The following is a 72,089-nucleotide window of genomic DNA, read 5'->3' as shown; positions in this document are numbered from 1 at the left end:
TCAGCTTCCCTTAGGATTGCCTAGGGTTGCAATCAGACAGTCCCAATTTCCTTGGTGAGGCAAAGAATGGCATAAAAGTTTGGGTATGAGACAGGGTATAATGGCTTCCCCTGGACAGGCCAGAGGCCTGGCACCTGTTTAAAGTGACTGGAATTGAGAACACCATGTACATCATCAGTAACTCCATTTACAGCCCTGTTACCAACTGTAGGAAAAGCAGCAATTAACGTTGTGTCAGGAATAATACAACATCCAACCATATCAGTGTGCATTAATCATCCACCCCCTTATCACAGGGATGTGGAAGAAATGTCTGTCTGTTCTTATGCCTTTTTACCTGTAGAAGGTGTAATCAGTAGTGTCCTGCTCCTCTCCCAGGTGCTGGGAGAGGCAATATCATGCTGCCTAAGGAAAAAGGCATACCAAGGACTGCAGCCCAGCTGCTGATGGTCTAAGCACAAAGTCATTGCAAACTGCTACCTGGATGTGTTTGCAGCAGAAGGAGCATTGTAACAACTGACATAGTGGAAAGAGGTGGATGTGCTGTCAGTGTTTCACTTTTCATGGTGTTCAGACAGAACAGGATAATTATGAATCCCATATATTTCTTTAAATGTCAGAAACAGGAAGTCACCTGTAGCTTAATTTCTGCTGCTGTGACAAAGTCAGCATCTGGTTCTTCTAAATTTTTGAGCTTTCAATAGCAGTCCAGAGTATATTTACACATTTCTTTCACTCTTGCCCTGTCTTTCACACGCACGCACTCCTAGACACTACAAGGCTATCTTCAGACTTGGAGGCAGTTTGGATCATTACTGGAAATCCACAGCTACTTTCATTTATGTTTCAAGTTTAAAAAAAAAAAAACAGCCAACACTGTAAACCATATTTTAGCTTATCATAAGCTATTAAAAATCTGCAGATGTCAATGCAGTCTGGAGGCTTGTGAATTTTCATAAAAGCTTGAGCTGTTTAACATCTAATCTTTTTCTGGAAGTTTCACGGCTGCCCCAGTCAGTCCCCTTTAGTATCCTGCTATGCAATAACACACTGCCAACGTATACAACAGAGGCTGAACAAATCATGGGAAAGATTTGAGAATATTGCTAACAGGGAAACTGTGATAGCTCTATTGAATATGCACCACCAGGTCCACACCACTCCAGTATTTAGAAATGGAGGACTGCAGGGAGAGGGGCAGAGGTGTAACGCCTGTTGTGAAATGTCCTGTCTCCATTTCACAATCACGTCTACTGTTGGGTAACAAACTATCAAAGGCTCAGAAAAACCAACATGGAGCTTTTCAGCTAGTCAGAGCTTGAGTTACCTTTTGCATGTTCATATGACTTAATTTTTTATTAGTCTTTTTTTTTTCTTCATATTTTCTAGCATAGACACTATATTTGAGCCCTGACATAGGGCCTTCTATGCACACATTCAAATATTAACATATACAGGGTGTATTTTCAGGGTGTCAAATGACTAAGCAGTTACATTTCAGTTGGCCGTGCTGAAAATCTACCTTTTAAAGACCATGGAGCACCTCATCATGTGGTGCAAGCTAAGCTTCATTGGTGTCTTCTAGATTCTCAGTGTTGTCTTAGATTCTTGCTGTGCTACCAGGCTCCATCCAGCTCACATCTCCCCTGTAGAAATAGCTCATTTCTGATGTGTTGCACTGTATGGCCCCATAGTTTTAATTACTTTGCTATGAGTTTTGTTTCCTTCACCGTTTCTTTTTTATCCCTTGGGAAATCTACGTTCATGTCCAACATCTGTCACTTACCTAATTCTCAGAAAAAAAGACTGATGCCATTACAGTTCCCAGACATGTGTCAAGCTGTCAGTCAGAGTGTCCATGTCTCTTTGCCACACTTTATTTTTCTTTCAATGGGAGTGGTCTGTTCTACATCCTGCCACAGGTAGTGGGGTCAATCCCTTGCCTACACCTAGCACGGCTGCAGCTCATCCACTTCTTTCCCAGGAGTGTGCTGTCAGGGCAATTCCAGAGAGAAGGCCTTGGCCCCGACAAGTATGAAGCAGTCTGTGCCTGCAGGCAAGGTGAATGTGAAGCATCCTACCTTGGCTGGTTTGTGTTTATTGCTGATAACAGACCTGGATGAAACTAGGTGGGTGGTAAAGCTTGAATAAAATAAAGGTAGCAAAGTCCATCAGCCACTTCAGTTTTACTTGCAACGGGAAAGAAGCACTTCAAACCCTCATTAAGAAACAGTTTTAAGTGTCTGTGCTTGCTACAGAAGCAGCTCTGTGCGCTGCAAGGTACGCCCATTCAGTTGAGCCAGCTCACTTCCAGAAGCTCTTGGAATTCCTTCATGCTTTCTTATTCCTCTTGAGGGAAATACAACTACCTCTTAGATGTCAGCATTTAGACATAATGATGATGTGGATGCCCCCTCCCTGGAAGTGTCCAAGGCCAGGTTGGATGGGGCTTTGATGAGGCAACCTGGTCTAATGGGAGGTGTCCCTGCCCATGGCAGGGAGTTGGAACTAGATGATCTTTAAGGTCCCTTCCAACCTGAACCATTCCATGATCCCATGATTCTGTGATAAATGCTATATAAAAGATGAAGGCATCCCAAGTATATATGATGGGGAAAAGTTAGTCTCTTGCCACCTATGGTGATTAAAAGTTTCACAGTACTTTTTGAAATCATAGGTGTGTTCACTCTCCTTTCCTATCCAAATTTCAAGTTGGACAGCATGCTGACAGCTTTACTTTATATAAAGCTTTCCACAGACTGGCAATTTTTCCCTTCACTTCCCCTTCTCCCAATCTGACCACTTCCAGTACTTGCTCAGTCCCATCCCAAAGGTGGCTGGATGATGGTAACTACTCACATAGAGGTGTAACTTGTTCCTGCAAATGGCAACATGACCTCAATACAAACCATACCTTCTGCCATACTAGCCTGTTGTTCTGTATGTAGCTTCATACATCTTGTCCACCTCTTACAAAACTTCCTATCCCAATGGTTATAAGAACATTTTATTCTGGTTGTTCTCACCGTGTCCCAGATTCAAAAGCAGGGTAGCATACTCACAAATAAAGGAAACAGTCACGTTGTACAGATCAGTGAAGGGTGAGATGAATAAGTGTGCGAGGCTGCAAGGCTGCTTGCCAGGGCTGAGCTGCAAATACCTATTGAGGCAGGGTGAGATGGTTTGGGAGAAAAGAAGTACGTTCTCTTTCACACTCCTGAGACTGATTTTCTTTCTGCCCTCTCCCATGTGGTTTCCTCAGTATGTAGACGTTTGGATGTGAAGTTTATAGTACCGAGTGCCCATCCTACCCCTTAATTATGCCAAGGCCCAAGATAGCTTCTCCTAGCACTTCATAAATGGGGCTCACTTTCTCTAGAACGTTCCAAGGTCTCACCAGCAAGACCTGAAGCTTTTAGACTTCATGACTATTTAAAATTATTCATTGAGGAGGGGATTGTGAAGTGGTTTTTTTTCTCAAATAATGTCACAGTCTGAGAGATGCTGACCCTGTCAAAAGCTAATAATAGTTCTCTAAAGTATGCAAAGGAAACAGAGTTAAAAGAAGAAAATGGCGGTATGTAGATGATACTGGTGCAACAGTATTCATTTCCCTCTATTGTGATAACATGGATACAAAAAAGTCCAGTTTGACAGACATCAGCCATAACATGCTTCCACCACTATCTCCAGTTTTCACATTTGTGCTTTTGCTTACAGACACTCAGAAATTTCTCAACAGTGGCCTTTTTCCATTGCTTTTTGGCATTTACCATTTTTCCTGCCATTTTTCTGCTGGTACTTTTCCTGTTTTCTCTTGAGGCATTCTGTTATCTACTCACGGTTTCATATTTCCTCCCTGTTCACCCCATGCTTATTTTAGCTGCTTTTTCCTTCCTCTCACTTATTTTTCTATCAACTTCCTGTGTACTCCTATGTCTTCCTTGCTTTCCTCCACACTTTAGCCAGTTGCCTGCTCAGAAACCTCTAATATTTGGACACTGATGTGAATGTGATTCATCAAAAACATCTAGAAACCAAAACAGTATCAGCTTTGTAAACAATGCCCACACCTGATTATGACAACCGCAACATTTGCTACTACTTTCCACCATATTTTTTCCCTACAACAGAAAATCAGTTCCTTGACTCTGTGCAGCACATGGGAAATGAGCATAAGGAAAGAAAAGCCACCGGGAGGGGTGGCAGTGGGTGTATGGACAAATGATGCCAGTTTAAACTGATGATGAAACCAAGGCTCTGCTCAAGGTGACCTCTTTGTGCCTTATCATCATCGGCATATATGTGAGGAGACGGAGCTCAGGCCCAGGACTCCAGGCTCTCAGCTAAAAGCTATGAGTATTCAATACACTATTTCCACTTTTGTCCAGGATCCAGTCAAGGAATTTTTTTGCCTGGAGTTAGAGAAACGAGTTTCCTCTTCCCTAGCAACAGACCCCATCAAATTTAGTGACTTTGCTGTAGGTAGGCTAACAGCAGAATGCATGCATTACTGTCCCCACGGTTTCTGCTTTTCTTTCTCCTCTACCTCTCTGCATTATCTTCTGCCTATTTTTATATTCACTGATTTCATGGCTGTGAATATAAAAAATGTAGAAGGATCAGAATGAAATAGATAGAAGAATGTGGAGTGCAAATAAAGCAAAACAGAACATAAGTAGCTACTCTAACCCTTCATTCTCCCCATTTCATTGGGACTGCAAAAGAGAAACCTCCATTAAATCCCACAGATTTTGCAGAAAAATCTATACAGGCTTACTGTTTACCTTTGAAATAGAGTGTACAAAACTTTCTTACGGTGTATGGCTAATAATATTATTCCTGGATACCCTAGTACGGTAACCGAGGAAATATATGTGGTTCATTTTGCACAGCAAGCAACAGTGTACTTTTTATCTTGGCTGTGTCAAATAGGATTTAGCAATTGTCAGCAGTCTGCAGAGCTTCCTGTAAAATTGTATGAAATTTTGTAGAAGGAACATGAAGATACATCAAGATTGTTAAAGTAGCCAAGGCAAAAGGATATTAATGTCTATAAAAAATTATGAGAAACTTCAAGTGTCCCTTCTATTGTGCTTTTTAACCTGTTGCAGCTCTGCACCTTGCAACCACAGAGAAGTAGCTGAAGCAGAGGAAAACAATGGGGAAGTAAGCACAAAATGTGTTCCTTTGGGTCAAAACCGTAGCATTGTCCGTCCATGGCAGATATTTATAATGTAAATATAGCAGATCTAGAATTTTGGATTTCATTTTTTATTTTCTTTTTTGACTGTTTATATTGAAAATCAAGGGTCCAATCCAATCCTGTTCTGCCATCAGCCAGATTCCCAGTGAGTTCAGTGGGGTTTAGGATCCTTATTAAGGTCCTTACAGATGCCCATACAATAACCAGCAACTAAGAATTCACTCAGTAGATCTACTGAAAGTGCCTATAAGATGCAACCCATTTCAAAGTGTCAGTATCCTGAAGTTTGGACATGCTATATTCTTACATCCACAGCCTAATCTCTAAAATATCTTTGTAGCTACTATATCCTGTACAGTAGCCTGTATATAGATAATAATAAGATAATAAATAAAGAAAAATAAACAATAATGCTTAAACTGCAGCTGCATCTCAGGAGCTTATGGTATGACACCCGGAGGAGCTTTAGACCACCCAAGATGCCAGCAGTATTGTAGCTCCTTCCAGAAACGAAAGCAAACCAGAATTACGCTCACATATCCTCAGCATTCAGCAATCAACAATCCAAAGCAAGACAAGCCTGAAAAGACAGATCATCCTTAATCCACTGTTTTGTGAACATATATTGCTAGAGACACACAAGAGTTCTTTATCTTGCGGATGGCAGGGGGGTGGGGGTGGGGGGAGGGCAGGGAGAAGGCCCATAATTTTCAATCAGTGATCTGTGGAATGTGCATGTATGTGTGGGAATGTACCTGTGTTTCTCAGCAGTCCTGAAATGATAGCACACCCATATACGTTACACATCTCTTTACGCATATATGAAATTTCAAAGGGATATGTACCCATTCAGAAAAAAAGAACGTAAAGGTCTGCACATTGAAGCAGGCTGAACTAAAGGTACTGGCTGACTCTCCGTTAGGGGAAGGGTCATAAGCTGAACAGGAGTTCAAGTGCCATCCAGGATTCACAGCTTTGCAGTGATGCAGAATTGCTGGTCTGTAATTGGGATTGCAACTGGAAAACTTCAATTCCTGAAAGTTTAGCCCTCCCAGGAAAATTCTGAGTGCAGGGAAGTGCCATTGAGTGAAAGTACGTGTCTTTTTGCTTTCCTGTATCTTGTGGCTTGAACCTAATTCCCTATCAGGAAATAATTTATCCTGCTGTAACCACTAGAAGAGCCATTGCCTTTTGACTCAGCTCAATACTGAGCAAATATAAAGAACAGCCTGTGAAATGATTTCATCTGATTAGGGCTCAACTATGTTGTTACAAATATTCAGAACACCTCTCTGACACAGAACATTCTTTATTTCTTCTGTTGGTACGTGTAAAACTTCAGACTCCAGAGGTAGCCTGTCACATGCACTACATCTAATGAAGAGGGCATAGTTGGTGTGTATTGTTGTAATGAATGGTTTAAAGGCAGAGTCCAAGTGTTCAGTTTTCTGGTCTTTATTTGTTTAAGTTGAACCTTCTGTAGTATTTTAATCTAAATGGCATGTCTTCATGCTATGCAGGTAGGTTGAAAAAGCATTGGCATGTTTTCAGACACAGCACTATGAAATAACCCCTTCTCAGGTGTTATCCAGTGCTTTTAAAAGTAATTCATTCCCTTTCGCAAAAGCTTTGATCTGAAGACGCTTCTATACAATTGGATGAATCCTTAGAGAATGTGTTTGATATATAGGCCAAGTCTTTTCTTTGACAGAAATCTAGCTCCAGGGATCATGGGAGTGATATGAACAAGTCTGAAGCTTTTTAAATGTTGATGTGATATTTAGCCAATATTTAAGCAGCTCACAATAAGTTCAGCATAACCAAGAGAAATGTGTTTTTCAAAGGAAAAAACAAACAGCCTGTGTAGAGTATTGCCATATGTCCCCTTTCAGCTGGCACTTGCATGGAACACCAGTGGTTTTTAATGTATAGCATTTCATTTCTTGCAAACAGGAGTGATGCAAAGCCACTGAAATATTTTTTTTTAAATGGGGAAAAGGGCTTTCTACCTTTTCCTACCATTCTAGAATAAAATTGGGGGATTAAATTAACTATCAGATTCTAAAGACTTTTTTGAGTTACTAGCTAGAAGACATGTTGATTTTTGTAGGTCAGGATTTCTCTTTGCCACTTCAGACCTTCTGCTGGCCTACTTTACAGTGGCTAATTATTAAACCCAGCAGAATCTTCCTTTCCCTACCTGACTCTGTCTGACATTTTTTCAGTTGTGTGGGTTTTCTTTCAACTTGAGTATTTCTAATGTTCATTATCACACTGCCAGCCATTTGATTTACATTATATTTATAAAGGTTACTATTTTCGAGCTTGTTATTGGTGTCATTGTATGTGAATGAAGCAAGTAATATTAAACAAAATATTAACCAATATAAGTATGCAGAAAGTTTGAATAATGCTAGTATCTAAGCAAATCAAAATGGTAAATTTTTCTGTGGCAGGAAGCTGGAGCTAAACAAATATGTATGATAAATGAGGAACTTTTGGTTTGTTTGGGGTTTTTTTTGTATTCTCCATGGTAAGTGTCTGGAAGAAATTCTCAGGAATGGCGTTCTCATCAAATGAAATTATGTTCCCTGTCAGTTCCATGGCTCAGTTTCCTCACTCATTGTCTACTTTCACATTCTACAGGATCTACTAAAGCTTCCTAATTCCTGAGTGTGACCGCACCCAGGCATTTGCTGCTCTCATGACAAGATGCAGCCATAAGGATCAGCCAGTGCGGATTCCTTTGTAGGACAGGTCACAACACTTGCAAAGCATTCAGTCAACTATCCTGACTCTACAAAATTTCTCATGTGGGTAAGAGCCACAGAATCAGAGGTACAAGATGACAAGCGACCATACCAGAAGAGGGGGATATTCTGGAAGGATTCTCAAGCAGAAACCACAGGCAAGGTCCACAGCTTCTCAGGCGCCTTGCTTGCAGCCTGGGACAGAGCCAGGCTCTGCGGCACTGTGCAGAGTGTGCCACTGGACCAAGCAGTGCTGGCCTCACTGTGACCCCAGCCTCACCACATCCCATTACTGAGGACAGCAGCATGGCCTCATAGCTGGGCATTCACCTCAACCCTGGATGGGAGTCCTGCTTGAAGTGCTTGAGAGCTGCCAATAGCTTAGGAGACAGCTGTAGGCCTTCCTTGTTCCATCAGAAGGGCTTCCTATATTAGCTGCTTGGTACCAGAAATAGAAATAAATGTTTATCTTAGACATTAAAATTAGCAGATGCTGAGTTCGTTGGATCATAAATAGAGCAAAACCCAGGAAGATGCACAGGTTAATGTGCATTGTGAACCAGATTTCCTCTCAGATTACATCTTCTTTGCAAAGGTTTTTAAGGTCATCTCTATCTGGGGCACTGGGTAATTCAATTAGAAGATTCACTTTGACCCGAGACCTCACTTATCTTTTGGAAGCAGTGCAATGAATCACAGCTTTATGAGTCACAGTACAAGGCAGTTGCTCTGCCTTACACCTTGCTCATTGATCAGACTGACAAAAGCACATCTGTCCCCAAGATCTGGAGTTGGTCTTTGCTCCCCTGGCACTCTGGCTCCAAGGGTGTGAGCAAGAGCCAAGCAACTGAAACAGAAATAACACCAAGTAGGAAAAAAGTAATTTCCGTGCCATTGGAAATGCATGTCCAGAGAGCAACCATGTGTAGCCTGAAATTGTGTTTGTGAATAAATATTTCAGTTACTGTTCTTAGTCTGAGTTTATTGCTGGCAGTAGCCCTGTGCTGAACAGTAGTGTCATTGAAGCTGAGCTTAGTATTCAAGCTCAGTTGAAAAATGACAGCAATGCATGTTTTCTGCCAATTTTAATACAAGCTTAGCTGTTGAGCGTGGCATTCTCTACACACACTGCATTTTGGGGGTGGAGGGATTGTTTTGCAAAGTAAGTCAGACAAGTGGGATTAGCCAGCAAGGCATCTCTATCAGTAAACACATTTTCTCTTACAGGGACTCCCCAAGGGACAATCCACTTCAATTTATGGGTTTCTGAATTGCTGCAACTCCATTGTTTCACCATGGCCAGGACTACTGGCTTTGAGGGTAGCACAGAATTCAACATGCATTTAGACAATTACAGGGCTATCCAATAAATAAGATCCTGAATAAAGTCAAATGACTGAAAAAGATGGGACAACTATGTAGACTAGGATTGGAAAGAGGCAAATCAAAAGAACTATTATAGACATTGATAAGCTCATGAATACCATTAAGAGATTTGGGATTAGGCTGTTTTCTTTTTCAATATCTGAAGAAAGCACTTTTAAGTTAATGAGTCTTGCACCATAGGAACTTATGTATGCAAAAAAGTTACATATATTTAAGAAGCAAGTAAACAAAATCATGGCAAAGAAAGCCATCACGTGTCACAGCACTCTCCAAACTAGCCAGCTGCAACAAGGCCTTTTACCATCTCATACCAACATACTCCTCATGCCAGTCCCTCTGCTGCCTTCTCCTAGTCTCTCCTCATCCAGGGCATGTGTTCTCTCTCTTCTCTCTGCTTCTGCCTTGTCTCTTCCTTGGCTGCCCAACCCCTTAACAGAACCAGCCACAGCTGCACCTGGTCTACATCAGCCGACCCACCGCCCCTGAAGCCAGCCCACAGCTGTATGTTATCGATGTTAATTAACCCAGCTTCATTCCTCTACAATCATGGGCTATTGGATAAAAAACCACTCCATTGATTCTGAAAATCCACAGATTGATGGATATTAGGATCATATGAACAAATATTATGTGTGCATCCTCTCTTCATGTACTTTTTGGGTAGCTAACCAATACAGGCCCCTGTTGTGGAACATCTTAATAAATTGTGCTAACATGGAAGAAATGGCAGTATTTTTTGTGCTGTCAGTGGGAACTATACACCCAAATGTCTTAAAACCATCACCCAAGTAAGAATTTTCAAAAGATGCTGTATCTCTGTCATGTACAACACATTTTTGTATAAATGAGTCTGTCTGCTAAGAAGGAAACAGGTCTAGACTAAGAATGACCTTGTGAATCTTAGAAATAATGTGACTTCAAGGGAATACTTACATTCAAATGGCACACTCTGCTTTGTCAATTTGTGTAATGCTTGAAAATCGATATGTCACTTTGTCTAGATAAAGTGGCTAAGTGCGGATAATGGATTAATCAGATTATTGGGCTGTAATGAAAAGGGTCCCAGGAGAGCACAGATGCACAGAGATGCATGCAAGATTTGGAACTACCCAGAAATAACTGAAAACAATTTTAGTTTTGACATGCAGATCATTATTTGACTTTTTAACGTAGTGATCCACCATATGGTTTACAGTGGAGTTTTTGAGGGATAATCACTATTGTTTGGTTATTTTCTTGAATGTCAGGGAAGGTATCTAACATGTCCCAATATCATTCAGTTTATAAATATTTCAGCCTTCCTGGATTAGCACCTTAGCTTTACTTGTGACAGGTTTTCAGTAATTCAGACACTGTATCCTGCAGATGAAATGACAGAAGTAATTCAAAAGCATTTTCCAATGCTGTTTCCTAGTTTACTGGTTTTAATTTATGATCTGTGGACTATTTCTAAGAGATTCACAAACAGCAACAGAAAAACAAGCCAGTTGTCAGCAGGCTTAAATTCCCTCTAAATGATCTGCGTGTTCATGAACTGCACTGGAAAAGACCAGAGAGATCTGCAATCTAAAAGCTCGAATACGGTCAGTTTGTGCCATCCCAGATAGAACTTTTCAAACACTCAGTTTTCTCTAAAAGCTGCCCCTGTTTTATAAAAGGGACCAAGGGAGTGATTTAACAATTAGTTAAATACTACTGTAACTGCAGTGAAGCAGGAAAGGGTACACTGTTTTTTTTGTTAAACGTTGCTCAATATAGGTGACTGCATATGGAAATTGATGCTTTCCCAATGTTTTAGCTGTTAACGTGTAAAACAGCACCAACATTCATAACATAACATCTGGATGAGGAACTTCCATGATCTCTCATTTCTTTCTTTCAGTTTAGAACTCATGAGGTTTTTTTTATTCACACTAACTCAAAATATCATAACAAAGAGAAGGAAGAAAATAGGAATCCCACATAATATGAAAGAACATTTTTCATACCTTTGGACAAACCAAATGTACACGGGGCCAAATACTAAGCAGTGTTAAATGTGAGGGCAGGTAGAATAATAATATTAATTTCTAAAAAAAATAAATTATTTATATGCAGGGAAATTTCCATCTTAGTCATATTAGTTACTCACAGTGAATAATTCATCCAACTCTATTACATAATTTTAAATCATGGAAACCTCTATGCCAGGCTGCCCAGATATCTCTTCTTAGACCCTGATGGCTCTAAACTAATGTGATCACCTGCAATACTAGTTCTGAAGATTTAAGCTTTTAAAATTCTGACCTTATTAAGAACAGAATAGGCCAGACTGAAATCAGGAACTGCATGTATATAAATCAGGCTCTTTCCACAGAGGTGAAATAACCTGAATTCCCAGGGAATTGAACTGTCATATGTTCTTCATTTTTAAATGTGGGTCTTCATTCGCGTCACCAGCACTGCTAGATCATAGTATGGACATACTTGGTCATTCTGTTCGGTTGTGCGCAGCTGAAAGATCAACCTTTCCTTGTTTCTTCAGGGCATCACCCTATCTATTCTCTTCTACCTGAGCAAAATTAGCCTGATAAAAGTATTTAATACTCTGTCTGGAAGACTAAGGGGCACCTTGTTAGGTTGCTGAATTTAGTGTAGGCGGCCTCAGCAGCACTTGTGATGTGTGGCAACTGGTAGGATCGGGTTGGGGGCAGGGGGGGGGGGTTGTGTCAGGAGACCAAGAATTACAACATTACATTTAAAAATAGAGCTAAGCCATTAGATTAGTAGAGTTTCTGTTTGCTGGTAAAGGATTCTTTTCAAACTTACTCAGCTTTTTGTGTCAGATGCTGAGTGTCTGTGGTCATAATCTCAAATTCCTGTTTATTTTCAGTGAGTCAGCTTTTTTCTCCTCCCTCCCCCCCCCCCCCAAAAAAAAAAAAAAAAAAAAAAAAACCCAAGTAATTTCACAGGACTCAGTTTCCCTGGACATTGTACTTCTCACAAGCAACACGGCATAAGTTGCTTCTTGCCTTCCTCAGTGCTGAGGTCATGAAAACCACTCTGACCACTCGTTTCTCTGCTGTTGCCTTCACACTGAACAACCTTTAGAGAATAACTGACTATTAATGGGTAACTTCACTAATATAAAAAGTGCAAAAGCCATTCTTATTTGTCTTGCAGAAGAATTCAGTGTGATGGAAATCAGGAAGTTAAACAGTACATGGAAACACAGGCATTTTTCAAAGGCTGGCTGGCACAACTCATTGAAGTAAGCTCTATGTGACTGTGAAGCCGCTGGGATTGTATTTTCTCCTATGCTCCTCTATCAGTCTAAGCATTTTGTATTCTGTATTTTGTGGGTGCGAACAGCCTTTTCTCTCTTTTGACAATGAACAGAGTCCCAGCTTGATTTTGTATGAGGAAACCTCCCTGGGGACTTTCCAAACCCTCAGAAGATGGGGCTGTTGTTCACTGGGACATGACAATACCAGCCCAGTGGAATACACAACTGTGAGCCACAGGGCGCTGCTGTTCATGTGTTGTAAACTCCTCCGGTGGAGTCTTCCAGTGCACAGGGGAAAAAAAATCTTTTTTCAAAGAGGCTTAAGATTTTAGAGCTTATGTACTTACTTAAACATAGGGTCCAAGAACTCAAACATTGCTAAAAATGTTATGTGAAGTGGTCCTGTCTCATGCTGTACCAGCTGTGTGATGAGGCTTAGCACTGCACTGAAGTACGAGGCATTCAAGTCATGCTAGGTAGACCATTGCTAATGAGTTAAATAGTGCTGTGGGATGTGCCTAGGCAGTGGCAGTCAATGCTGTTAGACCATTAGAACCATCCTCAACAAAGTTTTGGTCCAAAACAACAAATAGACTCCCAAAATTTCCTAGACATGGTAATTTCCAGTTACAGCCATCACATTTGGGAAGGCAAGTAGGGTTAATAGGCTGTGGGGTCTCCTAAGAGGATTGGCCTCTGTGCCAGAAAAAGATCTCTGTTATGTTTAATTTACTGGCATAGATGTAATCACCAAATTGAGCTCTTACCTCAATGATTTCTGTAACTGTGATTTTATGATTACAATAGCTGGTACCTAAAAATGATACTATGACCCTTAAATCTGCTCCAGAGGTCGCACAGCACAGCAGGTTAGAACCCATCACTGTAATGCCTTGCTGTCTGCAAGTCTCCTGACTTACTACTGTGTTAAATCCAAAGTTTCCATCTTCCTTTTGAGGTTGACACAGATTATGTGAGACCTTCTCTCTCCACTAGTACCTTCCAGTGGAACACCAGAACTGCTAAGTGCACAGGTGGGACTTGGGAGCCCTAGCACACAGCTTTCTGGGCAGCTAATGCAGGAAAATGGAACTTGCCCTTGGAAAAAAATAGAAGCACTGACAAGCTCTTGTGCTTTTGGAATGAAATTTAAAACTTTTTCCTGGATGGGAAGAGAGAACAAATGCAGTCAACAGCAGCTCAATCGAAAGAAGCCAATAGGATTTTTGTCATTGGTATTTCTGTAAACAGACTGCATACGTGAAAAGAACCACTCATAAAAATTGGTTGGATGGTTGCTTTTTTTTTTTTTTAAGTATTGCTCTTTAGATAAAGTTGTAGCAAACACTCTTTTAACAACCTGTCTTATGTCAGAATATAGCAAAGGGATGCAAGTTTCAGAAAAAGTGAACAGCATGTAGGGCAACCATTCACCTAAATCAACAAGGGCCCTATAACTGTTTTAAAAAATGGAAAAAGACTACTTTACTCCTTGTGCACTTTGAGAGTGCCTTGTTATTTAAGCACTCGGGCAATGAGCTTTCCTCGATTTCCACACTTGTTTTTTCCCCCTGTGTTTCCCTTCCATTCTTTAATCCTACATCACACCACAGAAAAATAAAATGGAAAACTAGAGGTGCCCGTGGAACAAGGGAAAACAGAACACCATGCGTGTAGAGGATGGACAGAATATGCAGCAATGGATTCAGCTGTAATTCAAGTGCAGTTTGTAGCCTTGTCTTTCCAGACTGCCCAGCAAGAGGCCACATTGCCCAACTTGTCGTGTTTAAATGAAAGAGAAACCCATGACTATTGCAATCAGGAAATGTTGACATAACGGAGTTAGTAAGAAAACCTGAATGTTAGTCATTCTCCATGTCAGACACATTGCAGGCAAGGTCACACAAGCTCTATTCACCTCAATACCACTGCTTTTTTGTCTTGACAGGGTCTCTCACAATGAGGAAAAATGCTTTTTTTGTCAGTGCACAAAATGAAAATAGCATTTTCCACAAACACATTGAAAAGAAACATCTTGAGCCTGTAGCACGGTTGTATCCTGTGAACAGAGAATAGGTTCATTGCAAGGAAGGAGGCATTGCAGAGAACTGCCAGAAGGACAGATTCAGGTATGTGTAGGTATCTTCCTCCCCCAGTTGCCATCATTATTACAATTTTAATGCCCATGAAGAGACATTAATCCTGTATTCAAGAATTCTCTCTTAATCTGGACAATGAACTATGTATAAGACTACATCAAGACTACACCACACTTGGAAAATCTCATTGCTAGAAGTAGCAGTGGCTGGATACATGGGCTGTTGAACCAGTAAAACTTATTTAAAGGGGGTTACTGTTCTAGGCAAGGGCTCTGTGGCATGAACCAAGGAGGAGAAAGTTAGCTGTGTAATTTGAGCAGGCTGAACAAGGCAAGGAGAGGGATGGAAAAAGACGTAGGCAGGTATGGGACCTCGCACAGCTGTGGTGGTACGGGTGGGTTCTTCCCCCTGTGGTGGGAAAGGAGGGGGTGGGTGCCACTGCTGGCCACGGGACCACCTGCCAGCGGTGTGCTGGGGCGGCTTGTTTGAGAGGCAGAGAGAGCGCGAGCTGCAAAGGCACACAGCTGAGCTCCTGCACACGGACTGCTGCTAACTCCCTTGCAGGGACCTCGGCTTTCACACCAGTTTTTATCCTCACTCTTATGTTCCCCTATGAGCAGCAATTCACTTTCCATGACCTCCCGGTTTCCCAAGACCAGAATATGGCTGAAATCCATTGCTTTATTCAAAACAAAGAACTCCAAAATCCTTTTAAAAACATGAATATATAAATCTTTGTGTCAGTTCAGTGAAGATGAAGGTTATTGCTCAGAGTCAAGAAACTTGGGACAAATAGAAGATAAGGCATAGGTGTTTACTTAGCCATTGGTTTTTGATACCTTCTCTTTTAGATCCTGAATTCAAATTTCAAATTCCAAAGCTAAAGGTCACATTCAAAATATTTTCAAGTTATTAGTAAAATTAAGGCTCTTACATCTGCTATAACCCTGCAAATATATAACTCCTCTGCTTTGAATGTGTACATCAAAAATACAGTTCTTGCTGTCACCATCGTAATCCAAGTATTTCAGGGTGTTGGATCATTTATCTGTCTAATTGAGCTGCAAACAGGTTTCTGCTGGGACGGTATTATCATCTAATGACTCTAAAAAGCACAAGCCTACTGAATTACTGAGTCTAATTTAAATTCCACTCAGAGAAAAGGCAGAAAATTTACTACAATTCTGTTCTTGCTCAAAATAATTTTTTTATTGTTAATTTATGATTTAAAATGTAAAGAAATTTCCCAAACCTGATTTTATTTATTTTGCTGGCATATCATGCTTATTAAGATGATGCATTTTTTTTATCCTGGGAAAGGCTCACATTTTTTTCCTTCTTAGGCTGAAATCTAAAGCTTCCTTCCCCTGTTATTTCCCCTATTGCAATAATTTACATTGTTTTCACCCTAACAGTTTAACTATTACAACTCAAAATAGCAGTGTTGAAAGATAAGTGTTAATTTTTAAAAGGAATCTGCTTGGTTTTATTTGTATTTTGTCTCATTTCATTTGACAAGTGCCTTTATTTCCAGACTGAGAGTCTCAGGACAGGCATACAGCACCCATCATATGGGGCTTAATATTAGCAATATAGCAATATTGAGAACAAGTCATGAGGGAGTCTCACAACACTTTCGTCTGAAAAAAAAAGAAACCACAAAATACAAGCAAAAAACTCAACGGTTCAATGGTCTAAAAAATTAAATTAAGTTCATTCATTATGGAGAGGGCATATGTCCCAAAGATTCTGGCCTCTTTACCAATTACTCTAGTAATTTCCAGTGATATGGACACCTGTTCTCTGGATACACAGTTCTGACTACCATCCTTATTTCACTGAGGGCACTAAACAGCAGCCAGATGGCTGCTTATTATAAGCTTTTTAGGAATTTGAACCCTAAATGAGAAACAAAGTGTGCTTTTCTCAGTTTTGCAAAAGCATGAGCTGTATACATACTGTGAAAATGCAGAGTAAAACAGCTATAATTTTTTCCTCCAGTGTCATAGACACCTCCTTGCATTACTCTTTAAGGTAAGAAAAGTTCATTCAGGAACAAATGCCAGCGTTATTTCCTTTTGAAGAGGAACATTGATTTCTTCTGTTTAGAAATGGGGAAGCACCTAAAGCACCTCCACACTGAGCAGCAGGAAAACTGCTGTGCTCTCAGAGCGTGGCACTGTAAGGACCACACTCACTGGGCACAGGCAACTATCTGCAGCTGGTTCCTTGACTCTTCCAATAAAATTATTATTTAACAAAAGCCTAAAGAAGTATAAGGCCACTCTTCCTGCTCTGCTCTTTCCCTGCAACCCTTCAACTCCCATCCCAAACCAAAGCCTCACTAGACTATGATTTCTCATCTGTGATGACACAGACTGAGCACACTAGAGCCGACATTTAAAATCTAAGGTATCTTCAGTTAGTGTCCAAAATGTCTAGCAGAATACTTATATAATAGACTAATACAAAACGTTAAAGAGCATACTGTAGCTCTTTTGTTATTTCAGGAGAACCTCAGGCACCAGCTTGTCTGTTGGAGCAAGGTGCAAGACAGGCAAGATCATCCCACTGCCCCAGAAGTCCATGTATTCAGGCAGGCAGTACCTGCCATCCCTGGAGACAGACACTGGAGATTTTTTGGGATGGAGAAAGTAAGGGCCAAGAAGGAAAGACTCCATGTGCTGTGCCCAGGAGGGTGTGCTCAGGCACCAGGATAGGCCAGCCCATTCATTTTTGCTTCCCCAAAGAGATGAGGTGGGTAGGTTCTCTCTGCTTTGCTGATGGCATTAACTTTTTACTTCATTCTTTCACAGGGCATTTCTGCTTGACTCAATCCTTGAGTTCAGAAATTTTCAGGTGAAGTCTATTTAAGGATATCGATGTCTTTTGGTTACAATACCTAATCCAGAAAGATTTTCAGGCTTAATTTGAAGACTTCCAAATAAGCAAAAGCACGGTGATATTCCTGAGTATGTTTTTGCAATAGTTAAGCTGTGCACTCAGAAATGTTTCCTGTTATTTCTAAATTTATTCACAGTCAACATCAACGTTCACTCTGCTTTTTTTTGTTACTTGTCTTACCTATTAACCTTCCATAGGCCATCACCAAACTAGATCTTGATCACTCTTCTGTAAAGCAAAATAATTGCAGCTTATTAGTCTTCTCAGAAGAGGGAGAGGTTTGATTTCCTCAAACATTTCCCCCTTAACAAAACCACCCTGTTTTAGGTTCTTTTCCTACTTCAACTACTTTTCCAAACATGGACATCAGCACTTGAAAAATCTGCTCCGTTTTACTGCCAGTACTACTTGCAGTGCAGTACTGAGATAATACTTCTTCTGTAAGCCATGGAGCCAAGGATTATCCTCTCTGATCTAAAGCATCAGACTGCAGATCAGGCTGGACTTGTTTTCTGTGTCATCTTGTAGAGGAATTATAGAGGATGGTATGAAAAAAATTATTTGTGAAAAGGTTGTGATGATTGTTAAAATCATAAGGTATGAAATGTTAAGAAAAAAAAGGGGGGGATTGTAGAGGAATGAAGCTGGGTTAATTAACATCGATAACATACAGCTGTGGGCTGGCTTCAGGGGCGGTGGGTCGGCTGATGTAGACCAGGTGCAGCTGTGGCTGGTTCTGTTAAGGGGTTGGGCAGCCAAGGAAGAGACAAGGCAGAAGCAGAGAGAAGAGAGAGAACACATGCCCAGGATGAGGAGAGACTAGGAGAAGGCAGCAGAGGGACTGGCATGAGGAGTATGTTGGTATGAGATGGTAAAAGACCTTGTTGCAGCCCGCTAGTTTGGAGAGTGTTGCGACAATCTGTGGTCGTTGTGCGTTCCTGTTCAGTGTCACTGCTTTCTAGCAGGAGGCAAACTCCAGTTTGACTTAGTCTTTTCTGTCAGGTACAGCTGTGTGTAAACATTGTTGGAGGTTTTTCAGAAGTCCAGTCTCCTGCTACAACTGAATCGCAACAAAGAAAAAAAGAGGATGAAAACAAAAAGAAAAAAACCAATAACTAAGAGTATCATGTGGAATGAGAGAGGAAGAAAAAACTGTTGCAGGGTGGTAACAGTATTTGTCTTTGACAATCACAGAATGTGTTTTAAAACACAATTCCTCATTCTTCAGTTATCTATAAAATATCATTTTACTACGTTGCTTCTGTGTAGCTGTTTTACGTGTTTCAGTCTTTCAATACACGCAACACTGAAAAAATCTTTGAACTCTGAATTGCTCTTCTTCCTTCCTAGCCAGGTTTTCTAAGGGAGCAACCCCTTTGAGACTATGCCTGTCTTTCTCTCAACTCCAATTCCAGTGCAACAGTCAACTTTAGCCAACTTTGAAAAAGGTGCAAAGTTCTCCAAGACACTAAGTTCTTACAAGTTCATCAAAAACTGGCAGCCAGAAAGAGGAAAGAGGCCCCATTTAGTATCTAATGGTGAGTGGAGGACAGACCCAACCCAACATTTTCTCTATTTGAAGAGGCAGCAGCCATCTGGCCACTGTGTAGGCACGTTTTGGCTGGTTTGTCAAGACACATGTAGCTCCAAATTGGCCACAGGATGCACTGAAGTTTTCTCTGTAAGGTGTGTGGTAAGGTGAACCTGAGGAAGGGCAGGACTCTAGCACCTATGAAACAGACATCCAAGGGAAGCTAGACTTCATTCATCTTGCTGCTCCTCATCTTCTAATGATTCCTGTTAAAGAAATGAACGCCTTGTTCATACAAGGACAAGGAAAGGAATACCACTGGTAACTTCTGGGCTCAGTGCCAGATCATCAGTGATTTTGGTTAGGTGTTTTACAACAACAAGCCATGACACTGGGAAATTCCGTGAGACCCCACAAAACTCAATGAAGAGATGACAGCATTATACTAATACACCTTCTGTACATGTCCCAATGCATAGCCATCACCTCACACCATCCTTACCGTACGTAGAAGATGTCAAACATGACATGTAGACTGTAAGAATTATTTGAGCTGATAAAATTTTATACTTCCTATTAAACATCGTTCTCATTTATACTTGATGAAGGGTCTTTCTTTGTGCTTAGCAGATTGTCCCTAACCAATTTGTCGCTTAGACACATGCAGCTGCTTGTATCACTTCCAGATGAATACAGAACCAAGTTTTGAAATGTTCTGACCTGAGAAACCTGATGGCAAATCACAAGTGATTTGGAAGTTGAACATGCACCCTTATATTATTACTCCTACACTCTCAAAAGCAGCATTTAATAGAAGTTACTTTGGCAGCAACTTTGGGCAGTGTCCTGTGAAGGCTGTCTTCTGCATTTTTAAAACCAAGTCAAAACACCTTCTTGTGAAGTGGTTCCAAAACAGCATGGGTTGTAAGAAAGAGTGTGCTTTTATGTTGTACACATCTGAGAAAGCCTCTGCCATAGCAGATTCACATCTGCTGCCAGCTGGGCTCTTTTATTGGATGTTAGAATAACAGCAGAAGCCGGAGCAACAGGGAAACCACTTGTCAAGACAGAGCAGCCATAGATAAATATAACTCATCAAAACCTGTAAAGTAAGCGTTGCTGCAAAAGCAATGGGAAAGTGTGTCTGTTGGGTAACTGCTCTGTGACAGTAAAATGTCAGAAAATTTGCTTTGCCTGAGACTAGAGAAAGACATGATATGACTTCTGTGGGACAGTTTATCTGAGAACTGAAACAAGAAAATACAAAGTTGTAAAACAATAGGAAAAAAACCTTGTCATTACCATCTAAGGGCAGCTCTCTGGAGAAGGAAATTTATGCAGTGCCTTTGTCCCAGAGGCTTTGAATGCTTAGACAACAACACGCTGGGAATCAGTGGCTTTATGTAAAAAATATTAAAAATAAAAATTTCAAGCTGGTGAGTTAGACACACAAACTCATCCACACAGTACAAAGGAGTATTAGATATCTGAAATACGTTTTCACAGTAGCTAGTGAAATGCACCTGGAGCTGCTGAGCCAGCCAGCAGGAAGGACAATGAAAGGGATGCTGGTTCCCAGCTGCAGGCTGCAGGACAGGGCCAGTCCCCACTCCGCACAGTCTCCCAGCACTCCTTGGTCAGTGACTCAGGTAACAGCTAAACCAGCTCAGCTGTTTTCCCCAGAAAGCCGGAAGGTTCCCCTGTAGATTAACATCTTTTTTCCCCTGCTCTTTGCACACAGCAGTGGAAAGGGCAGAGCAGTTACCTGATTTGCTGTGGTGTTGACCCTAGTTCTCTGGAGAGCACCCCAAATGATGGTTTAGTCTCTCTGTCCTTGTTCATTTGGTATTTTTGCAAAGAGTACCTACCACTCACAGCTGTGGGCTCCCTTCTGGGAGTGGAGGGGGACACCTTTCTCAGAAAGGAAGAGTTTAAACCTGGATTTCCCCGGTATTATATGAATTCCCCCATCGCCATCCCTACCTGCCACCACCCACTTTTTCTCAGAGCATGCGGGGTCTGCAAACACAGTGGCAAGGAAACATGTATTTTAGTTTATTAACGCAGCCAAGGTGTTAGCTAGACCCAGATGATTTATTACCCTGAACTGCCAGCCCGGGGCACCCTACTCCATCACTGAGGAGAGTGTAAATCCAAGGCAAGCCCAAAGAATGCCCAGTCTGACTTCGGTATCTCCTAGTCAAAGCAGGCACTGCCAGGACTCTTAGCTACTGGAAGTGTTGAAGGTTTCACACATGCTGTTGTATGTCATCAACTAAGCAGGAGCGGTGATACCCAGGTCCTTGTTGTGATTTACCTTGGAGTGTAAGAGATCACTAGATAATTCTTCCTTTTTATCAGTGGCTATGGCCAACAAACCAGATTTACATGCGGAGCAACATCCTGGTGCCAAGTGTTTGCTCCCATTACACACCCTGTGATGGATCCCTCTGAGCTAGATTTGGAGGAGCAAATTGGCACAGAGAAGTCACTTCCAGTCTTCAGGCTACAGTTCCACTGTAAAACTGTCTGCATTTCCAACACTGTATTATTTTCAAAGGATGTAGGAGTCCTATGTGCCTGCCCCACAAGCAAGAAAGGCCATGCTGTTCCCTGTGCCTGAGGAACCTTCGAAGGCAGATTGCAGAGACTTTGAGTCAGGCATCTCCTCTCTGAATCACATGCTTGTGTGGAAGCTATTAGTCATTTGTGTCATCCATTCTACCACTGGACAAAAATTTGAGCTCAATGGACTACTTTGTAAATATAAATATATCCTAATAGGAAAACAACTCCTGTTCCTCTGTGGAAACTGTAAACACGAAAATAAAATACCTTCTTGAGATACTTGCTAGATCCACCTTTGGTATTTCTTAAGCATGTGCTGTCAGTGTAACCAGTTGGATGATTTCCCCATACAGCATTAACACAATTCCAGCTACAGCTGCTCTTCGCTTGCTAGATCGTAGTCTCAGTGGGCTCTGCACAACCAACCAGTGCCATCATTTTTGCTGTCTTTCATTTATGATATCAATAGCTAAGAAAGAAAAAAGGTCCATGTCTCACATTATCAGAAAAAGTGTGAAGAAGGTAAGGCAAAATATATTTTGCTCTTTATTTTAAACTATTCTACAGTTAACCATATGTAGCAGGGTTGGTTTATTTATCCCAAAGCAATAAAAGTTGGAGAAGCTGCCAAGCAGCCACACTGTTCCTTGAAATACACTTAACAGGTCCAAGAGCTCTGGAGTTACAAAGACTTTCAGCCATTTGAAGTACTAGAAACTTGCTGTTCCAAAATCTGGGTACTGCAATGGCTTCTCATTGAACTTCCCCATAAACTAAAGAAACATGTGTTGGTGACCTGGGACCAGTGAGCATTAAACCATGTAACAGTCCCATAACAGAGACAATTAAATCTCCTAGGCAGTCAGACTTGTTTGAAGAAAATTACAACATCCACAACTGACAACAACATGAACTGTCTCTGAGGTAATGAGCAAAGCTGCGTTCAGGTATGTACATCCATCCTATATAGATTGTAGCTCTAACGCCCAGGAGGTGATGCGCTGTTTACAGCTGAACTATCATATTTCTCCTGGCAGAGGCTCGGATTTATGTGTATGTTTATATATTATGGTTCTGGGTTTGTGTTTCTTTAAAAGGAAAGTTTTGGTGTGGGTTTTTTTTTTTTTTAAAGGAAGTTAAAACTAAAACAGAATGTGGGTACATCTGGGTTTCTTATCAAAGTACTGCCCTCTGCTCACACCTGCCAGACTGAGAATTTCCCAGCAGGGTGGAAGTGGGGAATTCATCAAACCAGAGCAGAGTTCCACTACTGAACAGCCCCCGAGTGCAATTCCTTCTTCTGCAGCTGTACTCATCAAGATGCATGAGATGACCTCTCCCTGATGGCTGAAGCGCTGCAGAGAGGCCGGGCAGAGCGGAGGCTCTTGCCCTCTGTCTTTGGAACAGCCCGGCATGACATGAAATCAGCTGCCGAATGACCAAGGTCTGCCAGGCACAGTCCATGCTGCGGCTGAGCTGGGTGTTGGGGAAACGAGCACCTGCTTCCCAAGCTGTGGCATCACTGTGGCCAGTGAAATGAAATGGGATTAATGTGTCTTGATGTGTGACTTGTGGGTTCAGATTAGAGTGGTCCAGAACACCGACCAGTGGCAACCAACTGTTACCACCCCACTGGCTCCTGAGCAGCACGCACAGTACTGGGCTTCTGAGGGCAGGTCCCACACCCGAACCAAGGACTGCCAAAGAGACATCTCAGAATCCCAGAAATTAGCAAACAGGAAAGACTAAATGAACCTACGACCTGCAATTGGGGGGAAGGAAAATGGGCAGCTTGTCTCACAGAGGGTTATACTGCAGCATTCCTGGCAGCATATAGGACCTGGGATGGACAATACAGATTGACTAAGTTCTGATGCTTGGTAACATCCTATACCAATGCTCAATCTGCTCAGTCTTCACTTATCCCCAACAAATTTATGAGACTGATGACTGTGATGCCATACAAAGGCTTTGCAGCTAAAGCTTCAGTCTGCGAACAACTTCATGTTTAAGTAGTGTACCAGCATGTACAAAGCATTACAACAAAAATAACCAAGCAGCAAGACTGGAAATGAGGAAACAATCAAGTAAAGCAAGCAGAGGCTCCCTGCAAACAGACGTGAAACTATGCATTTCACGAGTTGCAATGAAAGAACATCTTGTTCTGGGACTGCATTTGGGATATGCAGGCTCTGGCAGGAATTACTTACCTTAAAATGAGGGAAGATAAATTAATAGTTTCCATCCAATATGCCAGGACAATTATTTTCAGCTCATTTAAAAATGTCCAGAGAATGTACTTCAACATAACATCACAAGGACTGACTTGAAAAAAATGGCGCAGTAGGACGGAGGGCTGTAGCTCAGGACACATAAGCAGATTCACTACTGAACTTCGCCTTGCAGGTAGTAATAGGCTACTACAGCAAAAGTTGTAGCTGGCACTTACTAGCATTTTAATAAAAGGAAAGACATAAAAGATTTATGACCATTTCTGTCCTACTTTCTTTTCCTCCCAAACCAGTGTTTTCTGAGTTGTAGGAGGGCTTCAGGAAGAGGACCTGACCCCAAGAGTGACTGCTGCTGCTGCTGACACAGATTTCTGCACTCAGGATGCTGAGCCATCACACTGGGGAAGATGCTCCCCCAGCCCATCAGCACTTCTGACATCTCAAGAAAAACGTTCCTTATCTTAAGTTACAGGAACAACTACAAACCAACTACATTCTGATTAACAAAACCTCAAAAATCAGGTCAAACAATGCATTTGGTGTGCGGCTGGAGAGAGTGTATATTTTTGGTCAAGATGAAAATCAAAGACACATCAGTACTAATGTATTAACATTTAAAAAATTAGTATTTTATTTCTAAGCATGTACAGTTAAAAAACAGGAAAAGTTACTGAAATAAACCTAGTCCTGTCTGAGCAAGTGCAGAGCAGTGCATTTATTTTGCTGTTACGTTCATGCAAGTGCCCAACACAGCCAGGCAGATGCATGAAGTCTCTCCTATTCCAACCATATGTGTTATGTCAGAGGCACAACACTGGGTACAGCACAGCAATCTCAGCACAAGTCCAATTCAAAAAATAAATGTCAGAAACTTGGAAGAACACTGGTACTGTCAGTGGGAACTTGTGCTTCTGCACCAACTGCAGTACTTTACAGGTCTTTAAGAAAACACAAAAACATAAGTGTGTGGGTTATAAACAAAACCATTTATTGATTCTGTGTATGTTCTCAAGGCACTTTCATGCTGCCATTTAGAAGTCCATTTGGTAAGAAAAGGCATCCTTCATAAACCCCATCTTCCCTAAATAAAACACACAACTTCAAGGTTAAGTGAAACAACCAAAAAATTCAAAACAGATCCTGAGTACAAACTATGTATAAACAAAAAGAATGCATAAATAAAAAATGTTTTTCTTGGGCATTTTCTAGATTGATTGTGACTTAGGAAACCCAGGATGAGATTCATCCCAGCAAGTTTCTACCATCTCAAAGGTGGACTTTTAGCTAAGCCACTGACCTCAGCTCATCCAGAGGTGACTCCTCTCACCTATATTAAGTATCTCTGTAGGACCAAGATGAACTGTCCTCTGCCAGAAACTATTCTGTATTGTCCACAGGGAAAGCATACACAAATGCAACCAGATTTATTTTGTTTTGACTGGGGATGCAGGGCAGGTAATCAGGAGATTAAAGCAAAATCCATACATAGTTATCAGTTACAATATTACCTCTGTATTTTATATGAAACCTGGTAATCACTGACACATATACTTATATCCATATAAAGTTCTCATTAAAAACATTCCATAATATGGCAGGCATTTCTTATGTTTGTTATCACTAGGGAGAAAACTGAATACTGGCACATTTCACTGATGAATTAGGCATCTGGGCTGTTTTTATATATATATATTAAAAAAAATACCAAACCTAAAAACCCACAAACCCAAAACACCAAAAAAACCCCCTCAATGCTTTACAAATTCAGCCCAATGCTCAAAATACAATTCCATAATGCCTGACCTACTGGAAATGGACATCTATTGTCAGCCACAAGCATTTTGGAAACAGAGAGCAAGAGTTCAGCCCATTATGCTGAAGCCAAAACAGCCAGCACAAATTCTACCACACTTCTACATTTTTCATGTATGATTTCTTCATCAGACCATGCAAATGCAGAAACTCAGGAAAGCCCATTCAATCGTGGAGTTCTAATTGCATTGCTGTTTTTATGACTCAGTCGCTCCTGTGTCTCATTTTTCACCATTGCCAGCACTACAGTAGCCCTGTGTTCCATCACCACTGCACACAGAGCACCACAACTTTGGGCACATCTGTCTTTGCAATACATTTGCAAACACATTTCACTTCCATATTTCTGTTCAGCCTGTCACAGGTCCACAGCATGGATTTTGTCACTGGACTCCAGCAGATTTCAGCACTGCAATATTTTGGTACCAAATTGGAGGCATAATGCTTCACCTCCTAGTAAGTACTGGAGAATGATGCCTCTTTTGCTGTTGAGAGGAAGGTCTCAGTGGTAGGGAATTGCAAGACAGGATCCTTTAAGTGTCAGGAAACTGCTGGAATTATAATTCTTTACTCCTTGGATGAGACCTTGGAGGAAGTGTAAAGGGACCAGGTTCCTGCTACAGGCTAGAAGGCATTGGAGGCAGGCGGTAGCTGACAGCTGGGATCTGGAGGAAGCTGCTGTCTCCTTGGTGTTAGTAGAAGAGGTCTCAGGAAATGGCAAGAGACATAGAGCTGCACCTCCACAAAGGATGCCGGGGTGTCCCTACAATGGCTGGCTGCACCACCTCTCTGGCTAAGAGTTTCTAAAAACAATGCAGATCTGTACCAGTCCACCTGGGACACCTGAACATCCCAGCCTTTTACACTGACTGCACTGCTTGGAATTCAAACCTGCTCATGATGGCATCAGGGAAAAATGGAAACGACAGAGAAATAAAAACTGTGTATCAGGGTTCAAATACATTTTACTTTGAGCATATAAAGGGTTCAAATCTCTAGTCTCTAGTGATCACCAGCTTGACTAGCTGAAGATGTGACTTGCATATTTTCCACTGACACAGACTGCTCTCCTTGAAGTGTACTCTGAAAAATGCATTGCCTCAAAACGCACCACAATCACAGCTGACCATGGCAGAGGTCACAAAGATGAGAAAGACTTCCTCCACTGCTCCTGCGTTTAGTTCCCAGAACACAGCAGTAAACAGAGACTTAGTGTGGCCCTCCTCACTAGTGAAAATTTCCCATCATTGAAATATATAAATGACAGGAACACAGACAGTCATCATCAATAACAACAAAAAAAAAAATCCAAAACAAAGTAGTGTGAAATGAATAGCACCAAGGATGTTGAGGCCATACATCCATTCTATAAAAGTAAAAAATGCAGTACCTAGGCTCAAACAAAAAACATATTTCAGTGTTAACTGAGTGCAGTGCTGAGACTGCATCCTTACACTGACCATGGTGTTTTTACAGAGAAGCTAACTGGAATCTGTAACAATACAAAAGTACAAAAAAAGATGAGAAGTTCAGTGGTTAGTAAGAGACTGGTTAAGATCACTGCACTTGAAGTTAGTTCATTCTATGAAGTCAATAGCTGTTGTCCTCAGTGGAAGAAAGACTGGACCTTAACCAGAGACTGCTCATCACTATTGAGCTTGGTTTTCCAAAAGTACAAAAATGCATACCCTTTGCAAGGAAATTATTGCACAATTTACCACCAGAGTAAAATTAGAGTAGGTAGTACTTGTCATAGCGTGTAAGGTACATGTGTTCAGTACTCTGGGAGATGAAGGGCAAGTCGTGAAACTTCAGAAGCAGTTTGTCAGTAGCTCCACAACACACAGCAGTATGCAGCAGAATGCTTGATTCTACTGACATCTCCTTGAACATCCCAAGTCCAGAGAGTTGTGTTTGGTCTGCTGAAGGCAGAATTTAGCCCTTTGTCAGGAGCAGGAAATTTTGATATACACTTCCAGACATAACCTAAGCCTAAAGATAATTCAGCAGACAGGCTAACTGGCAGAATTACAGTTTTTGCCACGTGGATTAGAGGTCATGGATGTATTTTATCTGCAGACGTTAAAGGCTAGAGTTCAGTATCAAATGAGGAAAAAGATAAACAAAAGAACAAATGTCTTGCAGCAACAGTATTTTACCAGAATCATTTTATACTGTCATTGCTGTACTATTGTTGCTGAGCTGAACTGTAGATTTCCAGCTCAGCCACTTGGATGAACACCTGACAAAATAATCACAGCTTTGTTTCTTTAGTACCAGCCTCCAAACAGCCTTCGGGTCAAAATGACATTATTGACACTAGCACCTTGGCAATTACTTTATAGAAACAGTTGAAAGTTCTTCACATAGAAGGGGTGGTTCAGGAAAAAATACAAGACCTTTACAGAAAACTTTGTTCTTCAAAAAAAGTGATTATATTAAAAACATATAATCCATGACAGAACATTCTGTTTTACCCATCATGGGAAATAAAAAGTACTGCATACACAGGGCACACTCAAAATCTATGGGGTCAAATCCTGCATGGAACTAAGTGGGAGTTTTGCTTAAGTACCAAATGGAAATCCTTTTTTATGGCCACCATAATCAGCAAGATTTTTATTATGTCACAATTTATTTGTATTAATCTATCAAACAGTGTATCATTTGACCTATAATAAATAAGTGTAATAAAAAACAAATCATATGGCAACAATGTATACTCTCTTTGCCATATTACATCAATTAGCGTGACCAAAATTGGCCATAACTACACCCAGTATTGATTGTGCTTCAGAGTTGGGTTTGTTTTTCGACAATACTGGATCATCTCAGGATCAAGGTTTAACCAGCCGTTTTGCAGAGACCATTCTACAGTTGGAGAAACCACTGCAGAAAGCAGCTGTTCGTGTCTTACTGACACGAACGCTGAGGCTGTACTTTGTTCAGCCCCCTTCAGTAGAGGAGTCACTGTAACGCTAGGTACAGTCAAGCTCTGTTCCAGGCATTGATCTGGACTACCGAGAGCTGCATCTGCTTGGCTTTTGACAAGTGGTTTTGTCGTCTTCTTCTGGCACATTAGCAGAATGCACACAGAAGTAACAGCAACAGTGAGTAGCACAGACACCAGGACCAAGGGAATAATGACGTACCAAGGCTTGCTGCTCTCACCTGCCTGCTCTCTGGGACTCCTGGCATTAACCTGGGTTGTGGTCTTAGTCCCCACAGATCCACTTGTTCCCATTGCCAGACTTAGCAATGGACCTTCCCCATGTAGATTTCCCCAGTGATTCTGCCCTGACCCCATGGTTGGTTCTGTCTTCTGTGGTGCTACTGTGAGCTCTTCATTCTGAGAGAAGCCTGGTGCCTCGTCCTTCGAGGTAGTGTGAATCTTTAAAGTGGTTGTGCTCATTAGGAAAGGCACTTCGGTTGTAAAATCTTGCACAAGTAAACGACTGTGTGGCACAATAGAATACCGAAAATGTCCAACAGCAGGCTGCACAGCATCTGCCCTGAGTATAAAAGTGAATGAGTCATTTAACACATCAGTGCCTGTCATATTTGTATCTATATCTAGAAGCACAACACCACTGTCAATGTCAGCCTGGGTGAATGTCTGAGTGTCTTCGAACACTGCATCACTCACAAACCTTTTCTTTACAATCCTTCCATGAGAAGGGGGCACTAACACTTCAAATCTAGGATTACTATTTGTCAAATTAGCTAGCTCAGAAGCATCCAGGTCACTGCTTCTGAATTTATAAGCTGCTTGATTTGAAATCTGCATGTCAGGTACAACTCGTATTAAAGGCTTCACTGTGATGTTCAGCACTTGCCCTGTTAGATTACCTTCTGCAGTGAAAAGCATAAACTCCAGTACTTCTTTGGACGCAGCGAGATTTGTCAGGTGGTAAGACAGCCTTCCTGAGTACAAATCTGCCTGCTCAAATTTAGTAACCTGTTCATTTCCAATCATCAGGTGCCCATATTTGAGTGGCTGAGTTATTTCATACATGATATTAGTGCTTTTTCCATTTGTGACAGCTGAAAGCTGAACATTAGTAATAGTGACAGATGTCTGGCCCTGCAGAAGTGCAACATCGGTAAGGTTGACCAGGACAAGAGCAACTGGTATGACTTCAAGACTGAATAGTTTGTATAAAGGGCGATGTTTACCATCACTCACGCTGAAATAAAACACCCCAGAAGATGAACTTCCATCCTGTACAAACCAAACTTTACCACTGTCAACATCAGCTTGTGTGAAATCCTTTATAGAGACAGTGAGATTGCTTTTCATTGCTAAATAACCATTATTTGGGTTGCTAACAATGGTGTATTTGAGCTCGGCTGGGGCATTATCTAGGTCTTCAACTTTCAGACTCTCTGACCCCAGCACTGACACATCTCCCTGCAGGACTTTCAAGTGCAGCCCTTTAGTCTTCAGTTCTGGAGCTTGGTCATTCACTGGAACAACAGTGATATTAAACATCTCCTCTAAAACTTCGCTATGGGGCTTTGTTGCAGGCTTGCTCTTCAGGTTTAACCAAACAGCAAAAGTGAAATTGTCATAACGCGACTCAGAATCATCATGTACGTACACGATTCCAAATTTGTTCAGCATGTACTGGGAGAATTTAGGGTTTTCTTCGGTGACATTTCTTTCTCCAACAAAAATCATGCCATGGTGGGGTAAAGATACAACTTGATACCAAACTTCATACATGGAGCGCTGTATCTCAGGTAGCTTAATCAATAGATTTGAAGCATCTAAATTTGTTTTGTTGATTAACACTCTATCTCCTTCCTGGACTATGGCACCTAGCAGAAAGGAAAAGGGAATCTTAGAAATCAACTATAGATGCACTGTTTCAGAAATTAGAAATCAAACACTGATGCTCAGAAAAGTTTTTCCTTCATGGTATCCTAGATTTCCACATGTCATGGCTAAAAATATATTACCACTGTTTTTAAAATAAAGTCATATATGAGACAAGACTTTCTACTAACACATACATTCAAATTAAAGAAATATCAGTATCTTATAGCTTCTGACATTGTTTTCATCTACCGTTACAGCAAAATGAAGAATACTCACTACAGCCGTAGGAAGGGTCAAACACAGGTAGCTCATCTCATTTTTAAAGATGTAGTGATGCAGTTTTCCAAGCTGCTATCTACACTATACACTGTGACAGAAGTATTCTCATCATATGTTACACTGAAGAGAAAGTAGCCTTTGTTTTTTCACATTTGTTCACTGGAATCTTGACAGATCAGAAACAATTTGGAGACCAAACAGTACAGCATCTTTACCTGTATTTGCCAGAAGACGACTGTTCCCATCATGCCGGGTAATTTCATATGAAATGACAATATGGAACACCTGGAGGTCCAGAGCTGACGGTGGAGAGGAGACAGTAAATGTAAAGAAATCTTCTGTAGTCCAATCAGCTGTCTCGGCATGTAAGTGCTCATACATGACCACACCTTCATCCACCTGTTTCAGGTAAAGAAAAGCCACAAGTATAACAAGACAATAATTTTAAACACAGAAGTATGGGGATAGAAGAAAAAAAATATCTTAAGAACATTGTTCAAGAGAGGCCTTTGTTCCTTAGTCCATGCACAGTATATAGAATCATAGAATCATTCGGGTTGGAAAAGACCTTTAAGATCATCAAGTCAGACCATTAACCTAACACTGCCAAGTCCAACACTAAACCATGGCCCTAAGCACCACATTTACACGTCTTTTAAATACCTCCAGGGATGGTGACTCAACCACTTCCCTGGGCAGCCTGTTCCAGTGCTTGACCACCGTTTTGGTAAAGAATTTTTTCCTAATATCCAATCTAAACCTCCCCTGGTGCAACTTGAGGCCATCTGCTCTCATTCTATCACTTTTCATTATAAGGATACCAGTGGGCCTCACTGTCCTGAAAAAGCATATGAAAGCCTGAAGGCTTGACAAGGACTTTGATGCAGGTATTTCATGTTGAATGTCAACAGATACTTGGTAAGAGACTACAGAAATCAGAAAGAGGTGCAATGCCCATTGAAATACACTCCCATTTACAACCAAATTGCTGATGGAGTTCCTTAGTGGAAAATTTCTACCACCTCACAGCAAGAAAGGGATTCCTACGAGACAGGAGGGAACCTGGCTTGTCCTATACCTGCCTTTACTGACCTTGCAGGTCATCATACTCAAGAGAATCCTATCAGTCCCACCATGAGAATGTAAACTTCAAAGTACTGCAAAATACTGCAGTAAATCATCAGAAAAACACATGCTTATACAATATACAACCATTTATCTCTTTAGGCTCCAAAGCAAAAGGCAGTTTTCAGACTGGGATTCTCATCAGTTGAAACAGCCAAACTTTTAAGATCAATACATTGATCATAATACATTGAAAATGCAACAGGATTTCTAATAACTGCAAGTCAAGAGGACTTGAATCTCATCCAGTAAATTTGGTGTCTGGTCTGCCTGTCAGTGCCTTCAGTGGCCTGGAGAGAAGACAGCTATATCTATTAAATCCTTGGCAAGGTCCCAGGCAACTACTTACCTGGCTTGCATGTGTTTGTTTTTAATTGCCAGAGAGATCCCTGTCTGAGATGGTGCTAGTTCTAAGTTTACTGTTTGTAACTTACTCTACAGAATATGCAAACACCCTGGAGGAACTCATTAGCACACATTCCTATCACATATACTTGGAAGCGTGAAAAAAAGAAAACAAAAAAGCCCCTGCTTCTATCACAGATGAATCATTTTAGCAGTATAGAATCTGAGCTGAGACTACAGAGTGTTAATCCTGAAATTACTGCAAGAGCCCCTATTGAGATCAACAGGGAAACAGGGCTTTCAGGGTCGGTTTTCTCAGCAGCCTCAAAACCATTGCATCTTATTATATAAAACATTCAGACTGATGTTGTAAAATCCCATATGCACATCTCCAGGTTTATGCCTTCCCTATATTGATTTAATTCTTAACGGCTATTGTAGGACAAAACAAACAAAACTGATATTAAAAGGATATGTTGGTTCAAGATAACTTTCCAAAGCATGCCTCTAGGACCTCAGTTTGGAGTAAGAAAATTTTTGTAACAAGAACAGGCACAATATGCACCCTTATATTCAATGGCATTTAGTATCAATCTTAATAGGGTTATTTCTTTTTTTTCAATTGCAAACCCATGCTAATATCTGGGCTGAGAAGACAATGGAATTGGTGAGGATTTCTTTGTTTACCTCTGTAATTACTTCAACTATAATGAAGAAGCTGTGGCTTGCTGCAAGATGAGAATACTTCTAAAATACTATAGAAAGTACTGGCAGAGAAAAAAAAATATAATGTCAAAAACTACTGGGTTATTCAAGTGTGTTTAATATGCAACTAATTTTCTTGTATTGGCTGAACAACAACTGTCCATGAAAAAAAAAATTTCTTGGAATGAAAGCAATAGTGATTTCAATTCTTTTTTTTTTTTTTCCTTTTTTTCTTTAGCAACAAAGCAATAAACCACAGGGAATAGGGAAGAGTTCAGAACCATACCAAAACTGCCAACTGCTTTTATAAGCTAGCTGCACAGTACTTTACAGAAGTGAAATTTCAAGTTCCATAACACAGAATGAAATCAATGAAAACCCATAGAACTAAACTAATGCAAAATATTTTCAATTAAAATCAGGTTTACAATCTTCTTAATAACAAACAGAAATTTAATATCTTATTTTCCACTATATGAGGAATATACAGTGTTTACAATATCAACGCCATTTTCTCACTGATACTTAACTTCACATGGCTACAACAGGCTAGACCATGAAAGTTTCTTTAGTATCTCTTTTCTCTCCATTATACTTCATTCTCTACCATAATAAATAGCAAGCTGGTTAGAATACTTTAATTCTACCTGCAGTAAGTCACTTAGCTCTATTGTTTGAAGTGAAAATGGCCAATACAAATGCTTCTGACAGAGAAGAAAGGCATACATGTTATTACAGCTCAAATTCTTACACAATTTACAAAGTTCAAAGGAAAGTTAGCTATACATTAGTAAGAACTGAAGCTATAGAGAATACGCAGCATGTTCTGACATGGCACTGTCTGATAAACGTATGTAAAGATCATATCCATAGCAAAAAGAGTAACACTTCAAAACCTTAGCTGAAAGATTTTCTGTCTGACATGCTTAACTGTTTCATCTAATGCTCATAAAAATCACATATTTTAGAAACAGAAGGGAACAGTATCATTAAACAGTTCATCTCCTTCATAATGCAAGGCAAAACACAGCAACTATTGCAACAAAACCAATAACATAATAGGATTAGAACACAGTTTTATGATTATATATTCTGTGTTCATCTTGATTTATAAAGTTCAAGTGAAGATTCACCCCACCACAGTCCTTGGTCAGGTTTTTTCAAAATCTGAGGACAACTAATAAAAATGTCAATCTTTTTTCCAGGTTTTATTGGTCAAGTTTTTATTTTTGGTCAATAAACTTTCTCATTCCTTCATACACTAAATCAAACTGCCACTTTTAAAATCTGTAAGCATATATCAAGACCAAATTATCTCTTAACTTTTCCTCCAGCCAAGTCAAAAGATTGAGCTCCTTTTATCTCCCCGGCTTAGATTTTCTGAGAATAACTTAGTGCATGCAGCGCACACAGTTGTGTTCAGATTCTGCATACAGACGTAAGTAATTTCTTTTCAGATGCAAAAGAATGTTTTCCATCAAGTTACATGAGCTGCCATGTTTTAGTCATTCAAGTATGAGACCCTGTATCACAGTAAAGATTCTTTAAACACTTAATATCGCAGCCAGTCAAGTCAATAAAAGTCCTCTTGGGGACACCCATGAGGGCTGCGTACAGCTGAAATGCGTCTGATACTTGGACTTTTCATAGAGCAAAAGGCTACTCCTGCCAAAAACTAATGGCTTCCAACCTTGGACTGCTGGTTAATGGCACCAGAACAGCTCTTCTTGAAAAATACTGTTACAAGCAGAACAGTGGAAATTGCCAAGGCCCTGTAGTATCCAAGTAGAGGGGAACAAAAGCTCCTCTTGCATTCATTACTAGATGCCAGATAATTAGTGACATGCACTGATGGATCACATATGCCTGCTTACTTAACAGATATAAATGGATCCAACGAAGAACAAGCAACTGAGATGCCCTTTGAAATAACAATCTACCCCTGAACTATTTATTATAAAGTAAATGCTTACCATAGACTGCGTAAAACTGAGGATTTCCTGAGTAGTATTATCAGAATTTACTCTGATCAGCCTTCCAAGTTTTGGGGAAGTTACAATCATAAAAGTTATAGTTCTGTTTCCTGCATTGGTCACATCATTGGTTACAGCTTTCAGATCGTGTCGTGAAATAGGTTTCCTGAAACCTAAAAAATGTCAATTGTAATAACATATATTTGCAACAGCAATTTTTCCCAAAAGCTATGTTTTGTACGCACAATCCACCCTCTCATCTAGGTATTCTACTTAGCATTTTAAAAACATTTTACATGATCAGCAGATTTACCTCTTTTTCTGGTTATCTTCCAGTTACAACTCTTCTACAGCTTTTTCAATCAAAAAGCCCATCAGTAGAATGCACATTTGTTTTACAAATTTTAAAAATGCAGCTCTCTTCAGGACACGTAATCCCTAAATACTAGCTTTTGCAAAAACAACCCAAGGTAAGGAATAGAGCATGTATAAAGAGCCCTGCTCCTATATTACATGTCTAGAACTGAATTCAGACTCCAGCTGAAGTCACCATTGTTAATGTTTTTGGTAATCCCAGCTGCCCACAGAAGGCAGGGTGACTTGGCAGAAAGAAGCCTTAACACAGCAAAGTTTCTAGTGAACACACAAACTAAAATCAATTATTACCAGAAGCTTGAACCACACTTTATTGATATGAAAGATGATTTTCATTAAATGAAATTAAAAAATAAATACTGGTTTAAACAAACTAGGAGGAGCATCACACAGCAGAAATAACGGCCTGAACTGAAATAATGTATTATTAAGATGGACAGGGACTAAGGGGTAACAAAATCCTTTTAATACATAGCACCACACCACCAGTAACGTCTGGCTTAAATATTGTAAAGATTTATAAAGACCCTTCTGGCATTTAGTCAAACCAAAACTATTTTTTACATAGCTGTGACAAAATCAAACCTAGTAATTTCCTAAAAGAAAAAAGAGTTTTTACTTGGCTTCTTCTTGATGCACTGTTTCATGGTACACACTCAGTAACCTAAATCCCACGATTAATGATACTCTTGGAGGAGCACTAGATTCATATAATCCTATTCCCCATCCCCACTTCTACCTCATGTTTAAAATTTTCCTTCTTTCTTGAGCAACAAGCTTTTACAGGTTGCAATACATAACTTCAGATACTAGCTGTATATATCCCTGAAGTCTGAATTATCAATACATATTCAATAAAGCATAATGTTTACACAGGAATTAACACAAAATAAATGTTCGTGCTATAATATTCAGAAGAAAAGTATGGTAAGGAAACTGAAAAATGGGGATGTTCTGCAAAGCCATTAGTAATGCCAGGATTCGGCCTGTTCACATGTAGTTGTGCCCTGGTTCAAACCCTATCTACTTTGAAACAAAGTTATAATGAAGAGAACTTCTGGCTCTGCCTGCTTTCCCCTGCCTCTCTGTCCATACTGCTCTGAAGAGTGAAGCAGTTCCTCAGGTCTAGTAAAATTCTCCCATACTCTGTCTAATTCAAGAAGTCTCCCTTCTCTTCCTCTCTCTTCCCTTTTTTGTGTGACAAAGAGGGAAGCATGACCTTGTGTTGCGTGTACAGCAGATGTGGTCAGGAACATAGAACTGAAAGCAACAGCTAATCAGACCACGTGTATCTGCAAACTCAGTTATTTCTCAATAATCTCTTACTTATGCAAATCAGGTCTCATTGCTATAACAGAGTAAGACGGAGTAACTGTCAAATATGATCACACTGTAGCAATGGAAGTTACCACTCCAGTTTTTCATAAGTGTACCAGATTACCACACCACCACCATCACAGTGCAGGGACATGGGGGCCACAAAGTCCCTGTCTATTCCTAGTAGACTTGATCTCACAGCACAGGCTGAAATACAGTCTTGGGCCACAGACAGTAAAGTCACTCATGCTTTCCTGTAAAATGGGATCTTTCCCCAAACATAACCTCCTCCTTCACCCACTTTTGTCCTGAGACATCAGAACCTTTTCCAGCACTCACAGTTGTTCTGCTCTGGCCCAGCACCTCAACAGGGAGAAGAAGAAGGTTATTTGCCAGCCACAGACTAGGTGAAGGAAAGGGAAGGGAAGCGCGCACACTGTCTGCTTGCTCCCACAGGCAGGAACAGAGCTGTTGCAAAACCAACCCCACCCAAACACAGGAGAAAGAGGCAGAGATAGGGGAGGAAGACACACAAGGATGGGTGCTGTAAAGTGTGTCCAAGCTTATCCATACAAGTAAAACGCAACAGCATAAGGTCATCACTGGTATGTAATAATTATGGTGTTAATTTTTACTGTCTACATTTAAGATTTGGAAAGTGCTTTGGCATGAGTATTCTGCCTATCACTGTTAAACAGTTATGAATCATCTCATCTATGGACTGCTTAGACAGCTCTGCCTCCAAATACCTAGAAGGCAGGCTGCCTCTTCTTCTCAAAGAGCTACTCGGGTCATTCATTCTTTGAGTAACTGCTTCCCTGAAGACAGCAAATTTCCACATGGTAGGTATCTAGCATGTGTAAGAAAAAACTCATATATCTTGTAGTCAATTTACTTAGCACAATGAATAAAACAAGCTTCTGTTGAACAAAAAAAGTCCATAAATTGTATAAACAAATCTGGTATATCCAACACAGAAGAAACCAGCAGTATATGCTCTTATAAAATTGCAGAACAATATGCTTAAGAGAACAGTTTACACCCAGTCATGAAGAAATACCAAATTCTTCAAGATACATTCAATTTTTACTTCTCTAAAGAGAAGATTGTTCAAGTTGTCTCAAAATTAACTTTTCCTCCAGTGCTATAAAATATAACAGGACACTGGCTATTGTTTTTATGTGTATTAACCATTTGGCACCATCATTGTTGTAATAGTAATTTCATGATAAGCAAGTACGGCTGAAACCCATACAGCTCCAGAACATCTTTTAAAAGCATCATAAAGAGAATGGGTGAAAAAGCTGGTATTCTAACACCAAAAAGGAATTTTGCCAACCCAAAGTAAGCAAGAATTCAATAAAAACTCTAGGCTTAGATGAATACAGATTGCAGTGCTGAAAGAAATACTGTATTTTGCAAACTAGAGAACAGATTGACAGTCTGGAGACTTTGCCCTCCATGGAAGTACCAGGCACACTCTTCTTACAATTATCTCTGTCTTAAGATAGAACTCCTGTAAACCCCTGTGCCTGAGGCAACCTTACACACCAAAATCCCAGATTAATAAACTCTGTAAGTGGATTTATGTGAATCCCATTTATATTGACTGAAGTAGAAGATCATGCCACTGCAATCTCATTTTTTGTTGCCTGTGTTTAAGTGGCTTTTGTTGCAAGCCTTTGTTTATGCTGCTTATATTCAGGAAGTTTAAGAAGCTAAAGTCTTCTCCTTCTGTATCAAATTAATAAATTAAGGTACAATGTAATACCTATAAAGCTTTACCAATTCTCATTCTCTCTCTGGCTGTACAGATCATGTTTAGACCAAAAAGAAGGTAGCACAAACAGAAGTGGGATGCAAGACATGGCTGAGAGAAGACTAATCTTAATTTCACCTTTAATCCTATAATTAATGTTAGATTACTAACTCAATGAGGAATTACTCTTGCCAATGCAAAGCAGTAAACGGCTCTGGTGAGACTCTTAACACATCAGCTCCTACAGGACTGGGATTTCATTAAGAAGATACTCAGCTGCTGATCCAACTAGTTTGAAACACACAAATACAAACCAGAGCTTTCAGTTCTTCTGATTCATCAGTGAGTCTGTCCTGCTCTCTGTAACTCAGCTCAAACAATAAGAAAGCAAACTAGCAATCTGGCAAACTTACGTGTGCTATTCAGAATCCCATGGACACAAGCTTCACTTTTGCTTTTACCAGGCAAAATCACAACCAGCTAAGACACCTCTAAATACATTAATATAGAGTTTTAAACAAATCTGAATGGGGAATGTTCAGAGTCTAGGCAGACACTGTTATCGTCACACTGCGCTTATTTATTTCACTGCCAATTTCCATGACTCCAAGCATATGCATATATCAAAAAATTAAAGACTATAAAACAATAAAGCCATATGTTGTTTGAGAAAACATAACTGTTCTTTTGAAAATCAAGACAGAGAGATGTTCCTAGGTACAGTTTTCTTTACTTTAGCCAACTAGCTATCTGACAAATAACTATATATTATGTAATTCTTCCAAGTAGACAAAGTCACAATAACCTTTAAAAACAGACCTGGAAAGACTCCAAGGCCTTTGTTCACTTCAAGGCTAATGACAAGCATCTGAGCTGTGATGCTGAAAGTCTGTCGAGGTGCAGAGTTCAAACCGTCTGTTACCTGGAAGTTGAAGCTTCCAGACATCGCTCCTGTAGAAAATAAAAATGTAAATTTATTCTTGTCTTATTCCATTTGTCATCCAAAACACACAAACATACAATGGACCCCTTTTTCTCCTGGCTACAGTGAAATATATCCAAAGTCATCCTGAAGCAATTTTTGATCAGTACCTCTTACCTTAATTAGAATTAAATAAAGTAATAATGCAGAGAACACCTTCCCAAGGAAAAACTACTGGCTGTTGTTCACACTCAAGGCCAGACATCCCTTAGATGTAAATCAGCAGAGTGCACATTCTTTCTTCACTGACCCTGGTAGAGCCGAAAACCAAGTTAAACTTGGGGAGACAACAACACCCAGATTTCCTATTCCTTTTCCATCTTAGGAGTGACCCTAAGGAGCACTTAAGCAGTCATATTTTGGCAAAGAAGGAATCTGGTGAGAAAAACAAGTAGAATGTTCTTTCATTTTCATTTACGTTTGAAAGATTGAATCAACTCTCAGGTTGTTTCCTTCACCTCTTCACTCTGCTTCAGCTTTGCTGAACAGCGTTATGTTGTCACAGCTTAAACTATTTCAGAGGTTATGTGTACTTGCACATTTTTTTCTTTAATCTTAGGATCTGCGTGTACTTTGGCATGAGCGATAGCAAAATACCTCCACAAGTCTGAGTGGATTGCTGTAAAAATCCACCTCTCGGTACTGACTTACTGCTTTAAGTAGAGGCTCCCCAGCTTAATTAGGTAAAAAGAGAGAATGAGAAATGGAAACATTAACTGTTGCAAACAGTTATCACTGCTCTTCTACTTGCTTTGCCCAATTTAGCAATGAGAATTGCTACATGAATATATATCCTGAAAGTGAGAGGGATTCCATGTACTTTCATATAAAGACCAGCACTCCTTGCCTCATTAGAAATTAACATATCAGAGGAATCGAACGTGGGTTGAGATTAAAGTTAAATCCCCTAGGCAACGCTCTTATATCCAGCCTGGCACCGAGGCAGCTCTAGAAGATCAGGTCATATTGTTTTTATTTTAAAAGCTTCTATTCTCTGATGGAAGATGCACAAGTAGTTGCACACGTAAAAAGGCATTGAGGAGTCTACTATTTACCTCAGGTTGGGGAAAAAAAAAAAAAAAAAAAGGCTTACTTAGCCTTACTTCGGTTTTTTGGCTAATGCAGGGCAACTGCCCAACTGATACAGACATTTTGTCATTGGCAGAGTCAGGAACAGGATTAAATCCTGAAGTGCTGCTTGGGTGGAGCACATATTATTTTGTCACAAATAAATTCTAAAGGCATACCTGATCAGAGGTGATAAAAAGGACCCAGAAAGAGGATTGCAAACACTGCACTGAAAAGACCCTGAGGCTTCAGAACCAACAAGAGTTCAATTCAGTACCCCTCGAAGGAAAACACTGGCAGGATTTAAGGGCAAGCCTCATACTGTGAAAGTGGGATGGGAGCACCCTGGAGTGAAGCAAGGGTGGAAAAGAGAAGGAATTCTCACACGGAAGGAGGAGTACAGAAAAGGGAATGTATATCCTGTTTCTGCATTTATGCTGGTGACAGTACAGTTGGGGACTACAGAGGAAACAAACACAAAATTTAAGGGGAAAACAGGAGAACAAAGACAGAAATTTGTAACTCACAGCACAGAATAAGCAGCACAATGTAAGACCGAACAAAGATGAAGAGAAATGAGGTCTAATGTTAGAGGCATAAAAGCCAAGTACCATAGTACTTTCTTTGGTGATACAAAGGACCCCAAGGATGGGGAGTCACTGCTATGTACAGATGTAAAAGATCTGTGGTGCCACAAGGAGCAGCCAGGATATGGAAGGGCTGCCTCCGCCAAGAAGATGCTGCCTTGGGAAAGGGCTAGAGTGAGTAGGAAGGGTAGACACCAAGCTGTGGAGAACATGAAGTGGGGTTACTTCCCAGGAGGAGCCGAAGAAGCTAGCACACACTAGAAAACTCAAGATGATGGTCAGAACAGCTGAAGATAAAAAGGGGTAAAAAGCTGGATGAAAGCAATCAGATAAGAAAAGGCCCCAGGACAAGGCTGGAAGCAAAAAATGGAAGTAACAACTACATTCTAGCAACAGTCCAAGATGAAGGAGGAAAGAAAACCACAGACTGAGAAAGGAAAAGAAGCAACATGTCCAAACTACTTCCTAAACACTAGAGGCCATGAGGCTGAGCAGATGGCTGAGCCAGAGCAGCTGCAAGAGCTGACACATGACCTGAGCAATTCTACTTTTCAGATTTACTATACAACCCACACTCCCACTCACTGGAAAATGAAAATTGCTATTCTTTTTACTTGTATTAAGATTCACTTCCTAAGACTACAGATGTGCATGTGCCCTTTCTGGAACCCAAGACTGGATTAATTTCATTACATTGAGACTACCACCGTCCTACCACCATAAGGGGTTTTAGTCAAAGTCTCTCTCGGAACAATTTAAATGGCTTGGCTCACTTTTGCCATGCTCTTGACCTTTTATTTCCTGACTAAATTATTTGAGCAGGATACTTGCAGCTCACCAGCAGCTGCTTGTAAAGCAATCTCAGCAACGCATATGCACTCTGCAAGACAGTGCATTGGAAGACAGAGCACTTTAACCTGCACCAAGCCTCATAAAGACACAGCACAGATCTGGAATGACTGCTGCACCCAAGGGAGCACTAGAAATAATTCCAGCCTGCCTCGGGGCTGGCAAGAAAGTGCTGTGGAGGCAGCAAGGTAAAAAGTAGGATTGCAAACCTGGACTTCAGGAGACCTAACTTTGGCCTCTTCAAGGACCTGCTTAGAGAAATCCTATGGGTTAGGGCCCTAGAAGGTAGGGGGGTCCAAAACAGCTGTGTAATATTCAAGCATCACTTCCTCCAAGCCCAAGATCAGTGCATCTCTATGAATAAGAAATCATGCAAAGGGGCGGGAGGCCTGCATGGATGAGCAAGGAGTTCTGGCAAAGAAGGAAGTTTATGGGATGTGGAAAAATGGACAGGCCATTTGGGAGGAATATAGGGATGTGGACAGAACATACAGGGAGGTGACAAGGAAGGATAAGGTCCATTTGGAATTAAATCTGGTGAGGGAGGTCAAGGACAACAAGAAGGGTTTCTTCAAGTACCTCAGCAGGAAAAGCATGACTGGGGAAAATGTTGGCCTGCTGCTCAACGAGGTGGGAGCGCCGGTGATGAAGGACACAGAGAAGGTGGAGTTACTGAATGCCTTCTTTGCTTCAGTCTCCACTGCCAAGGCCAGCCCTCAGGAATCCCAGACCCTGGAGGCAAGAGAGGAAATCTGGGAAAAGGAAGACATTCCCTTAGTCAAGAAGGATCATGTTAGAGATCACTTAAGAAAATTTAACACCCACAAATCCATGGGCCCCGATGGGATTCACTCTGGAGTGCTGAGGGAGTTGGCAGATGTTATTGCTAAGCCACTCTCCATCATCTTTGAAAGGTCATGGAGGAAGGAGACATGTCTGAGGACTAGAGGAAAAATGTCACTCCAGTCTTCAAAAAGGGCAAGGAGGACCTGGGAAACTACAGGCTGGCCAGCCTCACCTCCATCCCTGGAAAGGTGATGGAACAGGTCATCCTGGAGGTCATATCAAAGCATGTGGAGGAAAAGAAGGTTATCAGGAACAGCCAGCATGGATTCACCAAGGGGAAATCATGCCTGACCAACCTGATAGCCATCTAAGATGGAATGACTGGCTGGGTGGATGAGGGGAGAGCAGCGAATGAAAGAAAGAGACCTCAGCAAGGCTTTTGGCACTGTCTCCCATAACACCCTCACAGGTAAGCTCAGGAAGTGTGGGCTGGATGGGTGGACAGTGAGGTGGATGGAGAATTGGCTGGATGGCAGAGCTCATAGAGTTGTGATCAGCAGCACAGAGTCCAGCTGGAGGCCTGTAGCTCATGGTGTTCCCCAGGGGTCAGTGCTGGGTCCAGTCCTGGTCAACTTACTCATCAGTGACCTGGGTGAAGGGACTGAGTGTCCCCTCAGCAGATTTGCTGATGATACAGAGCTGGGAGCAGGGACTGATACCCCAGCAGGCTGCGCTGCCATTCAGCGAGACCTGGACAGGCTGGAGAGTTGGGTGGGGAGGAACCTGATGAAGTTCAGCAGAGGCAAGTGTAGGGTCCTGCACCTGGGGAGGAACAACCCCACACACCAGCAGAGGCTGGGGCTGACCTGCTGGAAGGCAGCTCTGCGGAGAAGGGCCTGGGAGTGCTGGAGCACAGCAAGGTGCCCATGAGCCAGCAGTGTGTCCTGTGGCCAAGGCGGCCAGTGGGATCCTGGGGGGCATTAGGGGAACGTGGCCAGCAGGTCGAGGGAGGTGATCCTCCCCTCTGCTCTGCCCTGGTGAAGCGCATCTGGCGTGCTGTGTCCAGTGCTGGGCTCCGTGCTTCACGGGAGACAGGAAACTACTGCAGAGGGTCCCGTGAAGGGCTGTGAAGATGGTGAGGGGGCTGGAGCATCTCCCTTCTGAGGAAAGGCTGAGGGACCTGGGCCTGCTTAGCCTGGAGAAGACTGAGAGGGGATCTTATCAATGTCTACAAGTGTCTTAAGGACAAGTGTCAACAGACAGGGGCCAGGCTCTTTTCAGTAGTTCCCAGAGACAGGACAAGGGACAACAGGCACAACCTGAAACACACGACGTTCCTTTTGAACATGAGGAAGAATTTTTTTTACTTTAAGGGTGACACAGCACTTGAACACGTTTCCCAGAAGGTCTCTGGAGACACTCAAAACCTGCCTGGACATGGCTCTTTGCAACCTGCTCTAGCAGGGGGGTTAGACTAGATGACCTCCACAGGCCACTTCCAACCCTGACCATTCTGTGGTTCTGGGATTCTGTACTTCTTCCATCTCCTTCTCCAAAAGGGGTTTGTTCCTTCTTTACCACCTACTTTCCTCTTTCAGTTGAGGTAACACAGTAACAGACCTGGAGCAAGAGGAAAGAAGCCATCGCCCTGTAAAAGCCCCAACTCTTGCTCTGGCTGGAACGCCACCAGGATGTTCATTCCTGTGGCTTCCCCGCTCTGCCACTCAAGGGTGCATGAAGCTGCCCTGATTTCTTTTTTGTTCCCTACACATTCTCTCTGCAGCAGCAGCACAAATAACCCGACCTCTAACTCTGACTGCTGGCAGAAAAAAGTCAGTGTTTAAAGCCAAATTCCTACACAGCCTGAAAGACAGGTTGACATCACCCAGATGAACCATAACTTCATTTCCCTGAGCTGCGCAGGAATAGAACTACATTGTGGTAGGTATCTGAGACACTGTTGGTCCATGAATTGCTCTGCACTGTAGCAAGAAGAAAGGTTTCAGGAGTTTCTCAATGACAATAGTAAAAAAAAAAAAAAAAGGGTTTCACATCTCTGAAAGCCACAGCAACATTCCCCTACCGCAAACCTGCTTTCAGAAAGAAGACTGTGACTAACTGAACCACTAATACACCAAGGTTTCTTGGTGAGCAAGCATTTAAGCAGTCATTAGGCCCTTTCCTGTTTAGTTTGTGAGATCATGCATCACATAACTGGTGCTCTGAGATTTTTGTGACATTACAAAGAGATCTTCAAAGGATTACAAACACAAATATACTGAACAGGAGAAATATTTTGGTAACAGAGGTGCTATTTTTGAAACCACATACCATTGTGCACAAATACCAGCTGCCCTTCAATTATATGAGCCTGGGTAAAACTAAGGATGCTCTTGTTTGGAGAAGATTTCAGAGCCAAGTGCCCATTGCTAGGTGGAGTGATGGAATATATCAGTTCTGATGGTGAGGAGTCCTTGTCTTCTGCACAGAGGTCATCAATAGTTATTTCCGTGACTGAACCCACCCAGACCTAGAAAAGCAAAGATAATAAAAAAATAGTAATAAAGAAAATGCATACAAAAGAAAACAGGGGTGAAAAAAAACTCAAAGAAAAAGAAAGAAGAAAGATTTGTGCTGTGCAACACTAGCAGCTATGACAGGTTTCATTACTGTCCATCCAAATCTCTGATCACGTACTGGAATAGTTAATGTTGGAAAATGGTTTTCAAAAACAAGGCCATGAAATAATACAAGCAAACACACCCTACAACAGTTTGAATTTTAGATAGCCGAACAAGTGCTCTATTTGTCAGGCACTATCCAAACTCTTACAAACACAACCAGATTGTATTATGATAACTGAGTCAAGGAGCTCCTTTCCAACACATACACATGAATATTAGTGTCATGTACTTCACAGCAGGCAAGGCATTCAACATGTTCTACTTTCACCAGCAGAAAAGAAAAAAGAAAAACAGCCTAGGTACAGCGCAATCTCCAATACAAATGAAATGTTTCTTGTAGCTGCATTGTTTCCTTCTAACAACACGCACTAAAGGCCCTTTCTCAGTGCTCCGAACAACCCACAGAGGTACTCAGTCCAGTGGGAGATGGAAGGAATCAACACCTCCAACAGTTGCGTACCACTTTGCAAGGTCATGCTTCCAGATAAAATAGTTAACTAATTTTTAGAAAGACAGTATAAAAGTCAATACTAAATTCCAGTCAATCTTAATTATTTCATTAATTTTTTTAGCTTAAGATATGCACAAGCTGCAAGATCCTTCTTTCAAGCACAAAGGACTGCTGTCTGAAATTCATCCATGACTTTCTGGATAATTTCTTGTTTGGAAATTATAAGCAACAGCCCATTTTACTCTCCATCTTTGCTATACTTATTTGGAATTACAAACAAAAGTATAAGACTAACAAAGAACAATACATATTTATCTCAACAAGAAATGAGCATTCAATACATCAATACCAATTCTTTCCATGCAGAGTTTGTATTAAAGCGTACTATCTTAAGAATCTGAGCCTTTAAAAACCTCAGTTTGAGCTTCAAAAAACTGCATTGTCCCTTCCTGTCTTGCTATGGTCTTAGTACACTTAACCAGTATCTGGTAGTAACATCACACCAAATGGCTGAAGAGGAAACACGATCCCTGACAAAGTTTACCTCTGCCAGAACCAAAAAACAGCAACCACAGATGTTTCCCTACATATCAATTTTGCTTTTTAATAAAAACCATGGAAGAAAACCTATTAAAGCCACTGAGATTTTTGCCATGATACTTCAACAAAGGAAAGATTTAGACTACATTGTGTCCCAAAATAGGTGCCATGGAATAAGAGATACTAAAATGAAATTATATGTGTTTTCTAATTAGAAAAAAAAAAGCTTGAAAAAAAGTTGTGTTCCATTTTATAATAGAAAATACCTTGTAACCAGGAAGTAGCTATTTCCTGCCTTGAAATACATATTTCTCTGTAATGTAATTACTACTACTGATGTTTGATAAAAGATGCCACCTATAAACAAAAAGGATAATAACTAATAGTAAAGGCTGCCTTATTGAGCAGCACCAAATAACCACATCAGTGTCACTGTTTTTGTATGGAGACCCTTTAACTCAGTAGCACTTGATTCAAATCATTCTACAAAAAAAGTTCACATACAGAATGTGCAAAAACATAAGAAAGGATTTTGCAAACATGTGTTTACAAATGATTAATTGAGTTTCAATTTTTTTCCTCTTACTAAAGGAAGAGCTGAGCTTTTTTTTCTGTAAGGCCAGTGTTTATTTCTATTGTTCCAGCACACTAACACACAATGCTTTTTAAAGTACTGCACATGACCTGCAACATGATCCTTGAGGAATGAAAGGAGATCCAAGAGCTGAAGAAGGGCTGTAGGGAAGCTGACACCCAGAATACTGCAAATACTGCGCAAGTGTCTTATTTTCCACGTCTGGGATCAAGTCCTCCTTGAAGAGCATCATGAAAACTGTATCTGAACTTCCAGAACATAGCATTACACTAATTCTGCATGTGCCTAACACATTCCACAGGCATAGTCCCAAAAAAGGTTCATGACCCTCCCCAGTAAGAACTAATTCATTCTGCTCTACTTACAGCATCCAGCTTATCATACCTCCTTGCATGCTACATATCCTACCAGAAACTTTATATTCATGGGCATTTTAATACTCTGGTGAGTGATTTAAAGAAATCAAACAAAATAAATACAACAAAACAACAGTGTTTGAATTTGTTTTTTAAGTAAGTCTAATTCTAGGAAAACACAGCCCTCTTGTGGCAACAGGAGGATACGGTCATTTCACAGCATCATGACCCATAAACGTATTTAAACATATACATAAACACAGCAAATAATGCCAGGGTAATGATCTTCTTAAGAATATCCTATTTCCCTTCTCCATTCCCACTCCATTAAAAAAAAATAAAAATGGAACCTGCGGAAATTTTAGGAAATTGTACCTAGAATGCTGTGCAGTTTCTAAATAAAAATACCCCTCATGCATTTACTGTTCTAATGGAAAGACTTTAAATTAAATGCAGGGATTACCAGCATACACTACAGAAGTTCTCAGGATAGTACAACTTTCTGTATCTCATAAGTTATGTTAATGTGAATACTTCAGCATGTCACAAAATCACAAGGCAGGAGGACACCCAACAAATCCCTAAAAACATCATTTACTTTCACTCCCTAGAGAAAAGTCAGTAATAATTCCTAACATTTTTGGTTGTTTGTCCTTCTGAAACTCCCTGTGGTGTTCATAACCTTCACAACAACAGACAAGGTTGTTTGAAGAAGGGATGTTATGGATGCCTCAGAAGTGAGGAAGCTAGAGTTGAAGGACCCATTCAGCATGTGTGCAGATGCCCAACAGTTTCTTGCATTTGGCCAGAAGCCCTGTGACAAAGGCCAAGATTAACTTTCATACATCCACATCAACATCACTGGCCACATAAGGCAGCTTTTCACATAAGATATTTCTCAACAGCAGATGCCATATACTAACCTATTTTTTGATTGTTCAGCAGTTCTTTCTAATCCTTTAGATTGAGATCTGCAAAATTTCTGAGGTGCTAAACTTCAGTCAAATCATCCTACTGGACCTCATTTTTCAGAGTACTGGTCCCTTGTTTTATACTTATGTATATTTTGAACATTTCCAACTTCTCAAAAGACATGAAAGAGCTACTGTCTTCCTAAAAGCAACACACAACAACTCAACATTCACCACTACAATGTCCTTAAGGAGCACAGACTGCTTGGCTAGAACATGGAGCCAGCGAGTATCACCCTAAACAGGAATGCCTGCCTCATCTCAATATTTAGCAGGACTAAGAAAACCCATTTTACCCCACCTACTTGGGATGTGCAAGTTCGCTTGGAAGAAGGATCACCTCAGTGTGTCCCTGCCAGGATGTATCTTCCAGCTTCATTTTAGTCTGTACATGAATCCGACATATGTCTACCTATTAGTACCCACTCATGACAAAAACTAAGGTTATTTCTCAGCAATAGCTTACACATGACCAGCAAAACCACAGGCCCAAAGGCAGCATACTGGTTCTGGGTAGCATGCAAAATGCCTCCCCAGAAGAGAGGACCAAGGTTAGCTCTGTCTAGGTTAAGCTCTGTTATCATTGTTCTTGGGAAGCCCAGGCTTACAGATACTTTTAGAAAAATTCATATGCTGCAGTGCAGTGCACTGCAGTTGTGTTAACAGACTGCAGTTCAATGCCACTAATGCACTAGAAGAGAGACACAGAAAAATCCAACTGGACATACGCCCCTCTTGTCTGTGACTGGACAAACATTACAGTGTGCTGTGCTGACGTCTGTAGAATACCGCTGTAATTACTTTAACCAGGGAAGGTTTTACTCTTGTGAATTTGAAATGCTTGTGAAGTATGTGCTTCTGCCAGCAGTCTCTGCACAAGCCAGGGTGTCTTTTGTTGCAGGCATCTGCAGACTGTCACAGACTATCTGCTGTCACTGCGAAGCCACGCGATACTACTACTATCACTGTTTTAAAATTAATGTCCTTTCTCATGTGAAGAGGCTAAATACACAACAAAAGGTTATGATTATCTTTACAGCAATCTATTCTTCCTCTGCAACACACAACTATGTAAAATTACATGCATGTTTTGGGTGCCACCAATTTGTAAACTGGACCATACGGCACTAGGGATGGTGTAGTATCAAAATACCCTGCTTAGCTTCTTTCAAACCCCTTCCTAAATATCTTCTCTGTCTTGATGCCTCTCAGCTGGTTTACAGTGTTCACAGGTTCATCAGCTGACCCATATCCATTTCATTCTGCTTTTCAGTCACCTAATTTATTTTTACTCATCAGATCTCATACTGGAAGCCTTTACACACAGGGGCTTTTTGGTTTACATGGGTACAGTGTTCACAATAAATTGGTTCTGGTTACTATGATTATAACACAAACAAATAACAAGCCTATAAATAAATAAGCAAATAAATAAACAAACAAATCTGAAAAAGCACTGAAACTGAAGTGATAGTAGTGACTTTTTTCAAAAATCAAAAGATTAAGAAGCCAGCTATGTCTGTTAAGAGCAAAAGGTAGCATCCATTAATGATTTTAAAATTTTCTTCAGAAATTTGGTGGCAGAGGGGGAGTTAAGACACAATTAGCATGTTCTTTTTTTAGCTCCTAGTATCACACGGTAATAGTTTCAGTGTCTGTACTAATACTTTGATGACCTCTAACACTCTAAGTTTTCACAGACTGCATCGTATTACTCTTATCAGAAACTTCTAAAGAAGGGAACATTCCTGGTTTGTATCAGAAATACCCAACGCACAGTGAATTCCCTAATGAAGTGCTAGTGAAAATGCTGCTCACTCCTCTTGCTCCATCCCACTGGGGATCCAGAGAGAAGCACGCAGCAGAATGCCCCTCCACAGGTCTGACCCTTTGGTACACTTAAAGGCAAGAGGCACAGGGTCTGAAGCCTGTCCAAAGACAACAGTGAGATGTTTGCACTCTCATTATCACTACTCCTGGTACTTTTCTAAGCTACACCATTCGTTAAGAGCCCTCAAGATGCCCTAGCAAACAACACTAACACACAATGATCCAGGTGCAAGCCATCCCACCCCACAAGACCTGTCAGTCCAAGAGACTTCACGTATCTTTAAGATTAAAATAAAGCTCAGTCAGCCTTCTAGATGAACTTTACATCACAACAGCAGAAAGTGTTCTTCATGATGACTAGAATCTCCCTAAATATACATTACCCTACCCCTTCCCTTCATTAACACTAATTTACTTAAACCCCAGGACCACTATTTGTTACATTGACTGCCCCACCAGAATCAAACCTAATGCTCTGTTAATGAAGGTACATTAACTGGTATCAGGTTAGAAATAATTTCAACATCACATGATTGACAAACATACCCGAAGAATTCTGTTAACTTTTATAACAGGAGCTTCATCATTTACGGCAGTAACTGTTACAAATACAGTTCGGGGCAAGCTTTGTTTCCACAATTCCGTGTTATTTACCATCACAGTAAAATTGTCCATCAGTTCCTCGCTGCCATCATGAACATAGTAAATTAATTCTTGCCCCACCTGAAAAATGTAACAACCGGAAAAATTAAAGAGGCTAAAAGAAAATGCCACAATGAAAGAAGAAAAATATTCAAGTCTTGTCATGCCTCTCTGTATTTATTGCCTCAACTTTTTATGACTTCTAAGACTTTATTCATGCTCATATCTGATCTGTACCTCTATATTTGTTGTTCTGTTCACAACAGCAAAATTTACAGCTCATCTGCCCATTCCTCTAGCCAGAATATCTTAATTTTGCCATTCTCAGCATTCCCCCTTCATCCTGAAGCACAATGTTTCCTGGAATCTATAAACTGAATACAGTTTTAGTAGATGGTGACTTACAGTTTTGTTGTTAGAGCTAAAAGACTGAAAAGTAGTTTATCATGCATATACTGCTTCTCTGTGAGCAAAGACATGACTGAAGAAAAATATTTTTTTTCCATTTTCCTCCGTGTTCAATCTACACATTATTTCCTCTGGTCTTTTCGAAATGTACTCACAGTCTGTCTGTTTTAGGTTTCCAGAACACCAACAACTCTGCCTAAGTGTGAGTGACCCCATCAGTCTACTGTGATTATAGCACACTAGTCTGTGTGAACACTGGTACACAAGGAAGTGATGTGGTTCACCACAACAAGGCACCCTCCCTCCCCACCCTAAATGACAAGGTAGCAACTGCACAAAGATCTTCAGTACAAGGCCAGAATAAAGCTCAGACTCATGCATCCCACCACTTCCTACCAAACCACCTCATAGCTTTTAGCAATACAAAGAATTAATCACGACTACAGCAAAGCAGATCTAAATGCATTACCTGTTTTCTGGTAAATGTGGTTAACTTTATTCCAGGAACATGAGAGTTTTCAATATACCCATGTTTTGGCTGCTCAATTAAAATAAATTCACAGCTGAGTCCTGCAAAGTGTCTACTAGAAATTTTAAGGTAGTCTTCCACCAGGGCTTTTGAGCCCCCTTCAATTACCGTGAAGTTCTGTACTTCTAGTGGAATCATTCTGGGGATGATGTCTACAGAGATCTCAATTCCACTCACTGTTTGGACACTATTGGTCACATCCAGAGAAAAACGGTCATCGAGTTGGTCAGAAACTGTCTGCACATACTGAACTTTTCCCTCATCAACATCTTGCTGTGTGAAGCTCAAAACCGGCCTTTGGTCAGCACTGAGATAATTTTCTTCTGAGGAAAACTTCCGAATGTATCCATGTGCTGGAAGCTGTCTTACTGTGAACACAATCTCAGATGAAGAACTGTTTTCATGAACAACCTTAAATTTAAAAACATACCCCAAAATTATTTAAACAGACATGGGAGAAATTCTATAACTCTCTTCTGAATTTTTCACTTTTAACCCTGAGCTTGTCTACCTAATTAATTGGCATTCTTATCTGGGTTACATAGTTCCTAATACAGGCTCCTTTAAGTAGGCATGTGTTAAATAAACATGGCATGGCAGTGTTTTGTAACCCCAATTAAGTTTTTTAAATTTTGAATAGGAACAAACGGCAGAGTTAACTAGTGGCTAAGAACTGCAGACCCCTGCCTGCAAGAAGGATTTGGCCAGCACAGTGGTGTGCTGCCAGAGCCCTCTCGCGGCAGTTACTGCAAGGCTACACACAAACCATGGAGGGGGAAGCATTACCCAAAGAGAAACGACCACAGGTTTGTGAGTCTATGTTTTTAAACTTTTGCATGCAATCCCCAGACAGTGTTAACTGGGCTAGTTCCAAACTGAATGAAACAAAACCCTTTTTTCCTTGGCATTTCCCACCAGCTCAAGTAAGAACAATACACGAAGTACCAACAATTGTCACAACTAAAATAAATATACAAGTGCAGCGTGCCCAAATCTTAACTTTTTCAAGCACCAATATGTAACAGAGTCAAAGACTATGGGCAGCTTTTTCCTTTAATATAACCAGTTTTCCTTCTTAGAAATGGAACCTTGCTAGTGTCAGCCTCCAGAATTACGCATCCAGAATGCAGTCATGTTACTGCAAACCAAAAGGAGATAAAGAAGTCAGAGACTAAATACACTGCAACAGCTGAGAAAGTGGTGAAGAAAACTTGCTACGAGACTAGAGAAATGCACACTATTGGTCTATGCACATTATTAACACACAGTTAACTTACTTGCAGTTTTCCTTTACTGATTTTCACTGGTTTTCCTTCTTCAACCAAAAGATTGTTTTTGTTCACAATCCTTGGTGGCAACTGGTGACTTTCCAGATATATGCGAACATGCACTCCAGCATCCAGATGGACATCTCTAGCATGGATTGTAAAGTTAAATGTGTCAATACGGTTGTTGCTGCCATCGTGCCTGTAAGTCACATACCCCTTTATCAGATCAAGCTGAGTAAAAGAATCCACCAATAGATTATTTACATATATTCTTCCATATTTTGGGAAAGAGACAATCTCATATGTAAGCTCATGATCATTTCTTATGTCTCCATTTGTAACAGCACTTAGGTTAGCTGTTGTTACAGTTTCCTCTTTCCCTTTCTGAACCAGCAAGCCTGTATTATTTGCCAGCCTAACATAAGGATCAGTGGCGCTAACTTCCAGAAGTGAAGAGGTATAGTGCTTGCCGTCTGTCACAAAGAGCACAAAACGCCCAAAATCTGCACCACGGTGTATGAACAGGACTTGCTTCTGCTCCAGGTCCACTTGTTTGAATTGGTAGAGTCTGTGCAAAGTATCATTTGTTAACACCAAGTCCCCATTGGAGATGCCACGTCTAGTATATAGCAACTGTCCATCATCAAAATCAGAATCAGGATCATGATAGCAAAGATCTGCCAAAGTTAATAATCGCTGCCCATTTCTTACTACATTAAATATCTTATCAATTACACGTACTGGTTTCTCATCATTCTTCAGGTGGACAGAAATGTTGAATTTAATTTCTACTGAGAAAGGTTCTACTTCTGGATCAAAGTTTGCCCACTGTCCTGACTCTTCACTGGAAGCTCTTAAAAGAAATTCATCAAACGCTGTCTCAGAGTCATCGTGCACATACATAAGGCGGTTATCAGTTATATCTTTGCTAGTGAAAGTGGTGACATTGTCATTACTTTCAAATGAGCCTAAAAATTTACTGAGCTTTAATTTCCCATGCTTAGGAAACTGTGTAACTTTATATTGGAAAGTTCTATTATCTGGTGTTTGCACAAACAATTTTGTGCTTGTTATTAACTCTCCTTCACCTTCAGCAACAGTCAGGCCACTGTTGGTCAAAATAATGTTTCTGAAATCTGATTTGATATAGACGTCAAAGTCATATAAATTTGATTCCAGGTACTTTGTAGAAATGAGGAATCTAAATGAATCACAGTTGTCTTCATGGTATTTGCTGATCAATTCATATGCTACTTTTTCATCAGTAATATCTTTCTGGCTAAAGACTGAATCTTTTTTCAAAGGCTGGTCATTAAGCAGTATCTGTCCATTCTTTGGTAGGGACTGCAATTTAAAATTAAGCTCATCTTCAGGTATTTCTAGATCCACAATCACAGCAAAAAGATTATCTGAATTCAAGGTGGTTTTTTTTGATTTTTCAACTTCCAGAGGAGCATGTTTCAATAAACTGTACCTTAACCATTTCACTTTGATTGGGAACGTGTGCTCTTCACTGATTCTGTTCCCTATGTTGACTTTGAATTTAAATTGATCAGTTACGTTTTCCATCTGAATTTCTTTAAAAGTGCTACAGTATCTCACACGGCTGCGCTGAACAGAGCGTTGAGAAAAAGAGTTGACTTGTTTCCATTCCCCGCTGGAATGCTGTCTTTGGACTTCCCCAAACTGTGGTGGCTCTGTGATGTCATACCGTATCTCCAGCTCCTGGAGGTTGGCATTTGTTTCAACTGCGAGATGCCTAGGTGTGATCAGAGCTGTAACACCCTGGAGTAGCTTTACCCCTGAGTTGTTGACAACTCTGTAATCCAAAGGAACTGCCATGACACGTAACACAACAGTGTTGCTCACCTTCTCCCCATCACTCACCCTCAGAACAATCCTTGAGTTCTTGACACCTGTGTGGACAAAGAAAACATTGCCTTCTCTTAAATTCTCGTTAGAAAAAGTAGTAATAGGTTTTCCAGGATGCTTTGAATTTTCTAAAAATCCTGCATCTGCATTCAGATTTCCAAGCACTGAAAGACTAAGATCCATAGGATCTGTATCCCTATCTAGAACTTTTATCAGATCACTAGTCAAACGTTTTTTGGAGTTCTCTAAGAGAAGCAGCAAGTTTCCCTCAGGAAGTGTGATCTCAGGTGCATCATTTACTGGAGTGACAGTAATGCTGAACACATGATGCTCATTTCCTTGCAAATATGGAGGCACAATCTTCTCACTAGTGGTAGAAATGGAGAAATTAAAATAATCGTAAGTGTCCTCAGAGCCATCATGGACATAAAGAATCTTCCCTTGCCACAAATCATTCATAGTAAACATATTTACCTCCTGCGCTGGTTCAACGTCTAGCTTTAAGTCTCCATGAGAGGGTCGTTCCTTTATTTCAAATAGAATTTGTGATTGATGAATCCCTAATTTCTGAAAGTCTAAGTTGACTTTTATATGTTTAGATTCAAGTGAAGCTTGTCCACCCTCTAGCACAATCAAGTTACTTAGAACTAAAAGGGGACTTTTGTCTTCCTTGCCCAGAGAGACAGAGCTTTCAGGGGAAATGGCAAATGTTGGGGCAGCTTTCACAGTAGGGTTCTTTACAGCCATGTCTGAAGAAAGATTTTTATTAAAGGTACTTTCTGTTTCACATCCAGCTGAAATGTCCTTTGTTACCAGAACATTCTTCAGTGATTTCTTTTCTGAATTGGTTTTCAGGTCTCTTAAGCAACCTTTGAAGGATCCTCCTCTGGCATACTTTCCAGACACTGAGATTAGCTCTAACTTAATCAACTCTAATCGTGTGCTGTCATCTACACCACCTACAAAAAGAGACCCCTTCAGAAGCGGCAGCTTACTGTGGGGAGGCAATGATTTTTTCACAGTTTCTTCATCCAATGTCAGCTGCAAATACTCTGCAGTAAATTTCAGTTTGATGTAGTGCCAATGACTATCATTGACTGACCTACGAGAGGAAAGCTGGGTTCTACTTTTATGTTTTCCAACACAGGCTTTAATTAATCCGTCTTCAATTTCCATTGCAATGAAATCTCCCGCTTGCCCAGGATGGTAAAGCAGCAAGCCACGTGCAGCTGAGGTTTGCAATGTAAACTCCAAGATTCCCTCGTCGTCAACATTCCATGATGGGAAAGAAACATAGGATCTGGAACTGAAGAAACTAATGGGTTCATCTTCATCTGCGAAGAATTCATCACTGCATCCCACTGAAACTTCATGGAGATTTTTAAAGCCAGGAGAAGGTCTCAGAGGCATCAGAATGTCCAGCTGATTGAACAACATGTCATCAATACACCCTCGGAAACCGGGTAGTGCTCCAACAAGGTAGGGAACTTCAAGTTTACTAGTACCACCTATGTAGAATCCATAATCTATATTTAATTCATAGAGAATTCCAGGCATTTTTGCACTCGTTCTATCATGTTTATCAGTTACTAATGTGACATTATCATGTTCATGATGTAGTTCAACCAGGTGCCAAGCTAAATCATTCAGCTGAGATCTTTGCTGAGAATGCAGTACTCGTTCCCCCATGCCAAAGTTAATTCTCAACTGCAAGAGAAAAGAATTTTACCTATCAAAATCCAAAGTGGTATTTTTCACAATCATATATTAAAATATAGTTAATACATTACTTTTCATATTAAGCACAAAATTTACAAATTATAATTGAAAAAATAAAATCCCACTAAAATTTTGTGTAGGCTTACTTGGCATCACAAGTATGACTTGAATAATTACAAAAGGGCGAATGGGCTCCTCAGCAGTCCAACTAGGACTCCTGAGAACCCAAGTGACAATGATCTTTCAAGAACTTACCCTGCAGAAAAACTATTATTTGGATCCAAACATTTTCTATGATGCTAACTAACACTATCAAATCAGAAATTCTGCCTTTCCTGAACATCATGCATTGAACACAATGATCCAATTTGATCTTAACACAACGATCTTGATTTCAGTGGAAATGAGGAAGACGCAGGAAACTACAGGCTGGTCAGTCTCATCTCAGAATCCTTAGATCCTCCTGAAAACTATGCTAAGGCACATGGAAAATAAGGAGGTCACTGGTGACATCCAGCATGGCTTCACTAAGGGCAAGTCAAGCCTGACAAATTCAATGGCCTTCTATGATGGGATTACAGCGCTGGTGGATGAGGGAAGAGCAACTGACAACATACTTGGACTTGTACAAAGCTTTTAACAGTGTCCTGCACAACATCCTTGTCTCTGAACTGGAGAGACGTGGATTTCCTGGGTGCACCACTCAGTGGATAAGGGTGGTGAATAATGTGGATGGTCGTACTCAAAGGGTTGTGGTCAACGGTTTGATGTCCAAGGGGAGATCAATGAGGAGTGGCATTGCTCAGGGATCAGTGCTGGGACCAGCACTGCTTAACACCTTTGTCAGCAACATGGCCAGTGGGACTGAGTGCACCCTCAGCAAGTTTGCTGACAACACCAAGCTGTGTGGTGCCATCGACACGCTGGAGGGAAGGGATGCCATCCACAGGGGCCTTGGCAGGCTGGAGAGGTGGGCCCATGCGAACCTCATGAAGTTCAAGAAGGCCAAGTGCAAGGTCCTGCACCTGAGACAGGGCAACCCCAAGAAAAATCACAGGCTGGATGGAGAATGGATTGAGAGCTGTCCTGAGGAGAAGGGCTTGGAGGTGCTGGTGGACAAAAACCTCAACATGACCCAGCAACATGCACTCACAGCCCAGAAAGCCAACCATGTCCTGGTCTGCATCAAAAGAAGTGTGGCCAGCAGGTCAAGGGAGCTGATTGTCCCCTCTATGCTGCCCTCTTGAGACCCTGCCTGGAGTACCATGTTCAGCTCTGGGGTCCTTCAGACAGTAATAAGGACATGGACCAGTTGAAGCAAGTCCAGAGGAAGGCCACAAAAACGATCAGAGGGCTGGGCACCTCTCCTATAAAGACAGGCTGAGACAGCTGGGGGTGTTCAGCCTGGAGAAGAGAAGGCTCCAGGGAGACCTTATAGCAGCCTTCCAGTACCCAACAGGGGCCTACAAGAAAGCTGGAGAGGGACTTTGTACAAGGGCATGGAGTGACAGGACAAGGGGGAATGGCTTTAAATTGAAAGAGGGCAGATTTACATTAGATATAAGGAAGAAATTGTTTACTGTGAGGGTGGTGAGACACTGGCACAGGCTGCCCAGAGCAGCTGTGGAAGCCCCACCCTGGCAGTGTTCAAGGCCAGGCTGGATGGGGCTTGGAGCAACCTGGTCTAGTGGAAGGTGTCCCTGCCCATGGCCGGGAGGTTGGGACTAGATGATCTTTAAGGTCCCTTCCAACCCAAACCACTCTATGATTCTATGATCTAGAGATCTCAAAGGCTCTTAAAGGCCACTTTTAATAACTATGAGAGTAAGAAATAAATACAATATTTTGAAATTATCAATTATGTGATTTTTCAATTTTTTTAAAACAAACTTTGAGAATTGTTATAGATAACAGCTTAAAGAAAAATACTAAACAATACAGGCTACACATATGTTTTTAGCTATAGTCATAAACCACACCTGAACATTTCCTGCACGTAGCTCCATTAAACAATAATCCTTCTTCCCAGCTGCAAGAAAAAGCAGTCCATGTGCCTTGCTTGTTCGAAACCGCAACTGTAAGGATGTCTGAGAGGATGCTTCTGTCATGCTCAACTCCACAAAGCTATCACCATAAAATGATACTGAAAGAAAGGAAAATAAACAGGAGATTTAGTCACACAAAAAAAATATCTTTTTCTTATCTACAGCCAAATAAATAAAAAACCCTTACATTAACTCTCCATATACTTAATTATGTATGAATGAAAATAGATCTCAGATACCAAATTCACCAGTCCAAGCAACTGGATAAAAGCACAATGGCCATGCTCGTATGGACAAGCCATGAATATAGTCCAGTATCCTACCTCCAACAGTGATGACAGAGAATCAGAAGAACAATGCAATCATATTTAATACTTCCCTTCAAAAATTCTTCCAATTATTTGTTTCAGGTGTTTTCCTGAGCTTGTCATAGTTGGTGTATTTTGCAGCTGCCAAAGGATTTACCTCTGAAGTACTCCTCTAGTTTCTCTTTGGAAAGAAACATCTTCATCTACAACATGCTTTTACATCTCCATCACAGACATCCTCTGTCATCTCTAATGAGAAGACCCACAGGTCTCCTGCTATCTGTGATTTTTTTCCTATATTCATCCATCTCTTTTCCAGGCTGAAGTGCCCTCTTGTTTCCTGTATGCAACCTCCAACTAACCCTGCTGCCCTGTTGGCCAGTCACTCAGTTTGGTACACACCTCCTTCACTCCCTTCTCCCCTCTGCCTTGAAGTTTCTGCCTTGAAGAACAGTTAGACTAGCAAACTTTCTCATTTGACTACTCACTGCCTTTAATATCCCCATTATTACTACACTGAACAGCCCAGATCCCAAGACCAAATCTTCAAAAACTCCTACCAGAAAAAAAAAAAAAAATCATTTACCCCCTTCTCCTATCTTTTAATCCATTACTTAATATACAGTGACCTGCACTCCTATCCAATAGCTGCTCAAAAGCCTTTGATGACGAATTTTACCAAAAGCCTTTTTGGGAATCTAAATCATAGCCACCTTACCCACCCCCATCAAGAAAACACCAAGAGGTTTGTACAGCAGAACTTATCTTTAAATAAATCTATAAATTTGAATGGTATGGATGTCAGGTTTACAGTCCCCTGCTCATTCTCGTTTTACACCGGCATAAAATTTGCTGCCCTCCAGGATTCCATGCACCCAGGAATTTTACAGCATGAGATTAGTTATTACCCTTAGCAAGTAAGCAATTTCATCCCTGAGGTTTTTTTAGGTCAACCCCTCTCATTCCCCCCAGAAAAAAGGAATTTCAGTTTGGGAATCTTCCCAATTAGCAGTGAACACCATTTCATTTAGCTTCTCTGCAGCAGTCATGCCCTTTCTGAGTGCTGCTTTTATACTGATAACTTAATCAACTGGCTGCACAGACCCTCTGCAGGGTTTTTGTTCTTGATGTATTTAAGAAGGATTTAGTAAAAGCTTTGATTCCTTCAGCTAGCTGATCTTTGACCTGTTGGGTTTTTTTTTTTCAGCCCTGTCTATTTCCACATTACATCTGCCAGGGTTTCTGATCTTTCAGTTTTTCTGGACACAACTCTTTAAGGATGCCACCAGTTAAGTATTTATTTTGCAGATTTTAGCTTCATTCTGAGACAACTTTCTTATTTCAACACAGTTTTTAAAATTAAGCATAACCGCAGAGGACTTCCGAGGTTTAATTGTTCCAGTGTCTACATCAGCTGTCCCTCTGCTGAATCTAACACACTCTGATGACTCTTACAAAGTGTGGTTTTAACTCAGACTCTTAAACTGGATTCTGCACATTACAGAGTACCAAATCAAAGGTCTCATTAACTAGCTGTTTCATGAAACAATCATTAATAGTATCTAAAAATTTGATGTAGTATACATAAAAATTCTTTCCCAGGAATAAGATTTCAGCAAACCCCACAGCCAAAAGCTATCTAATAGTGTGTTATATAAAGTCCCCAGAGAAACATAGGGAAGACTTTAGATTACTGAAGTACACATATTTCTTGCAAAGGAAGGGTCACCACTGCACATAGAAAAACTAGTTCCAAGTTGAACAAAAAGGAGTTCTTCCCCACCAATTTACTTCTAGCATAAAATAAGTTTCATCAAGTAGCTCTAAAATACCTTACAGTTCTTCCATTAAAATCTATACAGTAAGAGAACCAATGCCACTTGTTGTATATAGAAATTTTATTACTGTGGGGTTAATAAAGTCCTGCCTTTTAAAGCAAGTATTGGAATAACAGAACTAGAGACAAACGCCCAGTCTCAGTGAGGATGGATTTTTACTAATAGGCCAGAACACAGGTTAAATGTTTTTAATTTTTATGTTACAGTAAATTCATATTATGGCAGTGGATAGGACTGTTACTGTTCTATCTATCATATAGATGGACTACAGGAGATTGTCCCTACCCTATAGAGCTTTGGACCCAATAACACAGGTAAGGGAGAGGAGTCTCCTGACCTCCATCTCAGCAAATGAGGCACAGAGATGATTTCTTCCTGAAAGTCACAGGAAGCATAACCTAACTGTCTGAAATAACCTGTCTTCATCAAAAGATTACTTCATTTCCTTCAGTCACTGTAGTAACATCAGAACTTCAGTATGTTATAGGTACAAGAAGGTTTCACCTCAAGAAGACAGACCCTTCTCCTCACCCTACTGAGACTTCAAGAAACAGTTACATTCATTTTGCTACGTTACATCCTAGCACCCCTACGGAACTGACAAGTAAGAGACTTCATTATAACTTTGAAACTTGAAAACCACTTTTAAAGATACCATATTTTCATTAGACTCAAATATGTGGGGAAAAAACACTGGATTTTTGGGGAAGCAACTGAGCAGAAAGATAAATTTATCCATGGATTGTTAAGAGCAACTTAGAATAACTAGAAACACAGTTGCAGAGTCAATATTTTGCAGTGTGCCACTGGGAAACAGTTTGGTGTTTATACTATACATGAATTTCCTGAAAAAGAAAAAAGAAACTTGACTTAAAGCTTCTGCCTTCCACACAACACTTCAGCGTCAGAATCCATCACTGAAGGTGCAGCAGGAAGATCAACATCAGCCTAGGCACTGACCCAGCACTAAATAAGATCTTGTGCCAAGACCACCTACAGTGCTTTGGTGTGATTTCTGCTTCAGTACCCAGCAAACCAAGCAGCATGTTATTATAGTATAGGAATCAAGTTCCTCTAGAACAGACTCTTTGAGAATTATTTCTGACTGAAACTGTATTATGAAGTGACCTCAAAATGAATCTGGTGCCACAGCTTTTGAAAAGGGGACATTTTACCATGGACCATCTGATGTTAATTACACCATTATGGAACGTATGTGGAGCTCAACCAACAGTACCTGTCTTGAAGCTCCCTTGCTACTGGAACAGGTGAATTCAGCCTATCACACAGGGAACGGTTCCTTTGGAGTACCTGGGCAGATAACCTATTCCATAACAGCTCTGTGTCTCAAAGGGAAAAGATGGGTAGAAGCAGCTGAGAAGAGTCAGCTATAACATCCTTTCATGGACATGGATACATACACACAAAGGCTCAAAGAAATAGAGGCATAAGCACTTGGGATGCTGATTTAAAGATCCATTCAACCTGAGTTACTGGTTAATTTGTGATCCTCATCTCTCTTAGCCCTTAGAGCCAACCCTCAACTCTGACTAGAAATACCACGCTGCGGTTATAAATCCCTTCCATTATTTCCATCATAACAGACAGCATTTCTATGGGAAGTGTAAGTTCTGAAAGATTTGTTTCAAGTAATTTTACTGAAGATTGCTAATCAGATCTGTCCACAACATCCCTCTTAGAAGTAACTACAATAAACCAGGCCAGGCACAGCAAAAGCCTTCATAATCACAGAGCAAAAAGTTCTTCACTTGTCATCTAGTGGTGGCATTAGGCTTCCATTTTATCCTTTTGTTCAGCTTTCATTCGCTAGCATTAAAAAGCTCATCAAATTCAACCAACACACTCAAAATAATTTTTCTACTGACTTCTGTACTCACCAAAGTGCAAAGCGATAAAAACCTTGTCTCTTCTCTGTTGCCAAAACTAACAACCCCAGAAATCTACCTACAAGAAACCAACCTCAGACTCACCACAGTTATCATGAGCTACGCACATTCATCCGAAAACAAAACACTAAACAGCTAACTGAAATAATTATTTTTTTTCCTTTTTCACATTTTTTCTGTCAGTATTTCTCACTTCAGACTCGATTATGAATCTTCTCAGCAATGCACAGGGATCATAAGTAAGAACAGTGACCCCAGGATCACAATTCCATACTCATTTCATAACTGGAAGCAATTCAATGCAGACTTCAAGTCTGCTCAACTTCTTTTGGTCTCCACTGTGGACAGGAAACAGCCAAAGGTCCCCATATATCAATCCTTCCCTTATTTGGATCCTTTCTACACCTTTTTTTCCAAAGGAAGTAATATGGAAAGGCTTTCCCTACTGTACCTGAATCAGTAACCCAGAAAGATTTTCATACTTACGTAATCCATACAGGTTTTTACATTCAAGCCAGGTGAAAAAAAGAAAGAGAGAGATTTTAGCAGGTCACTTCCCTGCCCCTAATATCCACCCTTTTATATGAAATATTTAATATGAAATATTAATCTGATCTTCAAACAAAAAAGAAAAATTACATAGTTCCCATGTAAGAGAGTATTTGGACAATGGTTTCATCTTCAAAATGTTCAGAATGTACCGGTGTCTGGGCCCTTTAAAGATAATGCTTTGGCCAGAAGCCTATAGCGTAAGGAAAAACAACGCAGATAACACTTAAAAGTGTATTTGGACATCCTGAATCCTTCTGATGTAGACAAAAGCATTTTTTTACTATTAATACATAAAATATTGGCCTTCTGGTTTCAATACTACAATAAATGTCATAATTAGGCCACAAATTTACTGCTGCTCAGACAAACTGTTCCCATGTAGTGTGCTAATTTGCTGCGAAAACAATAATATATGACTTGTTTTACAGGACAGGGAGGGTAGAGGCAGGGGAGTCATGCAATCTATTACACTACTTAGTCATTAAAGGTAAAATCACAAAAGTAAAGGACTACGTCTAACATAGCCCATGTATGCAGGTCAGGATCCTCTTCAAACTCCAGAACTGCCATGCCAGGAGAGGTTTTTTTGCTTTTTTGCTGTTCAATGGAAAGACGATGACTGTAGTCATGTAGTGGCTTCACTAATAATCCGTACCAGTGAGGTCTACAGGCTGGCTGTATAAAAATGAATTAAAAAGAAAGGGGGGCGGGGATCACATTCACCAGTTTTGAACCTGTTATCTCACCATCTACTGCTGTCCTACGGTGTATTGGCATCTAAGAGCCCCAAACACCAAGAAGGGCCTGATCGGCTAAAGGTTGAAGCACACCCCTCCCAAGGTACTCCATTCATACAATGTCCCTTCAAGAAAATAAAGGTACTTATCTTTCTATGTGAAAAATGCAAAGTCAAATTAAAGGTTAATTCATCCATCTTAACAGCATACTCAAAGTGCAACAAGTGCATAAACCATAAGGTGTGACTGGTGAGGTCCTGGCTGCATCACCTCTAGTGTATCTAGAAGCAACATCTGTTTCAGGTATCTGAATTAATAAGCTTCCCATAGTTCAGCTGAGATATGCACCCTAAAGATTTTGTCCCCTGCAGCTCTTTCGCAAAAGTATAACAGGAACAGAAATCAGCTGGCACAGGTAGCTCAGATTAATATTAATCTGCCAAACAGTGGTTTTCTGTCTGTTGAAAAATTCAGGTATTTTTTTGACTCTGCTATTTTAGATGTTCAAGTAGAAGCCCTGGCTAAAAGTGCAGTCCGCTTCTCCTTGTGGTTAGTGAAAAAGGTGTGACATCTCCTTTAGGAGAGCAAAGCTTTTTCACACTAATATTAGACTATAGGCACATTCTCTGAGAGCTCACTTCAAGGCTGTAGAGAAACCGAAGTGGTATAACTTTGTCTTTCCTCTCAACCTTTGTCCCTCCCTTCTCAAAACAGCACAGCAGTTTTTCATACTGATACATTTCTTTTATGCTACCACCACTTTTAGGGTGCTCCAGTGAGAGGTGGAAGGGTTGTGCAATCTAGAGGTGAAGGCAGGTTTCCATATAGTAAAAATACCTTCAGGCTATATGAAAGTACAGCTTGAAGCCTCATTAAGAGTCCTCATGCACTAAATGCTAGGCAAACAATGAGAGATACCCTGAATCCTAAATAGCACCTGTTGTAACTAAGATAAAATAAGCAGGTTCCAATGGATGAAGATGCAGGTCCTAACTGTTCCCCTTAACCACAGGAAAAACAAGTACACAACCTCCAACATAAATATAATAGGAAGGGTCTCCCTTGGTATAGAATTTGAGTGATGGAAACAAGTGTTCAGAGCCTGTTAATACCAAATATAAATAAGCTGTTGTGATATTAATAACTTTGATAAGCCTTGTTTACTCTGATTGTACAGCACAACTGGAGACAGACTAAAAAGAGAGAGAACCTTAGTGAAAGAGTACCAAATTCCAGGTACCAAATGTAACAAGCTTTTATCAGTACTCCGCCAGAAAAAAAGAATACATTTACAATTACCGCATGGACTCACATTCTGCACTACAAACATGCTTAGAGCTGTCCCACAGAAACAGACCATTTCTCTAGCTCCTTCCAGCTAACAGAGCTTTGCACCCAGATCCAAGACTTCAATCACTGCACCACCAAAAGAGCTGTCAGTCCTCTGCAAAGTGAATTCCCTAGTTACACAAATACTGACTCTGCTCCTACAAAAGTTTGTAGTTTTAGCATGTTTCAGTTCTGTACTGAGGAACTTTGCTGGAACCATTTATCAGAACAAATGAGCTGAAGTGATTCACATGCTGCAAGCGTTTGTTCCAACAGTTTGTGATTTGCACATTTATTTCCCTATCCAGTTGTATTTCCTTCTTTCACCTTGAATCTGCCAGTAATGTTTCAAATCATTGTAATTATAGCAGAATCCTAAATTTAGAGTAAATAGAAATATTTTGGAGAAACAGATACTGGGTTCTAGCACTTAAATACAATTACTTTAAGAGGGAATAATTTATACTAAAGCTTCTAAAAAAAAGCCTTATCCAAGTGGTATGAAAAAGATGCTATGAAGATAGGATAAAAAGAATTCATCATATGAAGCTGTCCTAACGGAAAAATAATTCTTTCAGGCAAAATACCTTACATGGGAACATTTTGTTGGAACTTTGGAAAGGTCTGTGTATACTTCATAGCACATCAGTGATAAAAATCACTGTCTTTTAAAATATAATGCAAATAGTAAAATAAATTGCCATGGGTTTCATGGAGTCATCTGGAACTGCATATTCTAGAAATCAAGATGATCAGTTCTGGCAATTCAAAGCTCAAACTAGCAGTCAGAAAATAAAATTTCACAGCAATTACTTTCCTAAAAGTAATTTCATATTTGCTTTTTTGTTTCTGAACAGCAGTGAAGAATCACATTGCTAGCTCATTTTTCCCAAGTTTCTCATTGAAACCTCACCTCCTGTTAGAAAATCTTACAGTCTGGGTGACTGTCCGTTAAAACTAGTTAGTACTTCAAAGTCCATAAAGTCTAGAACTTCATGAGCATGACGAAATGAAGACTACCCTCACACAGTGGATCTCAATGCCTCTCACTGTTGTAGGGGGAGGAAAAAGTGAACGTCCTTTCAGTCTGACTCAGCAGCAATTAATATTGTCACCTGGGGGAAATAAACCTACAGAAAATATATCCTCATAAACAAAAATGCACTCACAGCTTCTTAATTTTCTCTTACAGCTAGATGGAATATTTTGAATGTTCCTTTTTTAACTCAGTACTTACTGCATCACAGATATGATCAGATTCAATTGGTGAGGCTGAAAAGCACTACCGGTTACCACAAACTACCTTAGGTAATACGGTTTGCTTACAGATCTTACACTCTCCAAAACACAGTGCTGATATCTCACAAAACAGGACTTTGATTAATGAAGCTTTGCTACAAGGACAAAAGGTGGAAATAATGTAGCAAAATGACAGACAGAAAATAAAGAACCAAAATAACCCACTTGTGACGAAAAAACTACTTTCATCTTCGTTCTCTATCTAAAGCCAGTAGCAGATGATGTTAACAGCACATAAGGGGCATAGGAAAAGATGGAAGTCGAAAAGGGAGCTGCCAGACTCACTAGCCCCTTAAGGGTAATGTAACCGTTATTCAAAAGTGAATTCTCAGGGCTGATTCACACTTTCTCAGTGTAGGACCTACAGTGAGATTTTGTGGATAAATCAAACACTATGAGTTTGTATGCCTCTTACACTCACCTAAAATGTACACAGTAAGGAACATCCTTGTGTTGCATCTACAAACACTTCACATACCAGTCAAGATGATGTTTAAAGGTCCCTTCCACCCAAAACTGTCTATGATTTTGTGATTTCCAGATAAAAGATAAGTCTTGTAGTCAAGTGAACAGAGCTGACATGAAGTTCTGGTTCTACCATAGAATCACACTCAGGAAAACCACTTAACAACTAATTTCAATTCATTGCCTATAAGAAGCTGTTAGTTTGGGGGGGGGGGGGGGGGGGGAGGCGGGTGTCCCCTTCCAGCCTTCAACTGATTTGCTATTTCACTCTTAAGACTTTTTGGGAGCACGGCCTCTCTGTCTCTGGGTACAGCCATAGTTATAGCAGGAGCTGGAGTAAGATGGGAGAGCTGGAATTAACAAGCTCACCTGGTAGACACCAGCTCAGCCTGAGCATTCTGCATGGACGCGCCTAGGTTAGAACACGCAAGAGCAGGTTGCACTGCAGATACCCCTACCTTGCAGTTTGCAAATGTACCCACTGGCTCTGGCTTTGCCTTGCACTGCATGCCATGCTGGGGATGAAGGATGCTACTGCAATGGCGAGGCATAAAGTAGTATGTCAGCTTCACAATTTCAAAATCAACAACAAAACCCTTTGTCATAACATTTAAGACAATGCTACTATTACCAGAAAAATTCCAGTGACAATCAGATCTCCCTGTCGTCATTGACAGCCCTGACACATCTCTATAAGCAATAAAAAAATCCACCTGTACACAGACTTTTTTGTTCACAAAACCAGTGAGAACATCACTTAGAGCACCACACATTGAAATTATCTCACAAAAAGACAAGAGAAGCAGACCTCACTTGTAATATCTAAAATTAATTCTGCAAGAAAAACTACCAATTCAGCCTTCATTAACCTCTGAAGAACTGAAAATTATTTTTTAAAGTTACAATGAAATATTAGGAGTTAATTTCTAACTAGTCTTCTCATCTAGTGAAAACAGCCACCATACAATCATAGAAACTGACAAGACACTTGACATCTCTAATGAAAGGGAGTTACAGCAACTGGTTCATGTCACATGGGATTGCAAAGAGTAAGAAAAAGAATTTCTGCTGGTCCATTATTTTAAAAAGGTGTTTAAATAATAAACTTGATTACCAGTATTTGATGCTGTAATTATAATTTACCTGAAGATACATCACAAGAAGAAGCAAAAGACATTTCCAGCTGAAGCTTTGGCTGTCCTAATGGTTTTGGTGACCACCCAAGACCTACACCTTAGCGTGCATCACCCCCAGTGAGAGCTGCAGGCCCCTGGTATGTCTGGATAGCCAGATATAAGACTGCTAAATTTGGATGCCAAAAAACATATCTGCAGCTGCTGGCTGACACCTAACATCAGGGTGGCTAGCTCACACCCACACCAAAGCAAGGGAAGGAATCAGGGAATATTCTTGCACGTGCCTTAGCACTTTCCTTGTGACATACCACAGTTACGACTGTAAAAAGAAAAAAAGGGTTTTCACCCACGTTGCTTGGGTTTTGTTTGTTTATTATAAAGTGTAGCTACGTCAAGCCCCAGCATCTCCACGGCAGGCGGGGAAACGGGCATCCACACAGGCTCAAACGCAACTGGCAGGCTCGGCCACCACTTCGCAGGGAGGGGACACCCACGCCGCCACCGGGACGCCTGCTGTCCCAGCCCCTTGCCGGGCCGCTTCCAGCGGCCCCCGCCGAGAGCGGCGAGGCTCAGCCCCCCGCGCAGCCCGCCCCCGTCCGGCTCCGCGGCTCCCGCCACACGGCCGGGGGCTGCGGCCGCTGCTGGGCCTCACCCGCCGGGGCCGCCGGCCCCAGGACCGGGCCCACGGTGCTGCCCGCCGGGCCTCCCTCCGCCGGGCCGGGGCAGCGGGGCACCCCCCGGGCGGGCCGCTCCCGTTCGCGGCGCCACCGGTGCACAGCCCGCGGCGGGAGGCCCTGCCCGGTCCGGCCCCGGGGCGCCTCCCCGCACCGCGCCGGGGGCTGCCGGTCCGCCAGTTCCTGGCCACCCCTCCCCCCGCCCGGCGCAGGTGCCTTCCGGTGCCCGGCCCGCCGGTCAGCGGCGCCCCCCGCCATGGCGGCGCCCCGCGGGCAGCCCTACCTGTGAGGGCCGGCCGGCTGGCGGCCAGCAGCAGCGCCGGCAGCAGCAAGGCGGCGGGGACGCCGGCCCCCCGCCCACCCGCCATGCCGCTGCGGCGGCGGGGCCGGAGCCACGGCCCGACCGGGCACGCACCGCCGGCCCTGAGGAGCGGCGGGAGAGCGTCACCGCCCGGCCCGCTGCCGGCCCGGCGCTCCCTGCCCGCCGCCCGGAGACGGCCTCTTCCCTCCCCGTCACAGCGCAGCTGCTCCCGCGGCCCGCCCCCCGCGCCAGGAGCACCGGCCCGGGACGCGGGACGGGGCTGGGCGCCTTCCCCAGGCACAGGGGCCGCTGCGGGAGCCGCCGCCCAGCCCTGCCCGGCGGGTTCCCGCGGCAGCGCGCAAGGCGCGGGGGCCCGCGGGGCGCCACCTCGCACAGCGGCGGGCACGTCCGCCGTGAGCCGTGCGGGGCGGCCGGGCCAGGCCGCTCGGGGTTTGGTTGCTCACATTTTGCAGACCTCTGAGGAGGGAGGGTCTCGGGCGCCCCTCGGCCGCTTGCCCTGGGAGCAGGCCCGGCTCCCCTCTCGGCTGTTGTTTCCACAGGGGAGCTGCCCAGGTGTCGCCTACAGCTGTTGTCAGTCATTCGCCCGCTGTGCCACCTCTGGGCGGCCTGAATGTCGGCTGGAGGGGGCTGCTCCGAGGTACCCCGAAAGCGTTCCTGCCCCTTTCGCGGCTGGAGCAGCTCCAGCCCTTGTAATCTTTGCATAGTGTGTGTAAGGAAATACATCATACTTCTCTATGGAAGAAACGTGTAGCAGGTAGACAAAGCATCAGGAGCAAAATCTCAGAGAATTATAACCAGTACAGGGACCTAAATTAAACAAGGCTCTGTATTTCACACCTCACTGTTGGTGTCCTGTGGTCAAAAGCACCAAGCCTGACTTCAGAAAATGTTTTAAAGAGCACACTTGAACCATTTGTGTATAACCCACTTTCTGTACTTAGTTCAAATATGCAGACATGCCTCCAGTCACATACATCATCCGTGCCAGGAACAGCCTTGCAGGCATAAAATTTTCTCTGATGTTATCAGCTGGCAGGGTGCACTGCAATGTGTCTCAACAGGTTGGGTTTTTGTTGGGTTTTTTTTGAAGTTGTTACTCCCTTACACATAGGACTGGAATTTCTGACATGAAATCTGACACTAAGCAAGCAGAGCAAACAGCCGAGTTAATAATCCAAAACTGCAGAATGAAGAAAAATTAATCTCTTTTCTGGGTCAGCCGTCTGGTTCTTCTCTTCCTTTGAGGTTTGCAGTCATCATTTAGTCCAGATTTTCCTCAGCAATGTTTGGCAAAGCTTTGCTGTCTTTATATTTTTAGAATAATGTACATGGTGGGAAGGGGGATCTGTGCCAAGAGGGAAATCACGGGGAGTGATCTTCACCCAGATATCACTTAACAGCTTTATTAAATATTTCATAGGCAGAGGCCTAATAAACTTAGGCAGAGGCCTAATAACTTCATTCTCTTCAGGCTGGCACTCGAAGAAGATTTGTGAAAACCTGAAGAAGGAGTTGTAAAAAAGCAGCAGTCTAGGATGTGAACAAGAAGGACAAAAAAGGCTTTTCACGTGGAATAACAATAGATGACATGACTGAGGCTGGAAAAGCAGACCTCCAGGTGTATGGCAGCAAAACTGTGCTGCAGCGGGGAAGCCTGGGGAAAAATTCATGTGTTGCTCAGGGATGACTTAACCTATCCACACCTAGGAGTACTGGGCTTCCCTAACCCTGTGCAGAGTTTTGCCATGGATGTCCCCCAGGAGAGACATCATCTTGTGCATCACTTGCACCATAGGCCTTGGGAAGTAATATTCAAAACCACCTCAGGAAAAAAATGCTGCAGCAAGGTGCTTGGATGAGAGGCGGGAGGTAGGTAAATGGGAGTATCCCATACTTATGAGGTGTTTGGGGGCTAAATGCAGAGACAGTGGGAAAGGGAGTGCTAGAGCCACAGTATCACGTGCAAGCTTGGTGCAGCCACGTGCAGGACACCATGCAAGCAAGGTGCGCTTCTGCACTGGATAGGGTCCCCAGCTGGAGGTCTGAGTTTAGAGAAGGGGGAAACTAATGAGTAATGTGGTTGGAGGTACCACACTGGATAGTAAGCTACCAAACTGTTGTGAAAAAGAAAAATACCTTTTCAAAAAATACTTCGTGATTCATGGCATAAGATGAAATTTGGGAATATGATGCCTTTATTTTAGGGTATGTGAAACTTAAAATCTATTCCACATTGTAGCTACACCAGTACAGTCACAAAAAATTAATCAGTCGGTTAATATGTTGTATGTAACCTTAATGAGTAATTCAGCATTCACTGAACTAATTATCTTGGTTTCAGCTGGGAAAGAGTTAATTTTTTTCTTAGTAGCTAGTACTGTGCTGTGTTCTGGATTTGGGTGAGAACAATGCTGATAACACACTGATGGTTTTAGTTGTTGCTGGGTAAGGTAACATTTATACTAAGTCAAGGACTTTTCAGTTTCTCAGGCCCTGCCAGGGAGAGGGCTGGAGGGGCATGGGAGACTGGGACGGGATGGTGTTCCATACCATATGACGTCATGCTGAGTATATAAACTGGAATAAGAAGAAGGAAGGGAGGGACATTTGCCATTATGGCGTTTGTCTTCCTGAGTAACCGTTACACGTGATGGAGCCTGGCTTTCCTGGGGATGGCCAAACACCTACCTGCCCATGGGAAGTGGTGAATGAATTCCTTGCTTTGCTTTGCTCGCATGTGCAGCTTTTGCTTTACCCATTAAATTGTTCTTATCTCAACCCTTGAGTTTTACATTCCTTTCCGATTCCCTTCCCCACCCTTCTGGGTGAAGGAGAGTGAACAAGTGGCTGTGTGGTACTTGGTTGCCAGCCAGGGTTAAACCACAACA

The 72,089-nt window shown here is 41.4% G+C and overlaps 1 protein-coding gene across 1 annotated transcript; it reads right to left on the bottom strand.

Annotated features, from left to right (window-relative positions):
• Positions 1–24,907: 24,907 nt before the first annotated feature.
• Positions 24,908–69,356, bottom strand: LOC101915238 (chondroitin sulfate proteoglycan 4-like). Its single transcript, XM_055791400.1, has 10 exons — positions 69,163–69,356; positions 58,569–58,732; positions 53,008–56,577; positions 51,671–52,141; positions 50,698–50,874; positions 45,056–45,254; positions 39,272–39,403; positions 35,002–35,174; positions 31,069–31,252; positions 24,908–30,573 (listed from the first exon to the last, which is right to left on the bottom strand). Exons 1-10 carry the CDS (start codon positions 69,245–69,247, stop codon positions 28,523–28,525), a joined length of 7,206 nt encoding a protein of 2,401 aa, XP_055647375.1. The 5' UTR covers positions 69,248–69,356; the 3' UTR covers positions 24,908–28,522.
• Positions 69,357–72,089: the final 2,733 nt, after the last annotated feature.

This window comes from Falco peregrinus, chromosome Z (genome assembly GCF_023634155.1).
Source record: "Falco peregrinus isolate bFalPer1 chromosome Z, bFalPer1.pri, whole genome shotgun sequence".
In the NCBI taxonomy this organism is placed as follows: Eukaryota; Metazoa; Chordata; class Aves; order Falconiformes; family Falconidae; genus Falco; species Falco peregrinus.
Note: the sequence above shows the minus strand (reverse complement) of the source record. Positions and strands in the feature narration are given on the sequence as shown.

Bases quoted from the DNA above. Each gene is read 5' to 3' on its own strand.
- LOC101915238 (XM_055791400.1), bottom strand. From the start codon at position 69,247: ATGGCGGGTGGGCGGGGGGCCGGCGTCCCCGCCGCCTTGCTGCTGCCG. The intron at 56,578-58,568 runs GTGTGGTTTATG...TTTCTCTTGCAG, and splicing joins TACGTGCAGGAAATGTTCAG to TTGAGAATTAACTTTGGCAT. The intron at 30,574-31,068 runs GTAAAGATGCTG...CCTTTCTGCTAG, and splicing joins TCGTCTTCTGGCAAATACAG to GTGCCATAGTCCAGGAAGGA.